The sequence below is a fragment of the Marmota flaviventris genome, chromosome 3 (assembly GCF_047511675.1).
Source record: "Marmota flaviventris isolate mMarFla1 chromosome 3, mMarFla1.hap1, whole genome shotgun sequence".
NCBI lineage: Eukaryota > Metazoa > Chordata > Mammalia > Rodentia > Sciuridae > Marmota > Marmota flaviventris.
Genome location: NC_092500.1, coordinates 62,392,171 through 62,464,259, shown reverse-complemented (window position 1 = coordinate 62,464,259; position 72,089 = coordinate 62,392,171). Strand labels below are relative to the sequence as shown.

Here is a 72,089-nt window from a genome sequence, read left to right as displayed (position 1 = left end):
TGTCCTCCTCTGAGAAGTGTCTGTTCAGGTCCTTGGCCCATTTGTTGATTGGGTTGTTTGTTCTCTTATTGTCTAATTTTTTGAGTTCTTTGTATACTCTGGATATTAGGGCTCTATCTGAAGTGTGAGGAGTAAAGATTTGTTCCCAGGGTGTAGGCTCTGTATTTACCTCTCTTATTGTTTCTTTTGCTGAGAAAAAACTTTTTAGTTTGATTAAGTCCCATTTGTTGATTCTAGTTATTAACTTTTGTGCTATGGGTGTCCTATTGAGGAATTTGGAGCCCGACCCCACCGACTGTAGATCGTAGCCAACTTTTTCTTCTATCAGACGGCGCGTCTCTGATTTGATATCAAGCTCCTTGATCCATTTTGAATTCACTTTTGTGCATGGCGAGAGAAAGGGATTCAGCTTCATTTTGTTGCATATGGATTTCCAGTTTTCCCAGCACCATTTGTTGAAGATGCTATCCTTCCTCCATTGCATGTTTTTAGCCCCTTTATCAAATATAAGAAAGTTGTAGTTTTGTGGATTGGTTTCTGTGTCCTCTATTCTGTACCATTGGTCCACCCGCCTGTTTTGGTACCAGTACCATGCTGTTTTTGTTACTATTGCTCTGTAGTATAGTTTGAAGTCTGGTATCGCTATACCGCCTGATTCACACTTCCTGCTTAGCATTGTTTTTGCTATTCTGGGTCTTTTATTTTTCCATATGAATTTCATGATTGCTTTCTCTATTTCTACAAGAAATGCCGTTGGGATTTTGATTGGCATTGCATTAAACCTATAGAGAACTTTTGGTAATATCGCCATTTTGATGATGTTAGTTCTGCCTATCCATGAACAGGGTATATTTTTCCATCTTCTAAGATCTTCTTCTATTTCTCTCTTTAGGGTTCTGTAGTTTTCATTGTATAAGTCTTTCACCTCTTTTGTTAGGTTGATTCCCAAGTATTTTATTTTTTTTGAAGATATTGTGAATGGAGTGGTTGTCCTTATTTCCATTTCAGAGGATTTGTCGCTGATATACAGGAATGCCTTTGATTTATGCGTGTTGATTTTATATCCTGCCACTTTGCTGAATTCATTTATTAGCTCTAATAGTTTCTTTGTAGAGCCTTTTGGGTCTGCTAGGTATAGAATCATATCATCTGCAAATAGTGATAATTTAAGTTCTTCTTTTCCTATTTTTATGCCTTTAATTTCTTTCGTCTGTCTAACTGCTCTGGCCAATGTTTCGAGAACTATGTTGAACAGAAGTGGAGAGACAGGGCATCCCTGTCTTGTTCCAGATTTTAGAGGGAATGCCTTCAGTTTTTCTCCATTCAGAATGATGCTAGCCTGAGGCTTAGCATAGATTGCTTTTACAATATTGAGGTATGTTCCTGTTATCCCTAGTTTTTCTAGAGTTTTGAACATAAAGGGATGCTGTACTTTGTCGAATGCTTTTTCCGCATCTATCGAGATGATCATATGGTTCTTATTTTTAAGTCTATTGATGTGGTGAATAACATTTATTGATTTCCGTATATTGAACCAGCCTTGCATCCCAGGGATGAATCCTACTTGATCATGGTGTACAATTTTTTTGATATGTTTTTGTATCCGATTCGCCAGAATTTTATTGAGGATTTTTGCATCTAGGTTCATTAGAGATATTGGTCTGTAGTTTTCTTTCTTTGAAGTGTCTTTGTCTGGTTTAGGTATCAGGGTGATGTTGGCCTCATAGAATGAATTTGGAAGTTCTCCCTCCTTTTCTATTTCCTGAAGTAGCTTGAAAAGTATTGGTATTAGTTCTTCTTTAAAGGTTTTGTAAAATTCTGCTGTATACCCATCCGGGCCTGGGCTTTTCTTAGTTGGTAGTCTTTTGATGGTTTCTTCTATTTCCTCAATTGATATTGGTCTGTTTAGGTTTTCTATATCCTCCTGACTCAATCTGGGCAGATCATATGACTTAAGAAATTTATCTATGCCTTCACTATCTTCTAATTTGTTGGAGTATAAGGATTCAAAATAGTTTTTGATTATCTTCTGTATTTCTGAGGTGTCTGTTGTGATATTGCCTTTTTCATCCCGTATGCTAGTAATTTGAGTTCTCTCTCTTCTTCTCTTCGCTAGCATGGCTAAGGGTCTGTCGATTTTGTTTATTTTTTCAAAGAACCAACTTTTAGTTTTGTCAATTTTTTCAATTGTTTCTTTTGTTTCGATTTCATTAATTTCAGCTCTGATTTTAATTATTTCTTGCCTTCTACTTCTTTTGCTGTTGTTTTGCTCTTCTTTTTCAAGGATTTTGAGATGAAGTATGAGATCATTTATTTGTTGGTTTTTTCTTTTTTTAAGGAATGAACTCCAAGCAATGAATTTTCCTCTTAGAACTGCTTTCAATGTGTCCCATAGATTCGGATATGTTGTGTCTGTGTTTTCATTAATCTCTAAGAATTTTTTAATTTCCTCCTTGATGTCTTCTATAACCCATTGATCATTCAGTAACCTATTGTTCATTCTCCAAATGATGTATGCTTTTTCCTTCCTTCTTTTATCGTTGATTTTCAGTTTCATTCCATTATGATCAGATAAGATGCATGGTATTATCTCTACTCCTTTATATTGTCTAAGAGTTGCCCTGTGACACAATATATAATCTATTTTAGAGAAGGATCCATGTGCTGCTGAGAAAAAAGTGTAACTGCTTGATGTTGGGTGGTATACTCTATATATGTCAATTAGGTCTAGGTTATTAATAGTGTTATTGAGTTCTATAATTTCCTTATTCAACTTTTGTTTGGAAGATCTGTCCAGTGGCGAGAGAGATGTGTTGAAGTCTCCCATGATTATGGTATGGTGGTCTATTAGACTCTTGAACTTGAGAAGAGTTTGTTTGACGAACATAGCTGCACCATTGTTTGGGGCATAAATATTTATGATTGTTATGTCTTGTTGTTGTATGGTTCCCTTAAGCAGTATGTAGTGTCCCTCTTTATCCCTTTTGATTAACTTTGGCTTGAAATCTATTTTATTTGATATGAGTATGGACACTCCTGCTTGTTTCCGAAGTCCATATGAGTGATATGATTTTTCCCAACCTTTCACCTTCAGCCTATGTATGTCTTTTCCTATCAAATGCGTCTCCTGTAGGCAGCATATTGTTGGGTCTTGTTTTGTGATCCATTCTACTAGCCTGTGTCTCTTAATTGGTGAGTTTAAGCCATTAACATTTAGGGTTATTATTGAGATATGGGTTGTTCTTCCAGCCATATTTGTTTATTTCTGTTACTAAACATGGTTTGTTTTCCTCTTTGATTATTCCCCCCCCCACTTTACTGTCCTACCTCCCACTGTTGGTTTTCATTGTTATTTTCCATTTCCTCTTCCTGTAATGCTTTGGCGAGGATGTTTTGATGAGATGGTTTTCTAGCTGCGAATTCTTTAAACTTTTGTTTATCGTGGAAGGTTTTAATTTCATCCTCCATCCTGAAGCTTAATTTCGCTGGATACACAATTCTTGGTTGGAACCCATTTTCTTTCAGTGTTTGAAATATGTTATTCCAGGATCTTCTAGCTTTCAGAGTCTGTGTTGAAAGATCAGCTGTTATCCTGATTGGCTTACCCCTAAATGTAATCTGCTTCCTTTCTCTTGTAGCTTTTAAAATTCTCTCCTTATTCTGTATGTTGGGCATCTTCATTATAATGTGTCTATTGAATGCATATTTACAAATGAAGGGAACGTAACTCAGCACCCAAGATCACATCTTTTTTTTTTTTTTCAAAAGAGTAACATCTCACAGGTGACAAAAAATTATGGATCCCATCCTGCATTACAGATAGGACAGCAGGTATTTCTCAGAAGAATACTTATTCCTGATTTGTATTGACCATCTCTGCCCATAATGCCTAAGTTAAAAATACACATTTATTTAATTTTGTTCTATATTCTCTTGAGATATATATATATATATATATATATATATATATATATATATATATAAATATAAAACATTGTTTCTGGTCAATAGGTTTCACAGGAAAAAAGTGAAATTTATGTTATTTTGTTTTACCCCTATCAAATATATATGGTTTATAGCTGAAGTATGATCTCACATCAAAAAAGAATTTTTAAAATCTTGGTATGATATTAAAAATCATGTCATTGCTGAAGTAGTATTTTTATAGTTTATCATGAAAATTATAAATATACAGAAAACCTGAAAATATTTTGTAAGTGAAAATTATCACTTAAACACTATGATTAGCATTTTATTTGATTTATCACATAATTAGCCATCCCTTCACCTGAGGATCAATCCATTTTATTTTTATGATAAATTTCAAGTAAGGTGTTTATTTACCTCTAAACATAGGAGCATGTATATTATTAACAAGAATTCCTTCATATATGTTTTAAAAATTTAAATTATAATTTTTCCTTGTTGGCTAATAAAAATATGGTTGACTTTTGTATATTGGCCTCACATCCTATTTTCTTGCTAAATTCATTTATTATTCAGGAACTTTAAAAATAGATTCTTTGGAATGTTCTGTCTAGATAGGCATGCTATTTGTAAATATGGACAATTTTATTCTTCCTTTCCAAACAATTTGCATTTCATAACTTTTAAAAAATTTATTGCATTGTTTTAAACTTCCAGTAAGATGTTAAAAAGAAGTGGTAAAAGAACATTTTTGCTTGTTTCTCATCTTAGATGAAAGTACTCAGTCTCTTACCATTAAATATGATGTTAGGTATGGGCTTTTAAACTGTCCTTTATTAAAATAAAAATGTACCTTCAAGACTGAATTTCTGAGAGCTTTTATCCTGCATGCATACAGAAGTTTTAAAAATGCTTTTCTGTATCTGTTGAAATGAGATTGTTTTTGCTTTAGTTTAATATAGTGCATTACACTGATTAACTGACTTTTTGAATGTTGAACCAGCCTTATATTTTTGGGATGAAATTCACTTGGTCAGGATATATTATTTTTTTAATATATTACCGAATTTCACCTTGTTATAGTTTTTTTAACCACCAACTGATTTTAAAACTGAGATAAATAATTAATATCAGGGATGAAAAGGGGTATACCACTAGAGGCTTTTTCCCCTCAATTACTAAAAAGACAACAAGAAGCTATTATAAGTAATTTTTACATACATATTTGACAATTAAAAGAAATTGACAGATTTCAGAAAAACATAATTTACTAAAACTAACTCAAGAAGAAATTGGAAAGCTAAGTGCCATGGTTTGGATATGGTTTAAGTGTGTTTTCCACGGGTTCATTTGTGTTAGAAGTTTGGCTCCCAGTGTGGCAGTGTAGAGAGGCAGACTGAAACACTTAAGAGGGACACTGAGGTCATCAGGGGTGCTGTCCTTGGAAGAGATTAAGGTAGTTCTTGAGGGACCTCTGGTTAGTTCTCCTGTGAGGATTGTTACAAAAGAACAAGTTGGTATCCTCCCAGCTTCCCATCTTGCCTGAACTCAGTCCCTCTCTCACATGCTCCATCCTGCAGGGTTGCCATCCTCATGCCCTGGTGTGGCTAGAAGCTCTTCACCAGAGCTGGGCCTGCACCAGTGCCACACACTTGAACATTCAAAACTGTGAGCTAAATTATACCTCTTTTCCATAATGTTATACAGCCTCAGGTATCCTATTGTAGCAAATGAAAATGGGCTAATACACTAAGCATTTCTTTACAATATTAATGAAAATTAATCCATTGTTTGAAATTTTCCCACAAAGAAAATACAGGATCAGATGACTTCACCTCTAAATTAATCCAAAATTTAAGAAATATCAACTATATCACACAAATTCTTTCAGACAAGAAAAAGGGAAATGTTTCTCAATTCAATTTTAAGATCAGTATAAGTTTGTTATAATAATATAGCATGACATTACAATGAAGAAAAAAATCAAATTTTGCTAAAAAGTGAATTAAATATCACACATACATTATAAAATATTAGAGATACAACACAATTTTAAAAAGGGTGAGACATATATATTAAGCAAAATTTAACTACTCAGGATTTTTTTTTCTTTTTTTTAATTGGTTGTTCAAAACATTACATAGCTCTTGACATATCATATTTCATACTTTAGATTCAAGTGGGTTATGAACTCCCATTTTTACCCCGTATACAGATTGCAGAATCACATCGGTTACACATCCACATTTTTACATAGTGCCATATTAGTAACTGTTGTATTCTGCTACCTTTCCTATCCTCTACTATCCCCCCTCCCCTTCCCTCCTATCTTCTCTCTCTATCCCATCTGCTGTAATCTAATTCTCTCCCTTGTTTTTTTTTCCCCTTTCCCCTCACAACCTCTTATATGTAATTTTGTATAACAATGAGGGTCTCCTTCCATTTCCATGCAATTTCCCTTTTCTCTCCCTTTCCCTCCCACCTCATGTCTCTGTTTAATGTTAATCTTTTCCTCCTGCTCTTCCTCCCTGCTCTGTTCTTAGTTGCTCTCTTTATATCAAAGAAGACATTTGGCATTTGTTCTTTAGGGATTGGCTAGCTTCACTTAGCATAATCTGCTCTAATGCCATCCATTTACCTGCAAATTCCATGATTTTGTCATTTTTTAGTGCTGCGTAATACACCATTGTGTATAAATGCCACATTTTTTTTTATCCATTCATCTATTGAAGGGCATCTGGGTTGGTTCCACAGTCTAGCTATTGTGAATTGTGCTGCTATGAACATCGATGTGGCAGTATCCCTGTAGTACGCTCTTTTAAGGTCTTCAGGGAATAGTCCGAGAAGGGCAATAGCTGGGTCAAATGGTGGTTCCATTCTCAGCTTTCCCAGGAATCTCCATACTGCTTTCCAAATTGGCCACACCAATTTGCAGTCCCATCAGCAATGTACAAGAGTACCCCTTTCCCCACATCCTCGCCAGCACTTGTTGTTGTTTGACTTCGTAATGGCTGCTAATATTACTGGAGTGAGATGGTATCTTAGGGTGGTTTTGATTTGCATTTCTCTGACTGCTAGAGATGGTGAGCATTTTTTCATGTACTTGTTGTTCAGGATTTAATATTAAAAAATTAATTGTAGTTCTGTTTATATTACCAACTGAAAAAATCATATGACTATCTATAGACATGCAGAAAAAGCATATGAAATAACTGGTTTATTGTGGGGAGTGGATGAGCCTGGGGTCATTGGCTGATGCTGCAGTATCAGAAAAGCCAAGCCTGGGAAACATTCCTTGCCAAAAGGCAAGGAACACTCTGCTCTGATGCTAATAGTTATCAGATGTTCTAGTACAATGGGCTTCCTGGATGCAGCAGGATAATAGCAGGATATTCCTAGCACTGTCACAGTAGGATAGCTGCAAAAATGTTTCTAGCTCTGTTTATGTTTTAGTGGACAAAGTAGCTTCTTAATAACTCACAAGCCTTGAACAATTTACAATGCTTCTTTCATTAAACTTCCTGATTATAAGACCCTGTAAAATAAACACAAGAGCTAGTCCTGGGTCACTATTCCTCATCAGAAGTCCGTGTCCCATTTGGCCCCAACTTTGCTTCAAAATGTCTTCCTTTTCTTTGTCTCTGTGTTTTTATCCATCTCCTGTTGCTTCTACTCAATGTTGATGCTGCACAGGTCGCAGAAGTTTCTGATAAATAAAACTACACACTATAAATACAAGAGCATATCCAAAATCTGATACAATAAATCTAAAATTATGAAACAAACATCAAACAAGATAAAGATTCCTGCTATCACTGCATTTATTAATATAATACTAGATTTAATACTACATCGTACTAGAATTACCTTATAATAAAGCAAGAAAAATAAACTATATTAAATGGAAAAGAAGAAATAAAATTGTTACTTATTTTCAGGTCGTGGGATTGTATACATAGACAATTCAAAATAATTTTAAGCTATTAGAATTAATACACAAACATTAGTTTTACTGATTATATAAATTAAAGTTCACAAAAATTACAGCAAGTTCAGGAATTTGAAAAGTTTGTATTATTAAACATGTCCACATACAAATATTAACAATGAACCCACCATTATGTAAAATTATAATATACTAATAAAAATATGGAAAAACGTGTTGACATAACATTTGTGTGATATCTTAAATCTCAGTGTGTGTGTGTGTGTGTGTGTGTGTGAAATGAAAAACTTATTAGTGAGTAAGAAGAAAAATGTGAGAAGACCTACTCTACCCATTATCTATATTTAATTAAAATAGCAATGTGTTAAATGAAGGAAAGACAGATGGACATAACAGAAAATCTCTGAGCATTCCACGTTTAGAAGCCATTGATTTATGACAAAGGTGGCAATGCAAAGCTATGATAAGAGGATGGTCTTTTCAATAAATGATAATGAATTAGTAAGTATCCCATACTGACAATAAAGAAAAAAGAATCTTGCTTCCTATCCCATACTATTACTGACAATTTCTGGTGGAATGTAGACATAACTGGGGAAGTTAGAACAGTAATGTTCTGGTAAATAATAAAGCTTAAAAGAAGAAAATACTTCCTAACCTTGGAGTAGAAAAAGATTTTTCAAGGACATCAAACTATAAAGGAAAAGATCAGCAATTTAGAATGCATTAACATGAAAGAACTTAAATTTACTAGACAGGATAAAGAGGGTGAAGGGTAACTATGGAAAGGAAGCAAATATTTGCAATATATAATTGACAAAGAACTCGTATACGGTTTGCCTGTGTGTGTGTTTGTGTGTATTGGTCCTCCAAATCAATGTGAAAATCACTGAAAAATGCAAATTATAACCACAATTTCATACCACTACATATTAACCAAAGTGACTAGAATTGAAAACAAAGGGGGTGACAAGAATGTAAAGCAACAGAAATTTGTATGCTGCTCATGCAGCTGTTAATTGGCACCACACTCCAGAAACAGGAAACAGTTGTGAAATACCTACTACAGTCTAACACGCTCAGACTGCATGATGCAGCAATTCCAATACAGGTTATTTACTCAACCTAAATGTGTGTACATCTTCACCAAGGAATAGGTATGTCAATGTCCATTGCAACATTATTTGTGATAGCCTCAAGTTAGAAAATTACAAATTATTGGGTAAATAAAATTTGGCCTATGCATCATAGGCAGCAGTGTAAATGCACAAACTGCGTCTTTAAAAATTAATGTGGCTGAATCCACTAAAACATATGGAGTACAATAAACAAATACAATAATACACACTTCATGCTTTAATAATATTTAAAAATTTTAAAAGTCCATGGAGGACTTTTAAATCACAACAGGGATTACTTTTGAGCTGGAGGAGAGGAGGGGATGACTGGAGCATTTGTGAGGAGATGGTCATGTTCTATTTTCTGATCTTCCTGGTGGTTACATGCAAGCATTAGCTTAATTAAAATTATTGACAGGAAAACTAATGATTTGTACATTTTCCTCTTTGTAAGTCATCTTCCCTTAAAATAAATATTTAAAAATAAAATATAATAACGACAATAAGTGTTGGCAAGGATTTTGGGAAAAAGTCACACTCATACATTGCTGGTGGGACTGAAAATTGGTGCAACCAATCTGGAAAGCAGTCTGAAGATTAGAAAACTTGGAATGGAACCACCATTTGACCCAGGTATCCCACTCCTCGGTCTATACCCAAAGGACTTAAAATCAGCATACTACAGTAATGCAGCCACATCAATGTTCATAGCAGCTCAATTCACAATACATAAACTGTGGAACCAACCTAGATGCCCTTCAATAGATGAATGAATAAAGAAACGGTGGGTATATACACACAATGGAATATTACTCAGCATTAAAAGAGAATAAAATTATGCAGGTATATCAATGGAGTTGTAGAATATCATGCTAAGCGAGTAAGCCAATCCTAAAAAATCAAAGGCCAAATTTTTTCTCTGGTAAGTGGATGCTGATCCATAATGTGGGTTGGGGCATGGGAAAAATGGAGGAACTTTGATTGGGCAAAGGCAAGGGAGGGTAGGGTAGGGAATGGGCATGGGGGTGGGAAAGATGGTGGAATGAGATAGACATTATTAGCCTAGGTACATGTATGACTGCACATATGGTGTGGTGCTATATCGTGTAAATAGAGAAATGAAAAATTGTGCTGCAATTGTGTACAATGAATTGAAATGCATTCTGCTGTCATATATACCTAATTAAAATTAATTAATTTGAAAAGAGATAATATATCTATGACCAAGGTGGATTTATTCTAAAAAATAATTGTGAAATTTTCAAAGTGATCAATGTAGTTGATATTCACTGACTAAAGGACATGGACATCTCAACGAATGCAGAGAAAGCATTTGTCAACATTCATTCATGATAACCACTCTTAACAAACTGGAAGTGGAAGAAAAAGTCCTTAATCAGATAAGGAATTTCTATAAAGAGTAGTTATAATATGCGGGGGAGTAGTATTGGTTAAATTATCTTTTTATACTGTATATTCTGTGCATGTACAAATATGTAACAACAAACTCTATTAGTATGTACAACTGTAATGCACCAATAAAAAATATGAAAAAAGAAGAGCTATAATAAACATCACCCTTCAACCTGAAATGTTAAAACTTTTTTTTACATTGATTAAGAAAACAAATAAATTAAAATCAAAATCAAAACCAATCCAGTTTTTAAAAACAGGCAAGTTTTGACCATGCAGTTACAAAGAGGAGAGTCAAATGTCTAATAAGTATGAGAAAATGCTTCACCTCACTAGTAATCAGAGAAATGCAAATTCAGACTTACATAAGTACTACTGCAACCTGTTAAAGTGGCTAAATAGATGACCATCACACTGTTGGCAAGGATGTAATGAAGTGCAGGTGGTGTCCTGTTCTTCTATCATCATCTACTAAAACTGAAAATATATATAAATTATGACCCAGTAATTCCCACTCCAAAACAGCTAATCTAATGAAATATGCATCAGAAGGCTCATAACAGCATGGCTTATACTTGTAGAGCATTAAAAACAACCCAAACATCAGCAATAGTAGAGTGAATAAGTAAATTATGGTGTCTCATAAGATGAAATAGCAAACAGCAGTGAAAAACTGCATTTCATACAACAACATGGATATTACAGTTCAATGAAAGAAGATAGATAAAAAAAAGTATGTGCTGGAAGTTTCCAATTGCATAAGATTCAAAACCAAACAAAGCTAAACTTTACAGTTTAGTGATGACTTCTTGGATAGCCACACAACAAAGAAAAGAGTTACCATAAAAGTCAGGACAGTTGGTCGCATTTAGACGGGAGAGTGGGCGTTGTGACTATGGAGGAGCCCAACCAAGAGCACTTCCATGATGCTGGGAATGTTTTACTACTTGATGCTGGTGTTCACTTTGTAACGTGTTGAAGTACACACTTGTGTTTTATGATCTTGGGTCTGTGTCTCATAGCTCACAAAAAGTGTTAAAAACAAATGCATACAGATATAAATATTTAAATTTTAAGTAAATAACTATTAAAATGACAATGTTTCTTGAAGTTTGTGATAAAAAATAGAATTTTGCATACAAAGTGCAAGCACTATGACTGTTTTCTAAAATTTTTTTAATTGATGTGTTATAATAGTGGGATTTATTGTAACACACATGCACATAACATAATTAGGTCAATTTCATTCTCCAGTACCTCTTCTTTTCCTTTTCTCTACCCTGTCCCTCGTCTCCTTCCTCTACCCTATGGGTCTCCCTTCTATTTTACTGACTGTTACATGGTACAAGTAGTTAATATCCTTATTAACCAGATAGCATTGTTCTTTAGACAACTTAATTTCAATTCCCTGGCAACACTGTGGTTTTCACTGTTCTGTCTGTCCTTGTTCTTCCTTTGACTTATATTTTTGTCTCCCAATCTAGTGTATAACTGGTTACTTTGCTTAAGCAAGCTCAAATGTCAATTCTTCATTATGCCCTCATGCAAACTTTGCCTAATCCCAATCCTAGTCCTCATCTAGACTACATCATCTAGTTCTCTGAATACCTATCATGCTATTATATTTTGTCTTTTCTGTTAGTTTGGGCCTCCTTGAAGTTAAGGATTGTCTTATTCGTCTTTATGCTACTTATATTTTGGGCATAGTTGAAAATCGAATAAATGAGATTTATTTCTTCATCATTAAAGTTATATCCAATTATGATATGATTATATGATAATTAAGGTTCTCCTTTGTAGTTACAAAATGACTTGACATGTTTACCATAAATGCTTCTTGGTTATACACGGGGTCTTAGACATATTGTTTATCCTTGAAGTAGATGAAAAACTGTAAATTCCTATTACTTGTATGTTGAGACTTCTATTTCCTTCACCATTTAAAATCTCTTCTATAGTATATGACTAGAGAGATCAAGAAGCCATGTTTCCTCCATATCCCTCTCCTATCTATCATTCTTGCTTTCAATCAACTGAATCACAGTTTATTATCTACTAATCCAAATGCTTGAATTGTTCTCATTCTAGTTCAGGACTGTAGCTGAACATTTTGTCAGATGTTATATTTTATGGCAAGTAAGATGGTTCTGAAAGACACTCATATTGCTAGCCTAAAAAGTGGGTAAAAATATTGTACAGGTGTACCTATATTTTTTTGCAGAAAAAGTTTGTTAAAGCCTAGTAACCTGCAAATAGTCCTTGGGCTGAGGATTGTATATGATGCAAAAATGAGACCATAAAGAAGGAAGAGCAAAAGTTTTCTCTTCTCTCTGCAAGCATTTGACCACTTGCAGTTCCCTGAGAGTATTACTTCAAATTATTGATATCCAAATCTCTGTTCATTCCTGAACTCATAGATTTTATTAAACTAAAACATTTTTCATAACTATGTAAATTTCGTCATCACTAAAATGCATGCCTGTGTGTGTGCATGTACACACACACACACACACAGGCGCACATGCACACACACCCACACCACACCCACAAACTCCTCTCACTTCATAATGAGATTCAGCATCTGAATATCTCTGGGTGAACTAACTTATCTGTACAAACACCAACCTAACTACACAGCACAGTTATATTAACCTTCTCCTGATCAGCCATGATATTGTTGGAGACATAAATTTGTGAAAGCAAGAAGCAATATTGAAGGCTGGAGGTATAAACTCAGTGTACAGTGCTCACCTAGCATGCATAGGCTCTGGGTTCAATCCTTAGCACTACAAAAAAAAAAAAAAAAAAAAAAAAAAAAACGGGTAAAGAAAAGTTTAAATTACAGACAAAAAGAAACATTGTATTGGCTCCATTAAAAAAATTAGCAATCCTAAAGTTACTCTTTTCTTTCCAAGAAAATTCACATGATTTTCTTATCCATTACCTTCACCTAACAAAATGGCATCAGATACTTCTGCTAAGGGAAGGTCATTTTGGATGATCCACTCATAAATATGTTTAGTTGAATGTGGGATTTTCTGATCTTTCTTGTGGGTTTTAGACATGTCACATATTTCTAAGTTCATTTTCGTTTTATAGGGAAAAAATGAAATTGAGAAGACCTACCTGTAGTGTTTTGGGGAGGATCTCATTATGTGTTAGGAAAACACTCTGAAGCCCATGAAGAATCTCGTAAATATTTGCTAGTTCAGCTGTTAGGCATGGAGTCCCCTTTTTCTTTTTAGGACCACTCTGATTTATATTTCAATGTCCGTCTTTTCCTCAAGTAGCTCCTTGCATTTCAGGGTAAACTGAACCTACCCAGGGCTTCAGGCAGAAATATGCAGCTGAAATACAATCAGTGAATCTCAAATCCCCAGTCACAGCCACTGTTCAGGGATGGAGGGAAGAATGAGTGGGAGTGGCCACCAACCAGGTTGAATTAATTTAACTGAAGCCCAAGGCTTTGTACCAAACAAAAAAGAGGGAAAATTGACTTGTGGGGTCATATGTATTTAAGGAAGGCTTTAGCCCAGGACTGAGTGGCAGACAAGGGAAAACTGAAAATAGAACATTGTCAAAGAAGCAGGAGCAAAAAACAGGCAAGAAAAAGTTGATTTGTTCCCATCCTTTAAACTGTCAGTTCAAGCCTCACCTGAAGACAGTTGTGCCTCTCTGCCTAGTCTGGGTCTCTCTCTCTCATAACAAAGTATTTACTTAAAGAGTAAAAGCTATTACTTTTATTCTTGACTTTGTAAAAATAATTGTAAATGAGGAAAAACTATAATAACTCGAAACATGCAAATTTTGATAGAAATAGCATTGTCTCTAAGGCTCTTACCTCTCATCTTTCTAGGTACAAAAAATTTCTATTTATTTAAAGAAATTAATTTAAATTTCTATTATCATTTTAGACAGTTTTTTTCCTTAATACAAAGTTAAAAGAATTCCTACTAGTACAATCTTGTACTAACACAAGGCAATAAAAAATTATTATGTAACATATAGAATAGGACATGATAGGTGATTTGTCTTAAATTTTCTTTTTGCATTAGTAATAATAAATTATTATATGTAACAACAGTAAAAATTAGCATTAAGTATAATGATCATTTATGTCTAGGTTCTGGATGAATACAGGTCGATTGAGGAGCCCCAATGTGAGTTTAGATAGGACATAGTTGAGTTTTCCCTTTCCAGAAGTACCAACACTTACTAAGGTACAGTTTGCCTCAGCAGAAGACCCTGACTCTTGATCTTGCCCCTGTGTAATATAGACAACCTGTGTGTTTTAGTCATTTTTTTCCTGCTGTGACCAAAAGACCTGACAAGAACAATTAGAGGAGGAAAAGTTGATTTTGGGGCTCATGGTTTCAGAGGTCTCAGTCCATTAACAGCTGTCTCCATTCCTAGGGACATGAGGTGAGGCAGGACGTCTTGGCAGAAGTGTATGGCAGAGGAAAGCAGCTGGGAACATGGTACCAGGATGCAGAGAGAATTCCACTTACCTGGGACAAATATACACCCCAAAGGCATGCCCCCAGAGACCTCCCTCCCTCAGCTATACCCTACCTGCCTATAGTTACCACCCAGTTAATCCCTATCAGGGGATTAATGCACTGATTAGTTAAAAGGCTCTAGTAACCCCACCATTTCACTTCTAAACTCTCTTGCTTTGTTTCACACATGAGCTTTTGGGGGACACCTCATATCTAAATTATAACACCGTGGTTCTCACTTTCACCAGTTAGAATTCTCTTTCATATTTCACCTCCTTTACAGGCACCCTAAAGGGGAACAGTTACATTGAATCAGTTTTTTTCTTGTAAAAAGAAAGTCCTAAGAGTCTTAGATAGGAGCTGGAAACTTGATAATCTAGGATTAATCAACCATTTTCACCCTCAATATGTCTCCCTTCCTACAAACATGTTTGATCTTTTGTCACGTTTCTCAGTTGCCATGAGTTTTTGAAGTTTTTCTGAGCTCACAGCCCTTTTAATTCTATGGAGAATTTTTATTTGTTTTTGTTTGCAGGAGTTCCAAAGAAGAACATTTTAGCATTTTTCTCAGTAGTCATTGTCACGATGCTTTATGATTATTACTGACAATAATAATACTGATGATATACTGATCCCCTTGGATCCAGTCTTATCATCAGTATGCTGAACTCTGCTCATTTCTCTCCTCTCATTCTTTGGCTGGGGAGCACAGCTGTTCCTCATTCTCAGCAGGTAGCAACGTGGTTTAGACACATAACCAATTCCTACTCAGTCTGCTCTTTCTAGAGCTGAGTCATTCCTGTTCCCACTGGATTGAAACAGTCCAATCTATTTTAAAGGCACTTTTGGATTAACTGGGTGAAGGGGAAAAAAAATCATCTCACACATCTTTTTTGCAACCTGGCAGAATCACTTCCTGCCTGGAAAAACAATGTTCTTTCTTCTTTCTGAAGGATCCTCAAGGAGAGGGAGTGCATCTCAGACTTCCCTAATACTGGTCCTTCAGGCCACCACTGAGACCCTACTTCCAATTTTTAAACCTCATACCTTACAGATAAAATGAAGGTACCTTCTAGTAATTTTAATATACATTAGAAAATAAACTTCATTTAATTAGAACCAATCAAGAATGATTTCTACCAGGAGTTAACAGAGTTTATTTTTGTTAATGGGAAAGCCTTTGGATCCACCCTGAATCCTTGTTGCTACTGTTGAATTCATGGGATGGTGGCAGAATTTATTGCAATTCATTTGAGGGAGGATAATACAAGGTAGAATGAAATCAAATGATAAAATACCTCCTGACTAAATCAAGAGTCAAACCATTAAATCTAGCCAATTTGAGATTGCCATTCCTTTCCTTCATTTATTTAGTCACATGCATCTGCCACTCTTCTAGACCCTGAGGAGACAGTAGTGGGCAAAACAGACAAAAGTACTTTCCCTCATGGTGCTTTCATTCTGTTAAGGAGAAATAAACAGTAAACAAATAGGTAACACAGAATGTTGAATCGAGAAAAGTTCTACGGAGAAAAAAGAGGCACAGGAGAGGAAGGTAGGGCTGCTGCAGGTGAAGTTGGAAGTGAGTGAAAGTACAGACTGAGAGTTGGAAGACTTGTCCAGGTCAGGGAGCAGGTTAGAGCCATGGCAAAACAAGAAGCAAAGTTTCTTGGCTCTCCATCCTCGTGCCTTCCTCTAATCCTCCTGCAGGTGCCAAGATCAGAAGGCAGCTTTATGACACTCACTGCATCCTCAATCAACCTGATGAAAGGTAACAGGGGAAAAAGCTGAACAACACATATTATTTTTTCTTAAAATATTGATACGTTTGTTACCCAGTATAAAAACTACATAGCCTGGTTGAGCTCTTGCTCGACTCCTAACTCTATCTATAAGGACAGGAAATTTAGGAGCTGAAGAGTCCTCTGCAATCAGACCACTTGGAACCAACTGAATCTAAGATGGCCATCTAAACTAATTCTAGTAGAACCCAACTCCATTTTAATTCTTATGCATGCTAGATGACACCACCCCCAGTGCCATGACAGGTAGAGGATCAGAAAGAATGTGATAAAAGAAGCAAAAAGAGGAGACACCGGGTTCTCAAAAAATCTCTGCCTATTCTAAAAAAAGGATGAATGTGCCTTCCCTTTATAAGCCTATTTCTCCCCTTCGTTGTTTTTACTCTGTATCCATGACTCCCCGCTCTCCAACAGGGTGAGAAGCTGATTTGCAAGCTGGACTCCTGCTTCTCCATTCTTTGGCCACTGTATAAACTTGTGCTTTTCGTGTTCAGCTTTGGTTTCTTTACTCTTTCCTCCTCCTTCTCCTCCTTCCCCCCCTCCCCCTCCCCCTCCTCCTCCTTCTTTTTTTTGACTCTGCAATGCTAAATGAAAAAAGATCTTACCCAAGTGGTCTCCCCGTTTTAAGAGGGAACCAACAAACCATTGGTAAGATTTTATTGTAGTATAAAAATTGATTTTACAGGTAAATTTGGAGAGTGCTAGGATATGAAAAGAGAATATAAATGACTTAAACTTGTAAAAAGAAATATAATTGCATATATATGTGTATATATATGTGTGTGTGTGTGTGTGTGTGTGTGTGTGTGTGTATATCATAGTTTATAAGACACTTTTATGCTTTTATCTAGTCAATGACTTTCAGTAACAGAAGAATTCTGAGAAATCATTTATGACAATAATTGAAAACTCTTCTCCATTGCTTAATACATATAAGAAACTCCTTTTTGCACTTTACACAGAATAACACATTTAGTGCTCAGAAGTATTATGAAGTAAATATTATTATTATTGAACAAGATAACCTTAACATCCTCCTCCAACTTGACTAAACTTTAGACTTCTTCCTGATTTTGGTCCGTTCTCCTTTTTCTTTGAGCGTTGGCTTTAGGAAACTTGCTAATTGATATACTGCCTCTTTGAGGTATGAATCTTCCAGACTTTGGAAGCCATAGATATTTATATAAATATTCAAGTATATTTTCACATGTATATATTTATTCACATATAAATTTATACATATATTAATATATGTTCATATTTTACCTACAATCCAACCTGTACTCATATATACCTAACCCTAAACCTATCTATATATAAACCATAAATATTTATTTTGTTTTTCAAATATATGTTTATGTATATTCTTATATATGGATATATATATATATTTATAACCTAATCCTCAAACAACATTATCCCTAGATTTACTCCAGACCCTATTGTTAACCATAAAACTATTTCATATAAAAAATATTTATGTGAATATCCATATATATTTAATCTATAGATTTAAATATTCAAATATAAGTTTACATATATTTATCCCTTATCATTAAACAAAACTTTAACCATACCCCAACTATAAATCTATCTACATATAAAATCTTATATACTTAAATAATTTTTCATATATATTTGCACATGTATATTCTTATATATTTATATATATGTTCATACTCTAACCCAGATCCTAACATTACTCATAAACTTAGTTCTAACCCTGACACTTTCCCTATTCATAAAGTATTTATATATAAATCTATATATATTTTTATGAATATTCACACGTATTTTGACATATTTATTTATATATTCACATATAAATTCATCCACATTTTCAAATATATTTTTATATATTCATAACTTCACACCCAACTGTAATCATATATAAAATCATTTATATTTATATAGATTTTTATATATTTTACATACATATTCTTACATATGAATATATATATTCAACCCTAATCCTAATCCTAAACATACTCTTAAATTTAGTATAATCCTAACACTACAACCATAAAAGCATTTTTTATAATACCATACATATTTGTATGAATAGTCATATGTATTTGACATATATATTCAAATACATATGGATACGTATTCATATATATTCATACTTTATCTCTAAACTGAAACCTAATGATACACCTAACCATAAACCTATCCATATATAAAAACATATTTATGTAGGTTTTCATGTATATTTTTAAAATATATATGCCAATACATATTCTTATAAATAGATATGCATGTTCATACCCTAACCCAAGTTATAAACCTACCCCTAAATTTAATGCAAACTCTAACTTAGTTACAAAAAATAATTACAAAATTATTTTTGTATAAAACCATGTATATTAAATATAAGTTCATATTAAATATTCACATATATTCTCACATATATATTTGTATATTCAAATATATATTAATAGGCATATTATATATATATCATACCCTATCACACAACCATCTCTAACCATAACCTAATAATTAACTTATCTGTGTATAAAACCACATGTTTATATAGGTTTTCTTACATATTTTCACACATATATTTTTATCTATATTGTTATATATGGATATATAGGTAAATATATATAAATATATTTGAATATATAAATCTATGTCAAATATTTATAAATATTCATACAAATATGTATGATTTAACCTACAAGTAATTGTACAGGTAAAGGCTAGTTACAGGGTTAGGCTAAGTTTATGGTAGTGTTAGGGTTAAGGTGAGGTTATCAACATATATATCCATATGTATATGAACATATACATGAATATGTATGTAAAAATTTATGTGAAAACCTATAAATATATATAATTTTTTACCATAGGATTAGTTTTAGGGTTAGGGGTATGGTTACCATTAGGTTTAAAGATAGGGTATCAATATATAAATGAATATATATGAATTTATATGATTATATAAGTAAACTTGTATGTGAATATATAATATAAACAGCAATATATATATATATATAAATATTTATAAAACATGTTGTTTTATATATAGTTTTATGGTTAAAAGTAGTGTTAGGTTTAGGACTATACATGGTTTACATATAAATACTTATATGGTTGGGGCAATATTAAGATAGGACTATGTTTGGGGGTAGGGTCAGGGTATGAGCATATATATTTATTAAAAAAATACATATAGGCATATATATGTGAAAATATATATGAAAACTAACATACCTATATATAATTTAATATATGGAGATGTTTAAGGTTAGTTATATGATTACTGTTTGATTTAAAGATAGAGTATAAATATGGAAATGAATATATATGTGAATTTATATGAGAATATATAAATATAAAAATAAAAATATATATGAATATTATTATAAACATATAAGGATTTATGTAAAAATAGTTTTGTGGTTAGAGGTAGTGTCAGGATTAGGACTAAGTTTGGGGTTAGAGTTAGGGTATGAATATATACATCCATGTATAAGAATATATGTAGAATATGTAAGTGAAGGGCTAGGTTTGTAGCTCAGTGGTAGAGTGCTTACCTCGCACATGGGAGGCACTAGATTAGATCCTCAGAGCCACATAAAAATGAAAAAAAAAGATATTGTGTCCTTCTACAACTAAAAAATATTAAAAAAAAGAATATATAAGTATATATATATAAATATATGGTTTAATATACAGAAAGATTATGTGGTTTTATATATGGATAGTTTAAGTGCTAGGTGATGGTTACAGTTTGGTTTAGAGATAGAATATGAATATATAAATGGATATTTGTGAATATATAAATATATATTTGAATATGTAAGATATATAGGAATATTCATATAAATATATATAATTTGTATAAAAATAGTTTTATGGTGAGGGTTTGTGTTAGGGTTAGGACTAAGGTTAGGGTTAGGGTATCAACATATAGATCCATATGTATGAATATATATATGACATTTGTGGAGCATTCTGAGAACTGATTTAACCCAGTCTTTGTCTGATTAGCTCTGGCATCTGAGGCCAGGACAGTGGATTCCTCACCTGTACAGCTAAAATATGGGATCAGGAGGTTTTCAGCTATCAGTTCTCATTTCAGGTGTGAGAACTTGCTGGCATTAAAAGGGTGATTGAAACCTTGATAAAATCAAAACTGGCCAAATCATGAATTACAGGGAATAGAAACTCCAGTTTTTATCAATAACTTGATGTAACCACACTTTTGAGTTTGAAAATTAAGTTGGCTGTTAAAAGGATTCTGCATATATTTTACACATTAACAAGCATTTTTCTTGGATAACACCAAACATTTTTTATAACTGTACGTATTAATTTATTACCAGGATCAATTGTATTGGCATGCTAAATAAATTATCTGATAATTTCAGTTAGAAAAGAATATATATAGGAATATATATGTGAAAATATATATGAAAACCTAGTACATATATAGGGTTCATGTATGGATAAATTTAAGTTTAGTTATATGATTATGGTTTGGTTAAAATATAGGGTATGGCTATATAAAGGAATATATATGAATATATGTGTGAATTTGCATGTGAATACAAAAATATATACATCAAAATGTATATGAATACTAATAAATATATATGAGTTTGTATAAAATTGTTTTATGATTAGGGGTAGTGTCAGGGTTAGGAATAAGTTTAGGGAAAGAATTAGAGTTACAGTTAGGATTAGGGTATGAACATACCTGTTCATACACAAGATTATATATAGGAATATATATGTAAAAATATATTAAAACCTATATAGATATATATGGTTATATATATGGATAGGTTTAAATTTAGTTATATGATACAGTTTGGTCTAAAATTAAGTAAATTTATATAAATGAATATATGAATATATTCATTGATTTATATGTGAATATATAAATATATACATCAAAATAAATATGTATATTTATATAAGCATATAAGGATTTATATAAAATTATCTTTATGTTTAGAGATTGTGTCAGGGATAGGACTAAGTTTACAGGTAGGATTAGGGTTAAATTATGAACATATGTAATCCATGCAGAAGAATATATATACAAATATATGTGTGTGTATGTATATATGAAAACCTAGATAAATATATATGATATATGACTTTTTATAGAAATAGTTTATATGTTAAATGTATGCTTATGGTGTGGTTAAGAGATAGGATATGAATATATAAATGTATATATATGAGTCTATATTTAAATATATAAATATGTATGTCAAATTTTATAGGAATTTTCACATAAATATATATGGTTTTATATAAAAATATTTTTAGGGTTGGGTAATGTTAGTATTAGTACTAGTGTTAGGGTTAGGATTAGGGTATGAATATATACATACATATGTATGAATATATATAAGAATATATGTAAAAATATATATGAAAACATATAAATATATTTGGTTTTATATACAGATAAGTTAAATGTTAGGTTATGGTTACCATTTAGTTCAGAGATAGGGTTTGAGTATATAATAAATATATATAAACATATTTATATGAATAGGTACTTAAATATATGAATATATAAAATATGAATATTCATATGAATATATATATGGTTTTATATAGAAATACTTTTATTGTTGGTAGTGTTAGGTTGGGACTAGGTTTAGGGGTAGGGTTAGAGTTAGGGTTAGGATTAGAGTATGAACATATATATCCATACACAAGAATATATATAGGAATATATGTTTAAATATATATGAAAACCTGTATACATATATACGATTTTATATAAGGATAGGTTTCAGTTTAGTTATATGATTACAGTTTGTTTTAAAGATAGGGTATGAATATATAAATGAATATATACAAATATATGTGAATTTTTATGTGAATATATATACATTTCAATATTCATATAAGCATATATATATGATATTTTTATATTTGTATAAATATATTTTGCATATGTATTTTTAAATAAAAATAGTTTTATAATTAGGAATAGTGTCAGGGTTAGAACTAAATTCAGTGTAGGTTTAGGATTAGGGTTAGGATATGAACATTTATATTCATATATAAGAATACTTAGACAAATATATATGTGGAAATGTACATGAAACCTATATAAATATATATGATTTCATATATATCATGTTATATATTAGGTGTATGGTTACAGTTTGGTTGAGAAATAGGGTATGAATATATAAATGAATAACTCTGTGAAAATATATATGGAATCCTATATAAGTAAATACAGTTTTATATATGGTTAGGTTTAGTGGTAGTTATGTGATTACAGTTTGGTTTAAAGATGGGGTATGAATATATAAATAAATTTATATGAATATATACATGAATTTATATGTGAATACATAAATACATGTGTCAAAATATACATGAATATTCATGTAAATATACATATAAACAGATACATATATAAATATATATGGTTTTATACACAGATAGGTTAAGTGCTAAATGTATGGTTACAGTTAGGTTTAGAGCTAGGGTATGAATATATAAATTAATATATATGAATAGGTCTTCATATATATTTTCACACACATATATATAATCTTATGTATGTATATATATGTTCATACCCTAACTCTACTCCTAAAATTAGTCTTTATTCTAACAGGATCCCTAACCATAAAAATATTTTTATAAAAAACATATATATATATATATATATATATATATAAAATTATTAATATATATTAACCTTTTATTTATATATTCACATATAAATTCATCTATATCCTCAGAGAGTGAGTCACCTCATCTTGGCCTGTGGTTTTAACATTTACAGAGGGAGAGTAGCTTGCAGATGGAGTCAGGGTGGGGTTATGCAATTTCATGCCAGTTTTCCTTGCACATTGCCCTGGCATATTCTAATCATGCTACTTTCTACATTTCATGTCTCATTAGCATCTTAAATTTCTACCCAAGAATGTGGGTCTTACTATTTATAATGAGGCTGGGGTCATTTCTAGGTCTCCAAAGGCTTCAATGTGCATGTTCTTTAAAGAAGTGGTTCCTCAGGATTTCTTGTGGTAATTTTGTGGTTTTGTTGCTTTTCTATCAGCTAGTTGGCAAGCTGCTGTCAGGGATGTGGGCACAAGGACACAGGCTGGGTTGCTCACAAGTAATATGTTCTGCATTCCAATGACTTATGGGTATTTATCTGGAGACTCAGTTTAAAAAAAAAAAGTAATGTGGAAAGCAGAAAAGTAACTTTAATAGGTATGACCATCCTGGGAAGACAAAGGGGACCAGCATTTCTAGTCCTTTCTTTGGGGTTACAGACAAGAACTTTCAGATAGTATAGACAAGGGTTGGGAGAGGGGGGAACCAGAAATATGCGTAGTAACCAGTCTTGATCAAATTGTGTCTGGTTGATCATTGTCTCAGGATTGGTCATCTGAAGTGATAAGAAAGTTACCTGGGGGTAGTTTTGACTCATCCCAAAGTGTTTGTCAATGAGACCTGTTGTTCTTGCCATCTGAGGTGACTCAGAGTAAAGGAGTCAAATGCAAAATGGAGACAGAGTTACTAGGTTTTTTTACATTTGCAGGCCCAAGAGAAAAGTCAATATGTTTAGCAAAAGTAGCCTCTAAGTCCTTGTTACATGCCCTATGAGGTTCATAAGAGTGTGGCAACATGGTTGCACTGAAGGAGCAGAGGGCTTGTTTACAAACACACAGTTTGGAACTGGAAGCATTATGGAGCCTGCCAAGGCTTTACTCCACTTACATAGCTGATGACTTTCCAGGAGTCTAACCCATCCTACCTGACCAATCTAGTCGCTCTTCCATCAACTCAGCTCCTTTTTGCCACACAGCTCTTTTCATGAGCTCTGACATTGGAGAAAGGTGGGAACTGCAATTGGCCTGGGGACCATAAGCCCTCAAGTTCTCTGACTCCTATGTCCCATTACCTGAGGGCTGAGGAGGCTGACAGGGAAGCCTGGTCATCCTTGGTCACCAAAGGGGCAAGGAGGATCCCAGAGAGATGTGGCAACAGAGAAGCAGGGAAGTCTTTGTTTCTCAGTCTATCAACAGAGCCTTCTGCCAAGCATTCTGATCACCTCAATTCTCCAGAATCTGCTTGGTAGTAGGAAGGGTAGTGGGGGGGGGGGGGCAAGACACATTGTTTGTTTTTTTTTCCCCTCCTTTGTATTGCCTGTAAGGATTCATCATTTACATCTCATGGGTTGTGTAGACTGGGGACTAAGGAAACTTCTAGGGAACAGAGTAAATTATCCTGGCCATATTATAAACAGAGGCTCCCTTGAAGTTGTTCTTTAGTCAAAGAGAAGCCTCACTTGGATGGTTCTATGCAAACAGCAGTTACTGTGTCACCAATTTACACAACCATATGAATTGAGTTGCAGAGCAGTTATATGTCGGTTTGAAAAGAAAATGCTAGAGCTGGGCCCAGGAAATTGAAATCAGTTGAAATGTTCTGGAGAAGACACCCACCCTAACTGATGAAGGACTAGCCCAGCCTGCAGCCTGTCTTATTTCTCTTCCCTATAAAATCCTGTCATTCCCCTGAGACTCCCTAGGGTAAAGCTTTGAAGTGAGCCCCTCTGTCTCCTTCAGGGTCAGCCAAAACTTCCAACAATTCCTGTTTCTTGAATTTTGCTCATTTTGAGTGGCAGTCAGCCTGGTAACAATACTCTGCCTCCAGAAGGCCCTCCCATAGCCAGAAAGACATCTCCCTACGTGCCTTCAGCTATCCACTCCTGTATCTAGTGGGTAGATTCTGGATGGAAACTGGAAGTAGGGATCACCTCACTCCACTGCCCCAAACCTTTTGCTCAACAAGATGGGATCACATAGGCTATTATTCTCCTGTCTTCTTTATATGAAATAATCTCTGATCCTTCTATTTTCGTTTGTGACCAAGACAACCTTAGAGTTTTTTTTTTTTTTTTTAACCTTAGAGTTTTCACTTAATCTTGCCACTAGAGGAAAGAGATTTCCTTCTGGATTCTAGGCTCTTGACCTCTCTTTGAGTATTTACTTTGGAAAAGTAAATTGCTAAGTCCTTTCTCTGTCCTTTTGAGTTGCAAATATCCTAGCCTCTTTTCAGCTTGACAACACCAAATGTCTTTTTCTAGGACCCTAGAACCTTCTCTTTGAAAGGTAAGCATCAAGGAAGATAGAGCCCCAATCTCCCAGATTCGGTAGGAGCCTTGAGTGGGAGCTTGATGGAGTATCCCTCTGAGCTGTAGAACTATCTTCTCTCATGAAGCTAGAAGAAAGTTTATTTTTTCTTTGAATAAGTAAGGTCAATTAGTAAACACATATGGTCTAAAATTACCCTTAGTTCAGCACTTAAAAATTCTCCAGCCCTTTAAGTGCTGTGTCTAGCTACATAGAATTAAACCAAAATTTAGGGAATCTCTAAACTAGAAGTGTTGATTGAACTGTGACAGATGCTATCCAGAAAAGGACCAGAAAAGAATGAGTTCTGTAATCAACAACAGGCTACTTAAGAGGATTTTTTTAAGGAAAAATTGGGGAAGGAAAGTATGGGTTGTTTACATCGAAACTTCATTGGCTATAAAGAAAAGAGGCCTGATAACATGAAACAGGTCGAGTTTTGGGGTAGGAGGATAGTCCATTAGTTGTTGCTTTCTGATTGATTGGTTGAGAATGGCTGTAAGCAGGATGCTATTTTGCCAAGGGGATGGTTACCTGGGGTTCTGAGTAAAGATTTTAACATCCTTTGAAATGTGGACTGTTTTTGGTTGTTGTTGTTTGGACTAAGGTTAACTAATTAGCTCCCTTTCCCCTTCCCTCTTCCATCCTCCCCCTTATAATTAAATTTAGGACATCTCAGAATTTTTCTCTCATCACCAGGTATTCAGACTTAGTCTGTGCTCTCCCCACTATTGATGGCGGTGGTCTTAGAATAAAATAAATCTTCTGCTCATTCATGTCTGTGATTTTTTAAACTTTAGCTCTCATGGTTATGATTTCCTTCAAATTCCCTCAAATTCTTTTCTGCACTTTGCTTTCTTGCAACTTATTGAGCAATGAAGTAAAATGTTACTGAAAACATGTGTCTTGCCACTCCATTCTACTAGAATATTCTTGGAAGAAGAATGTGTTCAAAGTGCTCTATACCACACACTACCTGGCACAACCCTGTCTGTGCTCAATCTTTTTGTGGCTGAAACATATTCCCTCCAAAACAACTCACGACAGTCTACCTTTAAAAAACACAATTAAGAATATTTTTATTCGGATTGTTTTCTGCCAGCAGAAAATTTGCGATTTTTTTTTTTTTTGCAATGGCCAAGAGTAAGAACCCAGAATCCAACTCCTCTGTTTTCCTAGGAAGATACAAAATTTTAGATAGAGGGAGGAGCTGGATTCAAGGGGGAGGCGCCACATAGATCTCATCTGATAAGTCCTCATGAAGAAAAATAGGACTCTGGGGTTGTGGAAAATTTTATGGAAGTTAATTAGGAGCACATAGGGATAAGTGAAGTCCACAGGGAATTCCACTGTGCTTTGTACCAAGGTTTTAAAACCAGAAGGTGGGATTTCTCCTTCTTCTCTTAGCTTGAACCCTTTGAGAACATTTCACTAGCAAACCTTATGCCCCAAACTTAGTCATCCTTAAATCTTCTGCCTTCAGCAATGTCAGAGTTTGGGAGAAAATTATGTCTTTGTCCAGTTTATCACTGTCCATTTCATGTAGCTAAAACCTATCAAGTAGAAAAACCAACGTGCAGAACAATGAAGTTATGTGCCTGGGGTTCTTCTCTGAGCATGAAGTTTGCCACAGCATCAGGATGCAGAGTCCCGATCTCTCAGTGTGGTCTCCTTTCTGGTGCTCCAGCTTGTCTTTCCCCTGCTGAATTCAGGGGTTTGGAGTGCCAGGGAGCAGCGGCTGGATGTTGAGGGCATGGATGTAGAGGGCAAGAAGAGGTGGGAGTTAGGCTCTTCTGAGAAGCTACTGCTGTCGGAGCATGTGCTGCTGTGGTGGTGGAGAAAGCCTGCAGTGAGATTGAAAAGAAACACATGGTCATCTGTGAGACGACTGAGTGTACTGAGGCTGGTAGGTATTTTCATGCCGTACCTGAGGAAATATTTCTCAACATCATAAGTAATATTTAAGGTTATTAGAAGCAGTAGCCACAGCAAAAGATTATGAGACTTAGGGTTTCTGCTCTTCTCACATGAAATGACATTTCTGGAAGAATCAACCCCTTATTCTGTAATACTTATAAAAGTATATGTTTGTACTTGAAAGTATATTATTTTATGCTTATAAAAGCATATGTTTATTCTTTTGTTTTATGCTGCATTTAAATGATTATATTTAAGTGTATGTTTATACTTTTATTCTTATATTTTATCATCTATTTTGGATTGCTGAGCACTGATGGACAAAATCACAAAAATATCTTCAATTTACATTTTACATCATGAGCTGAACCTAACATTATTCACTTATACATCTTCCCTCCCTCCCTCCCTCCTTTCTTTCTTTCTTTTGCTGGGGATTGAACTCAAGGCCTTGCACGTGCTTGGCAAGCATTCTATCACTGTGCTACGATCTCAGCCTTTTTAAAATGTATTTTATTTTGAGATGTGGTCTTACTAAGTTGCCCAGGCTGGCCTTGAACTTGCAATCCTCTGGCTCATCCTCCTGCATAGCTGGTATGCATCATCATGCCTGGTTATATGTTTCTATTAATAAATATTTCTCTTGCCATTTCTCCATGTGACATTCTCAAATATTTACTACCCTTCTCCAATCTCCTGCCTCACACTCTTCAGTCATGCTCCCGTGGGGAAAAGAGAAACCAATAGGTAGAAAGTTCTTTGACTTCCTCTCTGGATGACCAATATAATGGTGCTCACACCTATCATTTTTCTTTTTCTCTAATCTCAAAGATCTGTACTACCATTTCATAATTAAACCCTAAGAGTGCTTCAGATCTCAATTCATCCCAGTTCCCAGTGACCTCCACCTTTTGTTCTCCCCTTCCGTCCTAAGCCTTGGTCAAGACATTCTATTGATTCTTTCCCTTCAGCAAATATATGTGATAAACATTTCCTCTCTCAGAACAGCAGCAGCAAACATTCCCTGGAGTCTCTTGAGCCCTGTATCTACTTTCTTTTCATCATTTCCTATTTGCTTTTCACATCAATATTTTAAAGCCCTGCCACACAAATAAAAATACTCTCATCAAGGTTGCAAGTCACTATCAAGTTGTAAATGCATTGGTATCTTTGCATTCTCCTTCCTTACTGGATGTCTTATGACACATTACTGAAGACTATACCGTCCTTCTTGCACCAAATTTCTACTTGCAACTTTATGTTTCTGATCAATTTGGATGCTCCTTTTGTTTTTTCTTGATTGATCCATAAATATTCTAAGGTTTCTTTTTGGCTTCAGTGTCTGACTCTCATACTTTTCCTGTATGAAATATTTTTTCTTAGGTCATCACTTATTATAATTAAGCCTTGAATTAAAGAAATCTCTATCCTTAAATGCATTTATCTAGTTGCCAAGTGGACTTCTCTGTTGTATTATTTTAGAAGTCCTTCAGGTTTAAGGTTTACTGTGTCTAAATCCGAGTGCATCAAGTTGTTTTAGACTTGACAATAGCAAAAAAAAAAAAAGTGTATCAGGACAGTGTTAGTCTTGACTTTCTATTTATGGGGTTATTTTACAACTCTGTAGGGTCGGAGCTTATATTACAGATTTATGTTGGGTAGAAATACAAATAATTTTTGTCCGGAGCCATCAATATGCTAGAGATTGTAATTTACAATGTTATTGAATATTAAACAGTTATATATCTAACCTGGCATTTTATTAGGTTGTCTTTATATACAAAGTAGCTTATCAAATACACTTTGAATCAGCTCAAATACTTTATTGATACCCTTATTAATGAAATAATTGAATAAAATCTCTGAATACCTTTTTGGAAATTATACTAAAAATATTTGCCTCCCAACTTGTTATTTCTGCTGTATTGTGTTCCTGATAAAAGGACATTAATATCCACTTAGTCATCTGAGATGAAGTCAACGTATTTTGTTTTTGGTTTCCCTCATCCTTTCTTCCTACCTAAACACAAGTTTATTTGACCTTAGGTTTGGCCATTGCTATGGTGTGCATGTGTCCCTTCCAAAATTCATGTTGAAAGTTAGTCTCCCATTGTGGTGGTATTGAGAGATGGGACCCTTTCGGAAGTGATTAAGTCTTGAGGCTTCTATTCCCATCAATGAATTAGTCTTATACAGGACTGGAGTAAACCAGTTTAGGATCCTTTTATTCTTCTGTTCCTTCAGCTCTGTGAGGAGCTATGCAAGAGATTTTTACAGACACCAGCCTGCTGGTGCCTTGATCTTGGATATCCCAGCTTCCAGAACCAGGAGAAATTATTTATAAATTTTTTATAAATTATCCAGTTTGGGGGCTGGGGATGTAGCTTGGGAGTAGAGTCTTTGCCTAGTATTTGTGAGGTCCTGGGTTCAATTCCCAGCACCAGAATGAATGAATGGATGAATGAACAACTTGGTCTCAAGCACTTGTTACAGCAGCACAGATTAAGACAGCCATTTTCTGTTTCAAATATCTCAGAGTCCCCTCTTCCTTCCTCCTGCCTCAGTGCTCCTACCTTACTTCTAATCATCACATTCTCCTCAAGGATCTGTGGTAGGTTCTGAAGTTGTTTTCCTTACTTCATGGCTCCCTACTCAGTTCATCTCTGCCAGAATGATATTTCCAAGACAAATCTAATCATTGACTTCCTTTGTAAAATTTCCAGTGACTTCATATTTTCTCAGACTAAATAAAAACAATTAAAATACAAGATTTTGTTTCAAAAATCTGATTTCTAATCATCTTTCTTATTCTTGATTTTGAATTCTTCCCCAGTAGGCACAAGGGGTATAGCTTCTGAAGAGCCTGAGAAATTCTCTTCCTTTCTGCCTTAGATATTCTCTTCCTCTCTGTCAGAAACATCAATTTTCTGTTTCCTTTTCTACTTCTCCCCAGCTCAGGCTTTACTCAGGTGCCCAGACTCGCCTAGAAAAGCCATCTTCCTGGAAGTGAACTCTGTGTCCCATGGGATTTAATGAATAGTAAATGTTGATTTTCTTGTCATATTATTCCCTACACTATAAGTTCAAAGTATCCTGTGGCTATTTCTGCTCAACCTGTGTGACACTCTTCTTGACAGTTTACAAGTCAAGATCCAGTGGTGATAAAGGTAGTGAGGACATTGCTCTCAGCTCTTAGGGCACAGCCAGGGCACACAGTTAATAAAATTCAGATCCAAGTACAGGTAGAGAGGCTTGCTCTGATCCCAGGAATAGCCTGCACAATCAAGGCCCTGTGCTTGGATGGAAAGAGCACTCACATGGGAGTCAGGAGCTTTGAGTTCAGTTCTGACTTGACTACTAACTGGTTGCACGATCTTGCCAAGTCATTTTCCTTTTCTGAATCTTTTCAAATACAAATACTTGTAACTCTCTGTATGATGATAAGATTTACACAGGATAATATCTCTGAAACTGCTATCTGAAAGATAGTATCTCTGAAAGAACTAGAGGCTCTTTTTTCCAGAAAGGCTGTGTAAGGTAGGAAGGATGGAGCCAGGGCGCTTGCTCTGTACATCTCCAGGAGCAATGCATGCATTGCATTCCATGTTGACACCTGAAATTCTGTGGCTCGACAGCCTTGGACATCGTGTTGGTGATCCATTTAAACTACATTTAGAAAATGGGCACCATGCAATGTATATAGAGATTACCCTTCTGCCTTCTGCAGCCTACTGAGAAGCAAGCCAGGAGATACAGGTAAAGCTGAGGAAGAAATAAGAGAATACACAGAGGTGTAAAAAATTAAAAATAAGAAATAAAATAAAAATTAAAAATATTTTTTTTTCCTGATGCAAAAAGAGAAAGATACCTACCCCTCTTTTTCTTGGAACAGCTTCTTCTGAATACTCATAAATTCTTTCTCTGTGTCTTTGAAATGTATGCAAATCTTTTCAAAGGCTAAACAGTCTTGTTCCTCTTTTTTTACAACCCAGGAATATCAAACTCTTTCTGTTTTTACTGTGGTAAAAACATTTAACATGATATCTATCCTCTTAATGAAATTTTAAATATATAATGTATTGTTGTTAATTGTAGACAATATTGAGTAATAGATGACCAGACTGTAATCATCCTGCCTAATTGAAATTTAATGTCAGTTGAATAGCAACTCCTTACCATCACTACACCCCAGCTACTGGGGAGCACCATGCTACTCTGTTTCTATGTGTTTGAGTATTTTATACAGCTCATACAGGTGGTATCAAACAGTATCTGTTGTTCTGTGTCTTATTTCACTCAGCTTGATGTCCACAGGGTTCATCTATGGATCACATATCACGGGATTTCCCTCCTTTTTAAAGCCAAATAATATTTCATTTTATATATGTCACATATTTTATTCATTCATTTTTCTATTGATGTGTAGACTGTTTCCACAGTTGATCATTGTGACAAATCTGCAATGAACATACAAGTACTAATATCTGTTTAAGATCTTGACTTTAATTTTTTTGGATAAATTCCCAGAAAAGGGATGGTTGGATTCTTTAGTAGTTTTACTTTTAATTTTTGAGGGATCTTCATACTATTTCTTGTAGCAATGGCACCCTTTTATTTTCCCTTCAACAATATACAGGAGTTCCAATTGCTCCACATCCTTGTCAACTCTCCTCTTTTTAAAAAATAATATTAGCCATCCTATTTTATTGTGATTTTGATTTGCATTTTCCTGTTGATTAGTGAAGTTGAGCCCTTTTTGATATGCCTGCTGGCCATTTGTATGTCTACCTTAGAGAAACAACTATTCAAAAATAAAAAAGAAACTTCTTCAACTTCATAGCTAAAAACCTCAAACCAACAAATTACCTTATTTTAATATGGGCAAATGTCTTGGAAGTATCTCTTTGAAATGGGAAGACAGCACCTCTGTCTCCTGGTCTCTAGTCTCTGTGAGAGCTTAGGAGCCTAACTTATGCAAGTTCCTCCTACTTCCAAAACCATCTCTGTCTTAGTTAAGAGAGTTTGATTTTTCTTTGGAATAAGCCAGTTAGCTAACACAGATGGCCACCCCAATTACCGGGTGAATCGTGTTACAAATAGTACTGTCAAATCTTCTTACTTTAGGATCTGCTATTGTTTATTTAGACAATATGTATGTAATGAGTTGTATCTACTTGGTTCTATAAAAGGGAGAGATTCCTTTCTTCCTCCAATTTCTTCAGTAGATTTTCTGTGGTGTACATCAAATTCTAATTTAATGCTTATTCAAAAAAACGGATTTATTTTTCTTACACATTTGTGGAGAGATTTGCTGGGATAGAAGAAAATTTAAAAATATTTTCACTTTGTGATGGTGTTGCTAAGTTGTTCAGGTTGACCTCGAACTTGTGATCCTCCTGCCTCAACCTCCCAAATAGCTGGTATTGCAAATGTGCGCCACCATGCCCAGCTAAAAATAGTGCTTTGAGTTATCTGCTATTTGTGGCTATCAAATACTAGTTTCCTTCTTTATCCTGTGCTCTGCACCAGCCTTCCCAGCTAATCCCTCTTGTCTCTTCCCACTATTATTAGCAGAGTTGATAGTAAAATGAAACCTCCCATCACTAGATATGGCTACTTCATGAATAGAATGTATATATATATTGGCCTGATTATTTATATATATTTATATTTAGATTACATATATATATATTTATATTACGATTACATATATATTTATATTTAGATTACATATATATTTATATTTAGATTATATATATATATATATATATATATATATATATATATATATATATGCCTCAGATCTGGTAAAAGAAACAGAACAACAAAAACTAAACATGTTCCTTGGCCCTGTTTCTTATTTATGTGGTAAAGAACAGATAGTTTACATTTTAGCCATAGGGCATCAATAGAAAGGGCTGGAATGTGAAATTCTTGGGCAGGGTGGAGAATAGGAGGAATGATGAGAATCATGAGGAGTCTCAGGAACTTGGAGGAAGATTAAGACCTCTTCCTTGGCAAGGACTAAATGAGAAGGTGGAGAGGCTGGCTGGGGATCAGGTCCTCTTTTAACAGACAAGCAATCCCTGTGCTGATTATAAAAAAGGCATTTACTTTATGTAGATGAATAAGAAAAAAGGAATTCCTTCTTAGAAGATGAAGCCCCTTGATTTCTTGTATGGAAAGCTCAGTAGGGCTGGATTCTAACCCCCATTCTCCTCCCAACCTGGGTATCTTTGGGCAATCACTGGGTATCTTTTGTCCAATTGAACACAGTGGCCAGTTTAAGGCTGCTACCATTTCCTACCCAAGCTCATACCCCTCCTACAGCTGATTGCAAGTCATACATCAATTACTGGGACTGGCACTATCACAGGAAATCATTAATTTTTAGCAGATAATTGCAGACTCCTGAAGAGGCAGATGCAGGGCTGCTTCTTTCCAGCCCCAGATGCTACTTTTTGATGGAGTGTCAAAGTCATATTGTACAAGGGCATATGGAATGGATGGGATGTTGTGACCATATCTGAGGAACCGTCCCATCGAGCTCTGCCTCTGCAGCTCTGCCTTTGGAGTTGGTGAGTGAATTTCCCTCTTGTACCTTTAACACAGAGGTGCTAATTAGGGCAGCTGCTGAGATGTTTTCATAACTATCCCACCCTATTGTGGGATGATAGAGGAACTGGGTTGAGCAAGACAGTTTTCATCTTTGTGGGAAGATGGCAGACACACACACAGAACACTGAAGAGGCCTGGGAACCATTGGGATTCAAAGACTCAGCCAAAGACGGTATTAAAATAGATCTCTCATTCTCCTAGGTAATATTAGGAGGGAGAGCTACCAAATAATTTGCTCATTTACTTGAGATACTAAGTGAATTTCACTTCTAAAGTTACTATATTTCGTTGAATCTGGTGAACTGCATTTTGTAAGGCTCATACTTATTTTATATTCCATGTAAGGAGGAAAAAAGATAACTCAATTGTCTGACACTATCAATTGTAAGACAAATGCTGATTCCAAGCATGTTAAAATGTGGAAAACTGTGTGCCTGAGAATAAGTGAAACATAGCACTTTAACAATAATCTCTGCAGAGATGAAATATCATTACCTTGGCAGAAAATTAAATCTAGTATTTTACTTGAAATGTATAATTCTCTCATAAGTCAATTCTAATATTCTTAGATGCTGAAATTTAGTCGGAGTGGGGACAGGTTTATGAGGGGAACTGGTGCTCTGGGTGTTGCGTGGATTGCCTGGGAGGTACTCACACATGTCCTGCTCAGGGCCTGCTTTGGTGACCATCTTGGCATTTTTTTGTGTGATGCTGACATCTGCTGGACAAACAACACTTACGCAAAGCTCTGCATTTCCAAGTAAATTCAGTTCTTGGTATGGTTTGGTAACCTAGCCATGGGGTAGATAGTACACATTTTTATTTGAATTTGATGGGTCTGGGAGTTAATTTCCTTTTCAAATTTTGTATGCCATGTCTAAGTTTGAATGAGCTTTAGAATGAGAGCTTGCTCTCCGAGAGTCTTTAATATGTGAAGCATAATGCCCTTTAATTAAACTGATGGTTCTTATTGTCATTGCTAGACTGCTTATCAAGATGGTCACAACAGCCCATCCGTTCCATATGCCCTTGTACAATATGACTTTGTTATTCCATTAAAAAGTAGTGTCTGGGACTGGAAATGTGGCTCAGTGATAGAGTGCCTGTCTCATGTGCAAAGCCCTAGGTGTGATCCTTAGCACTGTAGAAAAGAAAAAGAAAAAATAAGATACTAGAAAAATGTTAGGTAATGAAAATGTTGAAAAAAAAATGCTTGTGTGTGGTACACACCTATAATCCCATCTACTCAGGAGGCTGAAGCAGGAAGATAGTGAGTTCGAGGCCAGCCTGGGCAACTTAGTGAGGCTCTGTCTCAAAATAAAATGAAAAGGCCTGGGAATATAACTCAATGGCGGAGCACTTGCCTAGCATGTGCAAGACCCTGGGATGGATTTCCAGTACCAAGGAAGAAAATAACACAAAAACCAAGTAGCATACGTATTTTCCATCCCTTTGAATTTAGATTGGGTTTATTATTTGCCTTGACCAATACTTTGTAGAAGAGGGAATTTAGTACAAGTTTCAAAAGAATCATTGCAGCTTCATTTTTTGGGGGTCCAATTTGCATGTAAGAAACACAGGCTAGAAAATCTGTGTTTCTTATATGTAAATTTCAAGTTGTGCTGCATTTGTGTACAATGAATCAAAATGCATTCTGCTGTCATATATACCTAATTAGAATAAATAAATAAATAAATAAAATAAAAAAAAGAAACACAGGCTAGATACTGAAAGACAACACATCCCATGGAGAGAGCATCTAACTGACATTTAGGATCCCACACATATGGGTGAGCCCATTTGACCTTCCAATCCAGACACTGGCCAAATGCTGTAACTGTGTAAATGAATCTAAGTGAGAGGAGGGGAAAAAAAAAAAAGAAAGAAAGAAAAAAAGAAACCAACCTATTAGTCAATCCAGAAAACAATGTTTTCTTTAACACACTACAGTTCTGGGGGCTGTAAGTAACAATAGGTAGGAAGCACATGAGCAAAGCTTCAAAAGAACCAACAGCACGGCCCAGATCTTGACCTAACAGATTTGTATTTAATTCTACTGGGTCAACCTCATGGAATAGTTATTTTTTTAAAAAAAGCTCACCAGGACTGAGAACTACTGACCAAAGTATTTTATGCCCATGATTACTTTCATAAAATTCAGTATAATCAGCAACATCATTATATTTATTCCAAGATGTTACATTTCCTTCACACACTCGTTATAGGGGTTTAAAGTGCAGTGAATGTATAATCCATATACAGGTACTTGTGCATACATAGAAACTGTCACTATTCTCCTATTACATAGGACAAAACTGAAGTGATTTTCCCAAGATCACTGAATTAGTACAGAGTAGGTAACTTGACTGCACATCATAAACTCTTTTTATAAAGTACATTTATTTTTTAGAGAAGTTTTATGTTCACTGCAAAGTTGAGCAGAGGGACTGAGGTGTCCTGTGAATACTCTGCCTCCACAATGGTGCAGTTCTCCCCGTTGTGAACAACTCCCACAGGAGCTGTACATTTGTTTTTATGATGAACCTGCATGGTCATGTTGAAGTCAGAATTAGACAGGCAGTCAGTATAGATAGGTAAATTGAATCAGGTCTGATCCAGGAGGCCAATTTGAGTGAGTCCTGGATGTTGGAGACTGCCCTCTGAGGGACTGAAATGTTAATTCCTTCAGAGCCCTTCCTCCACTTTTATCAAAAACCTGTCCCTGCTCCAACCTGTTGCCAAGGTAACCTGTCCCAGGAATTGCCCCTCCCTACAGGGAACTATAAGGTTGTTTCTTAATGTGTGCTGGGCTGCTCCGTCCTCCCCTTCCCCCTTCAGCTCACCTGTTTCCCACCTTTTGGCCGTCACACCTAGCATTCTTGGGCCTATGGAGGAAGGAGAGAGATAAGGGGAAGAGAGCAGGAGAACAAAGGAAGCCTAGGACATATAAAAGGACAGAACACCTCGCTTCTTGGGATATAAGGATACCAGCTACGGCCCCCTTCTCTCTCCTGGGACAAGTCTATGTTACCCCTTTTTAAATAAACCCTGCTTTATATGCTTGCCTTGGCTTGCTTCTCTAATGTTATACTTTAACATGTGAGGGAGCAGAACTTGTCACCAATAACCAGAGATGTCAACATCATCCCCCAGAGTCCAGAGTTTATATTAGGGTCCACTCTGGGAGCTGACCTCTGTGGGTGTGGACAAATGTATGATGATATGTATCCACCACTGTGGTACAACTCAGAGTAATTTCACAGCCATAGATATCCTCTGTGCTCCGCCTGTTCATCACTCCCTCCCCTCTGTCCCCTTTTCACTGTCTCATAATAATTTATTTTCCAGAATGTCATAAAAATGGAATCATACAGCATGTGGCCTTTTCAGATTGACTTCTTTCATTTAGTAATATATACTTAAGTCTCCTCCTTAATAACTTATTTCTCCTTAATACTAAATAAGATTCAGCTGTCTGATGTACCGGTTTCTTAATCCATTCATCTACTGAAGGACATCTTGGTTGCTTTCAAGTTTTGGTAATTATGAATGAAGATGCTGTCAACATCCATGTGCAGGTTTTTGTATGTACATTAAGTCTTCAGTTCTTGGGGGTGAACAGGTAAGAGTTTGTTTAGATTTTTAAGAAACTGCCAAGCTGTCTTCCAGGGTGGCTATACCATTTTTTGTTTCCACCAGCAACAAATGAAGAGTTCTTACTGTTCTATGTCCTCACCTCATTTAGTGGGGTAAGTGCTCCAGATTTTGGTCATTATAAAAGATGTATGGGGCATCTCACTGTGTTGATTTTCATTTCCCTGGTGACATATGATACGGAGCATTTTGTCATATCCTTATTTTCTATTTATCTTTGATGAGGTGTCTGTTAAGGTTGTTGATCTTCTTCTCCTTCTTTGCCTCCTTCTCCTCCCCACCCCCCTTCCCCTTCTTCTTTTGTGGTGATTGAACCTAGGGCTTTGTGCATGTTGGGTGTGTGTCACCATTCCCAGCTTCCTTTGTTTCTAATTTAGCATTTTATATCATTCCATTTTCTTTTTTTTGGGTGGTGGGGTGGGGCGTGAGTTATATCTCATTTTTTCACTTTATAGCAGTTTCCCTAGATTGTATGATATACATTTGTAATGAATCCAACTCCATTCAAGAAACACTCTGTTACTTAAAGGGTAGTGTAAGTACCCCATTATAATAAAATAATCCTAATTCTTCTCTGCTGCCCCTTGTACAATTTCTGTCATTCATTTCACTTACATGTAATATATATAATATACACTATTAGATTATTACTTTGAATAAACCATTATCTGTTAGATGAATCAAGAATAAAAAAAATGAAAGCTTTTTATTTTACCTCCATTTATTCTTTCTCTGATGATCTTCCCCTATGTAGATTTGAGTTTCTGACCTTTATCATTTTCCTTCACTCTAAAGAATTTCTTTAGCATTTCTTACAGGGAAGGTCTATTAGCACCAAATTTATGTTTGTCCGAGATGTTTTTATTTCCTTTTCCCTTTTGGAGAACAATTTTGCAGGGAACAGGATTCTATGTTGTTGTTTTTATTTTTCTCTCAACATTTTAAATATTTCACACCACACTCTTCTTGCTTGCATGGTTTCTGAGAAGTTGGATGTGGTTCTTATCTTTGCATCTTTATAAGTAAGGTGTATTGTCTATGGTCCTCCCCTAGCTTCTTGAAGTATTTTTTTTTTTTTTTAGTTTTGACATTTTGTACTTCAATAATAATATGGATTGTTGTTTTTATTTTTGTTTTGCATTTATCCTGCTTAATGTTCTCTGAGCTTCCTGGGTCTGTGATTTGGTGTCTGACATTCATTTGGGAGAAATATTCATTATTGTTTCAAATATTTTTTTTCTGTTCTTTTATCTCTTCTTCTAGAATTTTCATTATGCCACATGTGATACCTTTTGTAGTTGTTCTGCATTTCTTAGATATTCTGTTCTGTTTTATTTTCCCCAGTCTTTTTTCTCTTTGCTTTTAATAGTTGCTATTGCTATACCTTCAAGCTCGGGATTCTTTTTTCAGCCATGTCCAGTCCATTAAGAAGCCCCTCAAAGGCATTCTTTATTTTTGTTACAGTGCTTCTGTTCGCTAACATTTATTTTAAAAATTCTTTTTCAGGATTTTTGTCTTCTATTTACATTGCTCATCTATTCTTCCTTGCTGTCTACTTTACCTTTAGAGTCTTTAGCATTAAAATCATAGTTGTTTGAAATTTCCAGTCTGATAATCATGTCTGACTTTGGTTCTGATGTTTGTATTATCTATTCAATCTGTGCCTTTTTTTTTCTTGCCTTTGAGTATGTCTTATAATTTCTTCTTGACAACCAGACATGGGCTCGGTGCTAAAATTAGGTCTTTAGTAATGTAGTGGTGAGCTATGAGGGGGAGGGGAAGTCTCCTATAGTCCTAGTTGTACCTCTGGAATAGGAATTCCACATATGCTTCTCTGCCTCTTCTCCCCACTTTGGGGGGACAGGATGTCTACAGGGAACAGGAATTAGGTGCTTTCCTTCCCCCAGGGTCAGCTAGTTTTTGATAAAACCCCAGCAGTTTATACTTTGGTTAATTAGTTTTTCTTGAGGGCAAACCTTCTTCCTTCTTCTGCCAGAAGTCATAGGGGATTTTTCTTTGTTATTTACTGTAAGAACCTGGTTGAGTTCCTGGAGGCAAAACTCACCAAGTGTGGGGTGCCCCTGGAGTTTTCATCTCTTAGTCCTGTCCATGCTGAACCTCCAGCAATTGCCACAGGTTCCTGGAGGGGTTTCTGCTTGGGAGTTTTCTAGTCTGGCAAGTCATGAATCTCTGCATTAGCCCGTCAATCTCTCCAGCATCAGAGGCAATGATTTGCCCTGTGACACCACTTTTCTCATGAATCTAAGAAGAATGATTAGGTTTTTCTGTCCCTTGGGCTTTTTACTTGTTTGAATGTAGGGGTAACTTCTAACTTCTTACATTCCAGACTGGAACCTGAAAGCCTCTTAAACTTTTTTTTTTAATTAGTTGTAGATGGACACAATACCTTTATTTATTTTTATGTGGTACTGAGGATCGAACCCAGTGCCTCACATATGCAAGGCATGCACTCTACCACTGAGCCACAACCCCAGCCCCCTTCTTAAACTTTTTATACTACATATAACACATTGTTGCCTTCTAATATTTGCCTCTTTTGCAACTAAGTGTATACATACCACCTACATACCCAGAGGTGTAGATGATAGGTAAAAGAGAAAGAAGAATGATTCATTCAGATCCTAAAACCACAGGGAATTACCATCAAAAGAGAATCAAAGATCTTTATGTGTCTGGGCATATATCATTGAGATTTTAGAGTATTAACAATAACAGCAACAAAAACTATTGGGACAGAAAGTGCAGTAGATAGTACCAAGATGTCCAAAATAGAGGGATCTCTGACCAAAATTCATTTACTTAATCGAAGAAAAATTTCAATTCCTACTATCCTAGGAAAAAAAAAAAAAAAAAACTCCATGATCCCTCATGCCATTTTCTTTGTGGCTGTAGTACAGAGGAGGTTAAAACTATCAGAGATTAATTTTTTCTTAGTTCACATAATAAATTTCTACTCACACTACAGCAGAGTCCCTTTAAAATTAAAAGCCCCAATCTCCCCCAAAATCATTTTTTCTGCAACTGAGTTTGCTCATGCTGAGAGTGGAAACTGAAGAACTGACCCCAAAGTCTAGGCAGGTGCCAGGAAGGACTGAAAAATTGGAATTGTAACATATCTTTGGCTAGTGCAGCCTGGCTGAATCTACATATTTCCTGGCTTTTATTCCTGTAAACTCTAATGTTCCTATACGATGAGCAGGGGAAGGTTCTCTACCTTCCCATCTCTGGCCAAACTGTGATTAAATTCATTTTTTCCTTTTAACATCATTTGCTAATTTATTCTGTGGGTGAGGGGGCATTCAGTCTCTGGGGATCCCAGCAAGGTCTCTTGCCTAGGGTGTGGTAGTAAACCTGTTCAAAGGTAAAAGGAATACCTCTGAAAGAGTTAGTGTGGAAAAAAAACTCATCTCTGGAGGAAAGAAATTTCAACTGCAATAACTAGGTGTGTTAAGTTCATTATCCTGCTCTAGGAAGGGGGTGGAGAGTTGTGTTTATCAGACTCTAGCTGCAGAAATGCCCTCAGACCCTAAATGAACATAGCTGTGAGATACACTGTGGAATCTGCCCTGAGTCCTATGAGGTGGGCTGGTTTAGAACATGGCCACAAGCAGGGTGTCAAACAAATCATCAAGGATGTCTCTACCTGATAGACAACTTCTACAGCAATAGTTCTTAAACTTCAGTGAGTAAATGAATTACCTAACCTAAGGATCTTGATAGTAGATTGAATCAGACATTATCACCGTGTGTGTGTGTGTGTGTGTGTGTGTGTGTGTGTAGTGACAATGTATATAACTGTATAACATAACTATGACTGGTGGGATTCTACATCATGTGTAATCAGAAGAATGAGAAATTATACTCCATTATATATGATGTATCAAAGTGCATTCTACTGTCATGTATGACTAATTAAAACAAATTTTTAAAAAAGCTGACAGTAGACATAAAGTCAGGATGGAGACAGAATAGAGTCCACTGAATAAAATATGAGAACATTGCAAAAAAAAAAAAAAAAAAAAAAAAAGAATGTCATATAGTTGGAACAATACAGTATATAGCCTTTTCAGATTGGCTTTTTCACTCCATGTTTACAGTTTCCTCAATGTTTTTTCACAGCTTTATAGTTCACTTCCTTTTAGTGCTGAATAATTATTTCATTGTCTGAATGTAACCACAGTTATTTATCCATTCATTTACTGAAAGACTTCTTGGTTGCTTCCCAGTTTTGTTTTAAATAAGAAAAAGAGTCCAAATATTTTAGACATGTGTGCAGAAATCATGTGATGACCAGGATTTCCTTCAAAATAATACCAGAAAAGGGAGTAATAGGGGAAACATGAATTGTTATCAGCTGGGAGTGGGTGAGGAGTATATAGGGATTCATTATTATATTACTTTCTCTATTTATACATATGTTTGAACTTTTCTATAATAAAAACATTTCAAATGCAAAAAAAATTGTGACTCAGTAAGTCTGGGATGGAGACTGAGATTCTGTGTTTCTAACAATGCTGATGCTGTTGGTTGTGGACTGTATTTTGAATGTTAAGATTATGCAGAATTTCCTCTGAAATAGTCGCTCTCCATTACTGACCGCCAGACAAGCAGCAGCATCACCTGCAAACCTGTTAGAAAGGGGAATTCTTGGGCCCTGTTGGAACCTACTCAATCAGAGACTCAGCGAGTTGGGGACCAGCCATTTGTATTTTAATTTTAACAAGCCGTCCAGGTGACTCTGATGTCTGATAAAGTCTGAGTGCTACTGATCTAGAAAAGTATTTTCCAGCCTCCTCTGGGGAGCTTAAAAACAAGTCAGTCATGGTTTCCACACCATACCAATGAAATGAGAACTGTAGGACGTGGGGCCTTTCCATCATGGATATTAAAAAAAAAAAAATCTCCCCAGGTGATTAAAATGTGTAGCCAAATTTGAGAACCATTGCTGGAGAGACAAGCTCACTTACTTCTTGAGTTTTTGCCAGGGAAAGTCTGGTAGAGGTCAGAGTGTCTGGGTCTGCTGGGCCAGTGGCTCTCCTCCTCCTCTTCCTCACTGTTGCTTTGAACCTGTAACCAAGATCCCAGCAGAATACGGTCAGAGCCAATGGGACACAGGGGCAAGAAAAGGTGCAGGGTGGCACCTACCTGTGGGGGAAAGAGGTTGAGTGTTTGGGAGACTTGGATAGGAATCTTGGATAGGAGATAGGAGAGGAGTATAGCTCTACATTTGATGAGAGGTGACAAACATGGAAATGATATTGCAAATAAACACAGCCTCTCTCTCTGTGGCAAGGATTTGAGAGATTTTTTTTCTAAAGAATACAAATAATCAATGGCAGTAATACCTGTAGACCCAGGTAAGAGGACTGCTCAGTTTTAGAGGGTCCACAGGGTGAAGTGTTGGTAGACTTAGATGATGTACCCACCTGCTAGTCATGTGGCCCTGAGCTGGCTCCAGGAAACTGCATTGGTTTTGCCTGGTGTCTATTATCTCAGAGGAGACTTATTTGCTAGTGTGTGCAATCCCAGGTCTGAGTGGTTAAGGGATTGTGGCATTTGGATATACATGCACATGGGTGTGCAAAGCTTCTTATACATAGGACAGACATATCCAGATATAGGCAGGGGAGGGGACAGATCAGAGGCTAGGGGGACGCTCATACTATCCTCTCCTAGCACAGAAGTCCTTAGTATAAAACTTCTAGACTTAGAAACTGGACTTTTAGGTCTTAATGGTTACACATTTCTTATGGTAGGAGAGAACATATTTTAGTTAATAGTTTCTAGCTTTGCGCATGCCTAACTTCCTTTTGCACTTTCATGAGGATCCCAGCAAATGATAAAGGCAGGTGTGTTTCATGAGAATCTTCAACGGGGATCAGATCAGATAAGAATAACAAAAGCAGCTTTGAAATCTGAATGCTCTTAAGAAACAAGGCCTGTTTCTCTTTCTCCCTGTATATTAATCCATTCTCAAAAGTTTCTGAATTTAATTCAAGAAGTGACACATCTAGGGAGGATAGAAACCCTGGATCTTCTATCCTTCTTTCCCAGAAGAACTCCCTCATCTTCTGGGTAAGAATCCACAGATTTTCTCTGCCATTCTCTCTTTCACCTCCAACCCACTTACCTTCTCTAAGTACAAAGTGTGTTGAGGCTGCTGGGTTAGAGATCGGTGCAGTTCTGGTCTGTTTTGGTTCTGCCTCCATTTTTGCTGGATGATTGACAAGTCCAATGACTTAACCTTCTTATCCAAGGAACTCTTTTGAAATAGGCTCTTTCTTGCTTTGCTCTTTCTTTTCCAGACTATCTCATTCGTGGCTGAATGAGCTTCCTTATTGGTAGCCTGTAGACCCCACAGCTCTCTCCTTACCTGTGCAGAGTTTGTGCTCCATTGTGGATTCGCTCTGGTTAGAGAATATATGCAACAGGGTGTCTCGGGGTTAGAATCCAGATCTTGTGATGGGGCCATAACTGTGGACATCCGTTGCTGTGTTTCCTCTTTAGGGTAGAAGACACATGAAGAGGAAGCAGGAAGCTGTGAATCCCTTGTAGGGCCGGCAGTCTCTTCCTGTGGACCTTCCTCAAACCCAGGGCCTTTCTGGAGAACCAGCTTCTCTTCTCTCACTCTGTCCATTACTTCCCACACTACTTGGTCCAAACTGTTTCTTTTGGGGGTGTTGCGGGGTGGAGACAACCGATCCCGGGAACCTGTGTACAGGCACATTTTGGAGATAGCTTTCCGGAGGCGTTCTCTGGGTGAGTGGGGCTCAGACTCTGGGGCCAGAATCCTGATGGATGGCACATCCGTTGGGTTGCAATTCCAGAACATATGGGATGGTGTGAATTTTTGGACAGGTGTCTTAGACACGTAGGAGTAGAGACAGAAGAAGGCATCAGCAGTGACAGCCAGGGTTTGCACCTGCTTGAACCTGCCTGGGTAAAGGGTTAAAGATGGTGATTCAGGAGCACATCAGCAAATTCTTTCTTAAATATCTCCCTTCAAAAGGCTTCCTAAAGCTCAAACTTCAAAGAAAGCTACCAATTTCCCCACTAGTGTTTTTCCCCTTTAGATTTTGTATACTCAGGGTACCTTTTCTGGACTTTCTTGAGTCTCCATACTCAGAGGATATCCCAAATAGGAAATAGAAAATGGGTTAAGATTTAAAGACATTGTACTGATTTGATTCAGCTGAACGAGAGAAGGTCTAAAGGAAGCAATAGTGGTCTGAGATCTCTTGAAGACTATTTCTTCAAGAGAAAGAAGCAAACATCAAAGTTATCCATCTTCCCAAACAACATAAGGGGAAATGGAAGAGACAAAGGGTCAAGTGAATCTAACCAAGAGAGTGTAGGATTTGGGGCCATTAGGCCCCTTTGTGAACAACCGAGGCTGGCAGAGAAGTGGAACACGCATCCATGGTAACACTCACTGGCTAACATGAGGCAGGGGTCCTCCATTTCAATCCTCCGCACCTGAGCCTTCAGGAAGAGCTGGAAATCGATGCCCTTGGCCTGAGAGGGGTTGGTGAAAAATCTTGCAGGGATCCGAGAAGTGTCTTTGTGGTCCTCTTGGCCAAAGCCCAGACTAAAGAGGACATCTTCTGCATCTTCTTGCACCTGGTCCAGAATCTCTGAGATGCTGAAATGAGGGAGTTTGGATAAACAGGAAACAACTTTGAGACCTAGGAAAATCCAGGATATCTAATAAAAGTATCAGGAGACATTTCTTTCTGGCCATTTCTCCACCTTCCTCTGTGACTTTGAGAAAAGCTTTCACTTCTTAGAACCTAAATTCTCTGTCTGAAACATGGGAATTGCAATCTGGTTCTAAAACTGAATAAAATCTCAGCACAGTACTGTGAGCAACTTATTACAGATGAAAAAATTTAAATAAATAAGAAAACATTTTGAAAAATGAAAAGCAGTGTAGATGCAAAGAAATTATGTGGTTGCATTATGAACTACTTATGCATTATTAATTAGATATGCTGTGACATATCTGGCTTTTGCTTTGCAACTTGCCACTCAACTTGCCCTAGTAGTTGTATGTGGAACAGTTAAACGATGAGTGCTTAAGAAACATAGGCCTGCTTTTATTCTCACTCTGAAGGCAAAAACAAATCAGTAGGTACATTCAAATCCTGATTATGGAAAATATACCTCTTACTAGCACTATTTTCAGGAGAGAAGCCCTGGGTCACAGAAGATCAAGTGCTCACTCACTCTTTCTTTCTCTCCGGCACCAACCTGTACCTACATTCAAATCTGAGTCCTACTGGTGACACCAGTGGTCAATAAATGCATTTCAGGCAATGGGGATGGGGTAGTTATAGATTATTAGAGGTTTTTAGATAAACATCATCACTCTTTTCAGAAATGATGCTGGGTTTTTTGATCCAAATAGGGATGGTCTTGCTTAATTAATAGCTGAAGAGTTAGAATCCCGAATCTACTCTGTGCTCGCCAGCTAAGTGCTCATTTTATCTCCATGGTCCTGAGTGTCCCTATCTGTGAGTTGCAGACATATGACTGGAGAGTAATTCACAGCCAAGGCTGCATGTGGGCCTTTAAAAAAATAATGCAGATACCTGAATCCTCTTTCCTGACATTCTCATTGAGTTGAACTGGGTATAGCTCAAGCTATACAGCTCAGGGAGGATGAATCTCTAAACATAGTCATGTGACAAAGTTTAAGTCTCAGAACCAGGTCTCGAATTAAAAATTTGACTCCAATTTTCAATATTCTCATCACTTTTCTCTTGTTTAAGATCTGTGCGTATGTTTTGTCCACCCTATAGAATTGTTGAGCCCCTCAGAGTCAGTCTGTCTCCTTCGGTTTTTTAAATTCTATAGTGATTGAATGACCAGCATTAACTGATATTTTATTGCTTCATTCAATCAACAAATTAGTTGATGGATCAATACACTGTTTATTGAGTACTTACTGTGAGTCTCAGCACTGTGACGTAACATCACTACACCTCCTGGAGTAGAATGTTCGGTGGGAGAAGATACCTGTATTTTATATATAGGATCCAGTTCCCTGCATCCCCCACTGTTCGTAAAGCAAAAATGGTCATATTTTTCAAGTGTTCATAAAAGCTCCAGTGAGACAGCCCAGAAAAAAAGGGAAATAGCTCTTAGGTCCATTCTCCTCTGCCTCTTATCTTCCTCACCCGCCCAGTCCTACTGAACTTAGTATTTACCTTGAACTAGTCTTGTTGGTCCCACCAGTCATGCTGCTGGATGCCAAACTACAGCCAAGATCAAGTAGCTGTCCAGGCCTGGGTGTGTGGAGAAAACTCCTGCAGAGATCAAAGCTGATGTCATACAAACCTCATTGCCAGCCTGCACCCTGGCACCAAGCATCCCCCACTGGGTATATCCACCCTCTGCTGGATGCCTTTGAACTATTTGTGGAAGAAACTCAGTCTATGTCCTCACTGCTGCTTAGAAAATTTCAGTCTCTATTATGAATCGGTTTTTAATTTCTTTGATTCTGGTCTTACTCTAGTTTTCCGTCTCCTAAAGGAGACATCATTTACCCTGACTGACCCTAATACTTACCTGGGGAAGAGTTTTCCATTGGCGGCCAGCAGTGTGGCTGGACAGGAACAGAAAGACAAAGAACATGTTAAAGGGAAAATGAAAATCACTGGAGTTGCTCCTCTGAACTTAAAACAGCCCTTCTATTCCCCTACACCAGTGCTACAGGCTAGCTGGACCACAAGAATTCCGCTCTTAGTGGGTCTTAAGATGATTTAGCATAGTTTAGAAGGGGGACAGGTAAGGCAGAAGACACCTGACCTCTGAACTTTTAACCCATGACTGATGTCTAGGTAAGAACCCCCCAACCCCCATCCTGAGGTGGACAGTCATTCTGCTCTCAAGGCTCCTGTTCCTGACCCACCACAAGACTCTCTATAGGTCCAGGAGAAATGGTAGATGGTTGGGCCTTCCTGCTGTACTCAAGTCCCTTCTTCCTGCAGAACAATCTCTCTTAAACCCAGGACTCAGTCTTCTCCGGGCTTTCTATAGAGAAAACAGTCTTGAAGATGTCTGGGCAACAAATATTACATTGATTTTTATGTTATCTTCCTAGGAGCCAAAGCCAAGCTCCAGGGAGAGACCTTTAGGAGTCATGATAGGCTGGTGAGGAAGCGTTTCTGAGCATTCCCGCTTTCTGTTTTTGCATGAGAATAATGAGACCATTCTTTCTCTACAGAAAGAACCCCAGGGAGAGCCTGCTTCTTTCTCAAGTTTCCCCCTTCCATACTTTCCTTAATTCATCCAATGTGTAGCTTCTTCCCTTGTCTCAACCTCAGAGAGCTGTGTCACTTACCCTCTGCTCCAAGGGTCAAGTCATCCTCAAAGCTGGCCCCATGGCTGTAGCACTCTGTCAAATAATCAGGTGAGGGTCACGTAAAATTAGTCTGGAACACACACACGCACACACATACACACACACACACACAAAGACACAATTGCATATTTGAACATCTACACAATCCTTAGATTTGCACAACCACATATGACATTAGGCATCCACATGTTTCCAGAGCTACCCTGGGGAATTTCACTCATGTTTTGATTCAGAATCACACATACACTCACATATACTAACCCGTGTTTTATATCACACAGTCCCTTGCCAAACGGAAAACACATGAGGGTGTACACCCTCACACACAGACACACACATATATAAATGCACACGTTTTATAAAGCGCTTTCCCCATAGCAGTGGTCCTTGGCTGAGCACCACTAACAGAAGATAATTTTTGAGTATTGGTGAGCTTGTGGGCTCCGAGCTGGCACTTTCTTTTGGGCCTTCTGGACTGCCTTGTAACAACGAAAAGGTGTTTTGCAGACACTTTAGAGATATGCAAGCATTGTTATGTGTGTATACCCCGCCCCCAACAGCTGTATTGCTCTTCAGGTAGAAGAGCAGAACAGAGTCCATACTTACCATTGTAGATGGATTGTCCTGCTTCTTCACAAAGCCCCTCTTCAGAGTCTCTAAAATCCAAAAATCATCTTACACGTTGAAATCACTACAGTTTTTATTGGACTTTTCCTGAATGATTTCTCACATATTCATATTATTTTCCAACGGGAGTCAGCAGTACTTAATTTGCTTTTCTTTTGGAGAAAGCTAAGACGGTGGTTACTTGATGGACAAATTTATAGAAGTGTCAATGAGGAGCTGGGATTGGAATGCACTATATTTTGATGGTACTGCCATTGTCCTGGCGACATTGTTTAAGGCCAGGTTTGGAATGATTCTTCAGTCTTTAGGTAAAATATAAAATAGGGAATAAAGAAGAAAAACTACATGCATTTATAGAAGAGGGGTTTTGGTGCCATATTTTCCAAATCACAAACATCATTTTTTTTCCTTAAAGATTTTAGGAAATCACCTTATCTACCCACACCTCCTTTTTCTTGGAACCACCATCTTGCTGAGTATCATGTCTTTCAGGAAACAGCAGAACTGCACCCTGGTTATTTTTAAGATTTTGAGATATGGTCTTATCAAACATTTACCATCTCTACCAGAAGAACAAACGGAAATCAGCATAAGTGGTGGTAAGAAACAACTCGGTTTTATAAACAAGGAAGGAATTTGCTCTCTTTCAAAACAGGTGATTGAAGTAATCTGTGAAAAAGCTTTGAACTGGGACTAGCACATCTGGTTCCAGACTTGGCCTCTTGTTGCTAGAGTGTTCTCAAACACTGTGTAAGGGCCTCGGATCTCTAGATTTTATCATGAGCTAAGTCCACTTCAGGCACCGGTATGTAGTGAGATTTGTAGAGTTTGCTTTCCTGAAAGTTTTTAAAACAGCAGTTGTGCACGATGCTTTGAATGTAATCTCAAGTGGCGGCTAAAGAGGAAAAAGGTTCGAATGATGAGTTAGCAGGGAAAAAGTCTGGAGCTGGCCCTAAACAAGCCTCCCCTTTTATCCATCTCCAGCAATTCAGATACCTCTCAGGCTCTTGGAGTATTACTTGACAGGATGTTTAACAACAGCAATGGGATTAATTAATCAAATCCGTAGATCAAGTGGCACTTACATTTTACAAGATAAATCATTACATATCTAGACAACTTTTGCTTGTACCTTCAATACTGAAAGGTATTGAAGCTTAAGCTAATTAAGAACAAGTAACTCTAATAATACAACTAGAAGTACAAATATATACTTTTGTCCTTTCACATAATTACACAAAAATGTGTTGTAATGTAATATTACAAACGTGTATATATATTAAAATATTTTAAAAATTCATAAACATTAATATTTACTATGAGTGCTAAAATGCTATGATAACTAATATAGTCATCTAATACTAGAATATTAGATTTATATTGCATTTTATGCTTGTGTTATTGCTATACGTTATAGGTTGAGAATCTTTTATCCAAAATGCTTGAGATCAGAATTTGGGTTTTTAAAATTTTAGAATATTTGCATATACATAATGAGATATCTTGGGGGATGGGGCCTAATTCTAAGCATGAAACTCATTTATGTTTTATATACACTCTGTACACATAGCCTGAAGGGAATTTTATGTGATATTTTTAGTGTACTGCATTTTGACTGTGACCTATCCCATAAGGTCAGATGTGGAATTTTCCACTAATGGTTTCATGTCAGCCCTCAAAACATTTCAGATTTTGAAGCATTTTGGATTTTAGGATTAGAGATGAAATTCCTAAGGCATACTATTACCAGAACTACAATTAAAACAGACTACTATCCCACTTCTAGGTTGTACCCAATGGAAATGATGGTGCATATTTTCTCTCTCTCTCTCTCTCTCTCTCTCTCTCTCTCTCTCTCTCTCACACACACACACACACACACACACACACACACACTCTAGTCATTAATAATCCAAAAAGGAAACCCCAGAATCTCTACTTAGTGTAAAATGGAAAAACTTATAATGATAATTATGTAATTTAATACTACTGAAGGATAAAAAAGAATGATCTACTGCTACATGTAAATGCATGGATAAACATCACAAATATAATGCTAAACAAATAAACAGATAAAATAGTATATATTGCACGATTCTGTTACATAAAGTTTAAAAATTCTAAAACTTGTCTATAATATTATAAATCAAGATATTGATTACCCTGGTAGGCGGGGTAGTAAATAGAGGGAGGCAGAAAGGGGTTTTTGGAGTGCTGGTAATGGTCTTCTTCAGGTTTCTGGGTTGCGTTCCTTTTGTGAAAATTCACTGAGCTCTATACTTAATGCTCACTGATTTTCCATAAAGTATATTATACTTCAATATAATTTGTATTGAAATCACACATGTGCTGGGTGCAGTGGTGCACAACTGTAATCCCAGTGACTTTGGAGATGGAGGCAGGAGGATTGCAAGACCCGGTCTTAAAACACACACACACACACACACACACACACACAAAACAGGACTGGGGATGTAGCTCAGTAATAAAGCACTCCTGAGTTCAATCCTCAGTAGGCCCAAAAGCAAAGCAAAACAAAACACAAACAAACAAAAACTGATGATATGTATACTTCAATAAAATTTGCTATTTAGTAGACACAGTCTTTATTGGGTGCTCATCCTACAGTTCTCTAGTCATGCCCTTCTCTAGTTGCAGTCATTTTGTATTCTCTTTTGGGGGACCAGCTTGGGGCAGTGAGCTTTCCTGTGTGTGTGGTGGGGGGAATCTAACACAGAGTATGAACATGAGCTGGATCTATTGATGCCTTCTTACTGAGCATGATGATTTGAAACTTCATGGCCTACACCCAGGTCCCACACATTCATAAGTCATTGTGTAGACAAGAAAATCAATGACTGGGGACTAGATCCATAGCTGCTCCCCTCTTCTCATTCTTGTGTTGAAAGGTCCCTTAGCATCATTTCAACTGTGAATTAGAGGAGCTAAGGTACTGTTCTTCCTGTAGATCCAATTCATAAACAAATAGTTGTGTGTGGAATCGGATTGTGAGAAGAAGCATGTGGCTATTTTGAGCTCCTTTCAGCAGTTTACATAGATGTCTGCCTGCAGAGATTTAAGTCGAAGCCCTCATGATGATTTCTGGGCTCTGAACTCTTACTCCTGATGATTCATGAGCAAGATTTTTTTGTCCCAGAAAATTCCTTGACAGTGTAAGGGGAGAAAGAAAACAGGAGAGCCATGATTTGTAAAGATGTGCATGTTCCAATCCTGTAGCAGAAAGGAGTGCCACTAGATTTCAGTTGCACTGAGAGACTGACACTAAATTGTCCAAGAAGGTGGTGGATTTTCTTAGAGAACTTGGAGAAAAGAAAGCCTTCTTGCTACCAGAGGATATTTGGTATTGAAAATGGAAAGAAAATGGAAACTTTGGGTCTTGGAATCAAATTTGCAAAGTGCCTCCAGGGCAACCTAGTGGACAGATAAACAGTGAATGTATGTACCTGGTGCATCTGTGGCCGTGGCTGCCTAAGAATTGAAGACCGCGGCACCTCAGAATGTCATGCTTAGAGTGTGCTTTTCCTGTCTTCTTCCTATCTGCTTACCAAAGGCCAAGTGTTCTCTCACCATCATCAATCATTCTCATCATTATTATCCTTTAATTTCTTTAATTTTCCCATTACAACTAAAAAGTGCAATCATGCATATCCTTGTTCTGAGAAACATGCCATTAGATGATATCATCAGTGTGCAAACGTCATAGAGTGTACTTACACAACCCAGATCAGCTATGATGTCACTTGGTGATAGAATCTTAGGGGACTACTGTTGTACATGCAGTTTGTCACTGACTAAAGTGTCAATAAGAGGTGCATGACTCTATTACATACGTACTAAAGAGAATTAGAAAATCAGAAAATTGGAAATGTTTTCTAAATCTAACAAATCCCTTTCCAGAGACAAATGTGAGCATGTCAATAGATTTATGGCCTTTTTGAGTTTAAATATTGAAAGTTTTTCAAAATATAGAAAAGAACTATGACAGGTACCCCTGTGCTCACCACCTGGCTTTCACATTTGAACCATATGCCATATATTAGCTTCAGGAAGAAATATAATGTTAAATAATCAATAACAGAATCTTAAATAAATAATAAAACATTAAAAGTTTAACTAAAGTCTCATTGATTATCATTGTATCTACTCTTTCCCTTTCTAGTGGTAATCACTTTCCAATAGTTGGTGTATATTATTTCTGATCATACTTTTTCCTAATAGAGGTAGATAGAAAGATAGATAGATCAGTAGGCCAATAGATAGATTTTATGAAATTACAAGTAGGTATAAAACTCCTTTTAAATCAGACCATTTGTACGCCATTCTAGAGTACAAAGCATGTACCTATATATCATCTCATTTAAACATCACACTTTATTATTTGACACTTCATTATTCAAGTGTTATACTTTATAGGGAAGGAATCTACCACGGAATTTCACTTATTTGCTACACAGGTAGTAGCACAAGAATTGGGCTCGACTCTTGGAGGCTTTTCACTCACCAGACCATCTTTTTTTAAGTTTTAGATGAGAGTTTATCTTTGTAGAACATAGATTTTCTTGAGCTTACAATTTTGTAGAACATATTTCTTGAGCTTACAATTTTGTATTTCCGTGAATTTATTCATTTCAACTAGAATGTAGTATATTTGAAATTAAGGAGCATATTTGAAAATATGTGGCACCTTGTCAGACAATTGGACATTCACCAAATGCACACGTAAATTGATAAGACTCAAGAGTAGTTAATGAGATAAAGACAGTAGCTGAGCCAAGGGTTTCTCCTGTTCACACCTGTACAGCACTTTAAAACCCAGTAACCTGCAAAACATTCCTATTATCATCATCCTTTATCTTCCATTATGTTGAGGATGACTAGTTGGCTTTGAAGTCAATGAACTGTGAGTAAAATTAGAATAACAAGGACAACACATTTTATAAACTATAAAAACAAGCACAAAATAAATCCTCCTTACATTGCCTTCTAGGGCAGAGTTCTCAATGACTAGGGACTAGACCCATAGCTGTTTCCCTCTTCTCATTCTTGTGTTGAAAGGTCCCTTAGCATCATTTCATCTGTGAATTAGAGGAGCCAAGGTACTGTTCTTCCTGTAGGTCCAATTCATAAACAAATAGTTGTGTGTGGAATCAGATTATGAGAAAAAGCATGTGACTATTTTTAGTCAACCTTGGATTATTTGGTGCTATTTGTTTCTTACTGAATAAAGAGTGGGTTATTGATGTCATTAATAGATGAATTTAGATTAAAGTCTACATAAAGCTTGAGACATTCCTGCCTTCCTGGAGAGAGAATAAGGATGTGCAGGAGCTAATACATTCTGAGAATTCATTCTCACAAAAGCGATCAGGCTTAAGTAGGTCACTAGCTTCAGCTTTGTGTCTGGGTAGACTGAACCTAAGACGATAGAGGCTGAAGGAGTGTGGGTTTCCTATTCCAATGTTTCTGAGCAAAGAGATGGCATACTTTGCTTTGAAAGGCCTGAACTCTTCACTGCTTTGAATGACAGTGGTGACCCTGAGCCCTCCTCCTGATCTGCAGCAGAGACAGAACAATGGTGCACTGCTCCTCGGCAAGAATGATCCTCTTTCTAACTCCTGTTTGGTCACACAGTGTGGGACTCCAGTCTGAACGGGGAAGTAGTGGAGTGGGAGTCTGGAACTCAGCCCCGCCATGTCCCATAGATACCCATTTCTGCCTATTCTTTAGTTCACATCCACCTAATTCCCAAGCCTTCAGCCTCACTCCAGGGTTACATTTGCTTCCCATCCTGGATTAGCAGCTGACGCCAAATCCTTTCAACACCCTGTCAATCACTGTCAACCTCATCACCTCAGGTCTGGTTCAAACCCTTTGGCCTCTCATGTTCCTGAGGAGCATGCCCATTAACATAGCAGACCCCCAACCACATCCTGTGCCATAGTTTGTCTAGCACTCACCCGCAGTCCTGCAGCCAGTCTTCAATCTTATGGATTGGATTCCCTAGAAAAGTCACACATCACATCATTGTGAGGCCTGAAGGGAACCAGACCTCTTCCCTGCAACTCAACCCATTCCACAGGTTTATCCTCATTTAAGCCATATCACGATTCATTTTTTTCCCCACAAAGGGAAAAGAGGATACCCTTATATGAAGGTAGTGATTATGTCTTCTCTCTCTGGTTCTGTTATCCCTTCACCCCTGGGACCTGGGAAATGCCCAAGAAGTCAGGGAACAGGGATGGCTTCTTTTTCAAAAGATGTGCTTTTTATTTCCTACCAAATAAGCAAGAATAGGTTTATTTATATCAGAAGTTTTGTTTCCTCTGTGTGGTCTCATCTGAACCTCCAAGAAGCTCTGAGGCAGGTAGGAAAGAAACTACTGTTTCAACTGGACCAGCACGTCTCAGGTAAGTGACTTCTCAAAGGTCACACAGCTTGTTAGTGACAGAGTTGCAGCCAGAGTCCAGGCACAGCTTGAGCATAGTCTGTTACATAGACAAAGTCAAAACCTCCCAAAGCCTTCATTCACAGACTACCCCTAACCTCTGCTTCCCACAGAAACCTCTCAGGATGATGCAGAATGTGCCCCTTTCTAATCTTACGACTGCCTCTTTCTTGCATAATTTATATCTTGTATTTCTTTTTGCCCTTTCCCTTAAACTCATTTAGATCTGTTGAAAGGAGCCTCTCTGAGGTCCTAGTCTAAACAAAGGGGCCATGCCCCCTGTCTGTGGGCCTGTGTCACACCAGACTATGTGGGAGTCTGTGTGATGTCTAACTGCCTCTTACCTTCCTGGAAAACATCATCCAGGCTGGAAGGCTCAGGATCTGGGACATCCTGCAGGGCGGCTGCTGCTTCCTCTTCCAGGACCTGGGTCTGCCAGTTTCGGCTCTGACGGAGCCAGGCCCGCCGTTTCTCCCAGGACGTGGGGCTCAGGACAGAGGCCTCCATGGCCCAGGCTCACACTTCAGGGCCTCTCAGCGCCGTATTGCTCTCCTGAGGGTAGAAATAGCGATGTTCCTCATCTGTTCAGAAACCACTCCTTCCCATCTCCACAGGGAGGAGCTTGATCTCTGCCCATGCAGGGGGAGGGAGGAGATGCCTTGCTCATCTTCTACCCCATGCAAAAAAGAAATTCTCTGTCACATCTAAACACCAGAGCAAGCCTTTGAAATCAGTAAGTCCAAAAGCTCCAAACATTACAGGATTTAAGGGACATTGAGAAGGCTCTTCTGACTTCAAGTATTTGTATTTTTATGGTAACTGAAATGGATATTAAAGAACAGTCTTCTTTAATCCTCAAGGATTTTGTCTCCAAGAATCTTCCATTGACACCAAAATATCTTTATAGTAACAATTCACAAAATTCTCTTAATTCTATCCTCATCCAGATATATAAAAAAATTTGGGTTTTCAGAAGTCAAACAGCTTTTCTAAGGTCCCACAGCCAGATGTCACCCCACCTACAGTAATTTTGGATTTTGTTTGTTGGTTTCTCTTGATCTGTTTTGTTTCCTTTTGATATATTAGGGGTCCACATAGGATTTTTCTCAGGAAAATCAAAGCTGTGATAGAAACAAGGAGATTCTGCTTTAAAGCAATTAGCAGATCGCACCTTTGAGATAATTACTTTCTGATCTGTCAACTTGTGTTTCTGCGTAACTGTGGGTTACTTACCCAGTTTATCAGTGCAATAACTGATTCAAATGCATTGATTTCATTTAACATTATCTAATCAACACCTCTGAATTCTAAAAAAATACATAACGATGGCTATAGGCACAGATTCAAAGAGGAAGAAAGAAAGACAGAATTATTTAATTGTCCAGATAGAGCTCAGAGAGGCTGCTCTGTCCTCTGTCTCTTCCAGGCCAGCCCCACTAGTGTCCCTCCTCAGTGAGGAAGTAGATGTGGGACCAGGGCTCTCTGTCTTCCCCCCATTTCCTTGAGCCGCCATGAACTATTTTATCTTCAGAGCTACACTTTTAATTGCTGGAGTCAGGAAAAAGAAAAAGAAAAAAGAAATAAGAGTGACAGTTTCCAGAGACTTCCGTTCTTTCAAGACTTAAAAACAAAATCATTAGTGAGACAGTCAATGATTTAGGAACTAAAATAGCTATTTTTGAAGAGAACATCCTGAACATAAAATGTATTCCTGGGGCAATAAAATTGTTTTAGATGCCTCTGCTTGCTGCAGACAAAATATATCCAGAGAAAAAATAATACAGAATGACGGCTGTCTGATCCAGATTCTTTTGTGTCAGGTCCAATCCAAGGCATTTTTCCCCCCAGGGGAGACAGCAGTTAGCACCATGAGGCTTTGTGTTTACTCTGGGCAACTGGTCCTTTGTGCCTTTTAGGGAAAAATTAAATCATTGAATTAAGCTTGTGTCAGAGGGAAGCCACATGGTGGGTAGCAGGCAGGACTTGCTGTCCTTGGGCGATAAAGAAAGGATGAAGCTGCCAACAGAAAGAACTTAACAAGAGAGTCTGAAAAACCTTGATCACGGTGCGTTTTCCTAGTCCTGACCTCCAAAATATTTAATAGATTGGCTCCAGCCAGCCCAGAGAAGAAAATATCAAAGACTGACTTGCCTATTGTCCTTAATCCCTGCAAGAGGTGGATGTCACGTGATCATAGGGACTCTTCAGTGCATGAGAAGAACATTTTTGGTGCTTAGAAGAATTTGAAAGGAAGGCTGGAGGACAGGAAGGAAAAAATGGAAAGAAGGAGAGGAAGAGAGGGAGGGCAGGGTAGCTGACTTCCACACTCTGCCAATCACTAATGGCAAACCTTGGAAAATTCAATCCTTTTCTCTGGTCTCGGTTTATCAGTGAGGACATTATGGCTTTAAGATTTGCTGTCTCTACTACTATAAACTTCTGGATGTCTCATGTTAGAGCAAAATTCCCATAATGCCTAGTGTGGTGCTGGCATCTCGCTAATTGAGATGATAGATAGAGGGTTTCAACATCCCCTGTGATATGAATCTATTTTATATTCCTCTAAGATGTCTGAAACTGCCTCACAGTCATACAGATGAATTTCTTCTCCAATTCCTTTAAGTCCCCAATTTTCTTGTCCCCTTCCTTCTTCCTCTCCCTCAGTCTTGGCCACACTCTCCCTGCAAATCCCAGCTCTTAACTGACTTCCCCCAGGAAGCCAAGCTGGGCTTTCCCCAGCCTACCCTGTCACCAAGGCCCTTTCCTTCTTAGCCTTTTCTTCTTAGTTATCATCACTAATCATCACTTGATTGATTGTTTACCCTTCAGATTAGAATATGAGCTCCAAGAGGACAGAGATATTTGTTCAGATTGCTCACTGCTGTGTTCTAATGCCTATACAGAATCTAATACATAGTAGTTGCTTAATAAATACTAAATGTTTAGTAGATGACCATTCTCTATGGGAACTCAATGCTTTCTATAGACATCCCAGACACATGCAGCTTCAAAACTGTGATAATAAGATTTCACTATGTGCTTACTAAGAATATAAAAAAAATATTTTGGGCTGAAAATTGAAGAGAAGAGGGAAGACTCTTTTATAACTTGTTTTTGCCCTAGGAGTTCCTATAATTGAGGACAAAAGTTGTATTTGCATGCCTATTCCTATTTGCTATCTGTCTTTATGGCCTATATATAGTAGTTTTATTTATGTAAAGATTTAAGATAAAATGCTTATGGAAACAGAATCCTTAATGCTCAAGGGGAGTTCCAGACAAAGACTTAGGAATAAATGGCAAGAAACAGACTAAGAGAGGTTGCATGCTCTATGGCCCACTGAGAAGGACCACCAAATTCCAGGCAATTCTGGTGAGAAGGGAATAATTTGTTCACTTGAAAAGTCAACAGTGGTCTTGGGTATGAGAGAAAAGATGCAGGGTCTTCACAACTGTGATGCACTGGACATGGTGTGGGCAACTAAATTAATTTCCCCCAGTCTTTGGCACCCTTGGGTTGCAGACAACTACAAATACTATAAGAACAGCAGTGTTAGGAGGCAGGGGAAAGCAGAACTGTCTTGTTTATGGTAATGGGAGGAAGCTATACTGCTGGGAGATAAGAAACGGGCATTCTTTGCGGAAATCTGGAGGAAGTGACCCATGGTCATCAGAAAAGCACATCAGTATTGTTGTAGAGAATTGAAAGACAGATACACTTAGATGTCAAAATAGGAGTTTTGAAGTCCTTGGGGCCCCTTGTCATATGGAGAAGGGCACAGACACACTTCCTCCGAATAAGCCAATCAAAAGCACATTCTTAGAACACAATGTAAAGTGAAAAGAGCACTGGCTGCCAGCATTGCTGAATTTATTTTCACACATCGCATTTGAGTTTGAAATACCCGCAGTTATCTTTTCTCCCACTTCCCCACTAACCCAAGAAGCCCCACCCTGGGTTTAATTACTTCTTGCTTGGATTACTCTAAGCCTTATCCTTTCCCTTTGCTATCATGTTCTGCACTTTCCCTCTCCACTTCCCTCTATTTCTCTAATGCATTTATATATTTTTCCCATTAAAACATAGGAAATGATTCAGTGGCCTCTGGAATTACTTCCCACTTTACAAATCTCCTTTTAAATGCACACTGAGTTGTGGGGATCCCAGACTTGCAGATTTCACTGACCCAGGGAAGTTTGGGCCCGACAAGGGAGGCCCAGCTGGACTCCAGAGGAATGAGTTTCTGTTAGGGGTTGCTCACCAACGCCCAGCACTTCTTGGATTTTCTGCTTCTTTGTTTCAGCTTACACAGTGCCATTCATCTTCTATTTCCCTGTTATAGGCCAACTTAAAGGATCTTTCTTTGATCAGTCTCTAGCAACTGGCATGCATGCCATATTGTGTTATACTCAACATGACAGCAAGAGGCTACCTTTCTTGTCATTATGTCCCACTCTTTCTCATCTTTCCCCAATCCCTATCTCATGACATAGGAGTGCTTTTCAGTGGGCATGGCTCAGTCATTGCTATAGGGGCAGAGAAGCAAGAATCAGGTTGGTGTTAGAAAATGATCCTCAGCTGGTGTGTATCATAGGACAGGTGCTCCTGATTTTCCTCCTGGTCTCAGATCCTATGTATACCTGCTGCCTCCCTCATAGTGAAAAAGAGAGAGGCTTGGGCATGGTCTTCCCAGTCCTTGGTTGGTACAACATAAGGATCCCTCAAGTCTAATGAAATTTATAAAGTTTAAGCTAACAAATTATTCTATCTTCAAAAACTAGTTTCCATTTATTTTGATTATTCTAAGAATAGTCAAAAATTCCTTTGAAGGTGAAATCTATCACCTTCTTGGTTCTGGATTATACTATATTTTTGTATTTAACCTCCTCTATGAGGGTAGAAGTCTGAAGCCTGCAGGTATCTTTTATCCCACTTCCCCACTAACCCAAGAAGCCCCACCCTGGGTTTCATTATTTCTTGCTTGAATTACTCTAAGCCTTATCCTTTCCCTCTGCTATCATATTCTGCACTTGTCCTCTACGCTTCCCTCGATTTCTCTAGAGATTTGTTCCCTGAAACCTTTTCCACAATCTGTTTATAGAGTTCTGCAATCTGACTACAGCCAACTAGGGGAAGAGAGAATTCTCCCTGTTCTGAGCATGCTGTGGTTAAAATGGAAATTGTAGCACTCAGAGTGGAGGCAAGACAAGAGAAATCGCCTCTAGTGGTTTGAGATTTGGGAACCGTGTAAGAGCTGTGAACTTCTAACAAAGGATCATCATCAGAAGCAGAAACTGCAGCAGCAGCAGCAGCAGACCTTTAGCAGTATGTCACTATTGCTGAACTGAGGACACCACCTGACTTTCAGTTTCTGTTCATTGACATGCAACAGTCAAAGCGATGGGGACTCACAATAGCTGATATGTCTAATATTTATCTGTCCTGTAAACTACTTCACTTGATCTTGACAAACACTTTAGGGCTAATCATCATCACCTGCAGCTCAGAGGGAGACCTATCTTGTCCAAGGTCACATTTAGGAGAAGATTGTAGAGCTATTCACTATTCACCTTCTATTTGAGATTTAGACTCAAGTTGACCTGATTCCATGCTGTACACAGTCTTTCCACTAATTATAGAATAAGAAAATAGACTAATGTCACCATCCAAGTGTCAGTGGTGGATGTAATCAGGGATAAAGGAAAGGAGAAACTGTTTTAGTAAATTCTGTATTTTACATGGCTGTGTAAACTCTCCATCTTATAGTCTCATATGAAAGAGGCAACATAAACCCAATGTAATTTGTACTTGACTTTGTGATAATCTTTAGTGAAGTAAGTATTACTTGCTTTGTTTGTGTTATTCGTATAATTTTCCCTCTTGACTCCTACTAGAGATTATGAAGCAGTTTTTATCCTTTCTGAGGCTTATAAAGCAGTTTTTTTTTTTTTAAATTTTTGCAAGGATCTAGTTAGGTTCCACTTGCAAGGAGAAATTCTAGAATTCTCTATAGCTTTCAGTTTTTTTTTTTTTCCTGAGCAATATCCCCAGTCCTTTTTATTTTTTATTTGAGAAAGGGTTTTGCTGAGTCGCTTAGGGCCTCATTAAGTTTTTGAACTTGTGATCCTCCTGTCTCAGCCTCCCATGTTGCTGGGATTGCAGGTATGTACCCAGCTGCTTTCTGGTTGTTGTGGCAGTCAGAACATTTAACAATGGCCATGTGGTGGCACTGAACAATCAGAGCTGATAACTGTCACAGTCCTGTAGGTGGGCCAAGTAAGTGACTGGCTGATGTGGCACTGAATTTTGGGAACTAGGCTGGGAAATCTTTTGGGAAGAAATGGGATAACTGAGTTGTTGAGCACTCAGAAGTCTTGGAGCAATGGGTATTTATCATAATTTGCTATGGACACATTTAATATTTCAATATGCATGGACCTACCAATTTGTATCTGCCAAATATCAGCTCTGCTGATGGGTGCTTCAAAATGGGGCTTTTGTGGGGGCCCAGTAAGAATAGCCAATGCTGTTTTTTCTTTAAAGTTCAGAGTTTTATTTAGAAACTCATAAGAAGAAAAACTTAGAAAGAACTTGGATCTTGGAATCGAAGTAAAGTAGGGATTAAAGTTCTGTCTATTGGGGGACCAACACATAAAATTTGGGGGTGCACACTTAAATTTTATCTAAACCATAGCATTCATGAGGTTTATTCTGGTACACAATTAAGTTCTCTAGAAATGGTTTGATTCTTTGGGCTTTGGATTTTAAGGTTTTCTGGGTAGGACTAGAGCTGCATTAATTCAAGAGCTTTTCTGCTCCTCCTTTAAGACATGGTGGTTAATCCTGTCCAGGCTACTCCAACTTTGGCTAGAGTGGAAGTCAGCTGTTTGAAAACATTTGGTTTTAAACTGCCATGAGGTGAGCAGTTTTCCTTCTCCATGTGTTCCCTGCCATCATATACTCCCCCACCACAGGCCCAAAGGCAACTGAAGGATTTCAAAAGCCTGGTGAAAGTAACATGATGCTTGAATGATGAGTGGGAGAACAGGAAAAGCAGCCATTTCTGGAAACTTCTGATGCCCCGCACGACGCCTGACTATCACAGATCCAGACAGAATGCCTGGGCTTCACCAGAGACCCTGTGCTGCTGCCCTTTCTCCTAAACAGATCTGAAACTTCTGCAATCGGGCATCTAAATCAGCTTCTGTTGAAATGAGTATAGGTCGGCTCTGAGGCAGCTCTGTCCAGGGCTATGGTAAAAAGATAGTGATCACCTTTTACCCCACAAATGAAATATCTATTCTAAAATGTGCTGATTTAACCATGAAACAATGGTTATGGATTGAACTGTCTCCGCACCCCCCAATGATATTTTTAAGTCCTAAATCCTGGCACCTGAAATAGGGTCATAGCCATTGGGTGAGGTTATACTGGAGTAGAGTTTGTCCTTGTAAAGAAAGAAGAGACTCAGCACCGAGGGAAGATGACTTGAAATGATGGTGACTGAGATCCCTGTATGCTGCCACAAGCCACGGTCCCTGGAGCTACCAGAAACTGGAAGAAGATGAGGAAGCCAGCAGGGAAAACCTGATGGGAATGTGCAATGGGGAGACATGTTTGCATAGAAGTAAAACAAACCCTGTAAGCAGCCAAAAAAAAAAAAAAAAAAAAAAAAAAAAAAAAGTTCTGTCTACTTACACAAATTTTCCTTGATAAAATTATTAGTTCCCTCTATACCTAAGATTTTCATACATTAAACCGATAATGTGCCAATTTCTTTCTTTTTTTTTTTCTTTTTGGTTATTGGAGGGTAAAATCAGGCAATGTATAATAATGATAGCTATGATTATTTTTAATCTGTCTTCATCTAACACAGTCACTAAAGTTGGGACATTTTTGGCGATAAGGAAAGAAGGAAGCGGGAGAGATGAGCAGTTAAGTGTATCTAATCCAGAAGGTTAAAGAGGGGTGTTGCTGGCCGGCAGAGAGGAACAATGAACAGGGAAAAATCCCTTGTTCTTATCTAATGTCAAAGGGATGGGAGGGATCATCTAACTTTGCTTGCTTGTTTTCTGGTACAGGAAACTGGAGAGAGACAGAGACAGACAGAAGACTTATCTGGAGTCACAAAGGAAAATGGTTATAAGTAGGATTCAAACTCACAGGTTCTGTGGCCCAGATGTGTGTGCTCTCCCTTGACAACCTTCCTTGTGCTATTCTTGGTCCAGGCCTAGCCAGGCCTCCAGTGCTTTGGGCCTCTGCCCAGGGACCTGGATGGTGTAGGCCTCCCTCCTCCCCTGACTGCATTCTATCAATGCCCCAAGCAGAGCCCACGAATTGGCCCTGAGAGCGAGAACACGCGTAGGAAGAGAGAAAAAGGAAGTGGAGTTTCCATAATGGCCAGAGACCTTCCGCATCCACAGTGGAGACACACTTCCCTACTCAAAGGGCTGCGGGGAATTCCAGAACGGCTGACAGTTCCGTCTGTGGTCAGGATGATCTCTGCCTCCAGCCAGGTTGGCTGTCCCCAGTCTCCATGCCCCCAATCTGCAACAGGCTCTCACACCCTTTCATCTTCTTGGCTTCTAACCCCTTTCTGTGTCACTTTAATTTGAAAGATCATCAGAACAAAACTTACCTGAGTAGAGCACTTGAGTGTTCCGAGACTTCTGGGGTCTAAAGGAGCGCTTTAGTCTAATTCAGGGAAAAAGAAGGATGTTATTTGGTAAAGAGCAACCAGAACAATGCCAACTAAGCAATGCAACTAATTTCCCTCCTTCCCACAAATCATTTTAGTTGAATAAATACTGAAGGAAGACCATTGAAGACCTCTTTTTTTCTCCTTCCTGTTCTTCCTTATTTCCACTTTCAGAAAGTGGGTGAGTTTTATGGAAGGGTTACAAACTACTACAGGAACTATTAAAGCTCTGTATTTGGGAAAAGCAATCCTGTACTTTCATTGAGAGAGACACCATTCTTTTTTTTTCCATCTGGATGGGCTAAAAAAGACTCCCAGAAGAAGACACAGTGGTTCATCTGGCCTGGTTTCCAGAGGGTTTGGTGGAGAGAAGGTAGGAAGAAGAATAAGCAGATTTCTTGATGGTTGAATTAGCTCTGTGAATTTATATCATCAATCTGGCCCCATCTTCTTGGTGATGAAGCTCTTTCTCTCATGTATTCAGTTTTATTCTTCCCCATGTTTCCCCCCCCCCTTCGTAGGATACATGCTCTTCTTTTCAGTACTTGGCTCGTTTGCTTGAACTTTATTCTCAACCCAAATCTGGGTTCCAGCCTTTCTGCATTAGGCCCACGCAGGGTGGGGCCAGAGCGCTGTGGAACTGGGTTAGCCGCTTTGGCCTTGTCTCAGGTGGAAAACAGAACAGCTGTCAGTTTTCAAGTGGAAATGCGTATTTGATCTTTTCCCCCTTTACTGTAGCCTAGAGTGAAGCCTGTGGTTGTGACACAGGCGGAGACCAAACCTCTTCTGCGTAGTTTATTAGAATCTGAATCATTAACCTTGAACTGACAATGACTGTTGGGTCTCTGTGGCCACAGATTATGCCTAATCTCGGGATTCGATCTTAACTGCCAGAGGATCAAAGGATTCATGAGAATGTGTTATTATTATGGTGATAAATAGTCTCTAAACTGCCTGGGGTGCCTGTGAATAAGAAATCACATGTTAGACCCACTCTTTCCCTTTGGTTATATCTTCAGTTTGTGATCTCTCTTAAGGTTCTCAGTAGAGACAGACAATAAGCCCCGTTTCCTCCTTCCCACTAATGCTTCATGTTATGGGAGAAACCAGATCTGTGGCTCTAACCACCCAGGCTGAACAACTGGTGACCCTGAAGCTTGGACACACTTCATAAGCCACAAACCTGCGGCGGCCGATCCTAGGCCCTGTGCTGAATAGTTTAGGAATTGTTGCCCCTCTACCTGGGATATTTGTGGTAGACAATCACGAGTGCTTTTCAGGACATCTCTTCTAAACCCTCATCATCCTATCAAACTGCTTCTATGGGACTCTCTTGTTTTGACCATGCTCTGCCCTGAGACCCACCTCTTCTTTTTCACCCACTGGTGAGCTGGGTGGCACTGTAGGGTGTGGGAAAACCCCAGTGTAGAGGATCTTTCCACTTCTCCACCCTACCCAAATGTCATGTAGGTGGTGACGCCCTCAGCCTGGCTTCCACTGAGACAGGTGGTATTGAAGGTCACCCCCACCCCCCACCCCAGCATTATGGAGGTCATTGAGAAACCAACATATCCATTTCTGAGGTGTGGAGTCTGTCAACAAATCCAGACAGGACATTAACTATCTTGAGCGCCCAGTTCATTTGGCCTGGCATCGTCCGCCTGCGTAGTCCTGCTGGTGTATCTTGCTGAAGTTTACTCCGCAGCAGCTTTCTTCTGCAGCTTCTGAAGAGGTCTTGCCCGTAGAAGGTCGAGTTCAGTCAGGCCGGGTGTGCCCAATAGTTGGAGTTATGGACACCAGAACAGGACCTTCAGTGAGACTGGGAGATGTCTCCTGGGGAGCTTTTCAAATTTGGAATTAGACTGAAATGACCACAAAAGTAAATTCAGCAAGATGCAGAGAGGAACTCAGGTGAGAAAGATGAAAAATTCTCAAATACTAACTCAGGCCATCAAAGAAACCCATGTCTTGTGACCCTAGATGATTAACCTCTCTGGTAACAGTGAAGAGGGGGATAAAAGTGACAGGATCTCCTTGATCCTAGAGCATGATGATAAAGTTTGCAGGTTTAAAGCCAGGGAGGTGGGAGATTTTCTCCCTGATTTTCCCTTTTCTTGGCAGCTTGATTTTTCTCTGACCTGTTTCCATCTCCTGCTATCATCCTAGATTAGTGCACCTTAAAATTGAGGTTAATGCTGTACTTACCCCTCTGCTAGTAGAGAGTTGAATCTGAGGCAAAGCAGTTCTCACAGCTGGGCTGAGCCCTCCCCAGGTGTGGGGACATAGGTGAGGCCCGTGAAAGAGTCTCATGTTGTAGACTGTGCTTTCTCTCTATTCTCATTCAACTGCAGCTGCCCGCTCAAAAGGGGAAGCGGAAATGAGAGAGCACAACTACATAGCACCGCACAGTCCCCGCCTCCTACCCCAGCCACATCCTTTGCTTTGGCTCAAGAGACTGAAGAACAAAACATCTGTAGTCCTTGGGCTCATCGGGAGCCCTTCCTCTCAGAGAGCCGCCTGGCTCTCCCCAAGACAATGCAAAGTCTTTTCCTGTTGAAAAAAGGGCACAGTCCATGGAGAGATGTGAGGTTGAACCCATGGCTGTCCCTATCAGGAGAGGTGTCTAAAAGGAGAACTTTCTCAAAAATTGTCTGGGACAAGATGCTTACTGCTGTAGCTGAGCCAAAGCCTATCTGTTTTTGCCACTCTTTAAAAAATTCCCCAGAAGCTTGTTTTCGAATTCTGTGTACCATTAAAAGATACTTTTTCTGTGCTAATTTGTTAACACTTTGTTTTCATGTTTAAACCACTTTGAAGTTTTGCTTTTTTTTTTTTTTTTAAGTAAATGACTACTTTCCCAAGGAATGTTGGAAGCTGAATTTTGAAAATTGCACCCTCAGGATGTCTTCGGTTCTTAACTTTCAGTTCCAGGAAGCCTAATTCATCTCCAAAAGGTTTCTCCCATCCTTACTTTCACCCTTAGGTGGCTCAGTGTTGTCATCCAGGGCTCCCCAACCTCTCCAGTGATTCCAGATCACTGGATTCTAGAAAGCCTTCCTCTTTTTCCTCTTTGTGGGTTTGATAGCTCTTATCTCTTTCCTACCTTTATTCCATTACTTTCTTTGCATTATTTGTATACAAATATTTATCACAAAATGTATTAGACAAGGCACTCCTTTAATATGCTAAATGGGGCTGCTTTTTCTCTTATTCATTCTTATCTTTCTTTTTCATAGTTGGATCTCTTTTTACCTTGTCCCCAAATCCCATTTCCAATCACCAATAGGACAATGTTGTTGAATATCCGCAGAATAGCTATAATATGGTGGAAAGAAGTCCAAATAAAATTTCTGCTCAGCAGATTAAGTTCTATAGCTATTATTTCCTGAGTATAATGTAGGAAAATGACAATTATATTCTGTTTCTTTTTTTCTCTCAAACTCCCACCTATCCTCTGACCACATTCCTTTATATATAGGGATGAAAATGTCTAAAAAATTTTCTATTATATAGTAGATGCTAAATAAATACAAGTAAAAAGCCCAAACCTGTCATTCTCTGGTTCTCATTTTACTATTTTTTTTTTCTGTAATAATTAACTGTTAAAAACTAGACTAATGGAACTCTTAAAATTCTTTTTAACCTTAAGTTTCTGGAATTCAATATTATTGTTGTTGTATTTTGTACCTGGGGTTGAACCACTGAGCCACATCCCAGCTCTTTTTTGGGGGGGAGGGTACCAGGGATTGAACTCAGGGGCACTCTACCACTGAGCCATGTTTCAAGTCCTATATTTGTATTTTATTTAGAGACAGGGTCTCACTGAGTGCTTAGCGCCTCGCTTTTGCTGAGGTTGTCTTTGAACTTAACCATCCTGTCTCAGCCACCTGAGCAGTTGGGATTATAGGCATGTGCCACGGGGCCGACCCTAGGCCTTTTTTATTTTACATTTTATTTAGAGACAGGGACTTATTGAGTTGCTTAGGGTCTTGCTAATATGCTGCAGCTGGCTTTGAACTTGCCTTCTTCCTGCTTCGGCCTCTTGAGCTGCTGGGATTACAGGCATGAGCCACTGTGCTTGGCTCAATGTTATTTTCTTTTAATGGTTGTTTTGATAGGTTTTGGACATGGAGAGTACCACCTCCATGGGTGGGAGGATGGAACTATGTGAAGGAATTTTCATTTTCATAGTGATGGAAAGCTGATACTGGTATGTAATGCCTGGAGACTAAAGATGCCGAATGTCTTTTAAAGCATGGGATCATATAGCACAAGGAATAGTTGTCCTGACCAAAATGTCAACATTTTGTCAACACTGATAATTTTATGGTTAGGAGAACAGGCTTTGGAGTCAGACTGGCTCTGAGTGGTTCTTTAATCCTGGACACATAATATCTCCAAGTCTCAGTGTTCCTGGCTGCAAAATGGGGAGAATCATCCTAAATGAGTAGTTGCAAGGCTATAGGAATAAAGGAATATACACTTCTTAGTTCAGTCCTGTTTCAAAGAAAATGTTCAACAAATCACAGCTATTTTTTAAGACTCCTGGAATATAAATAAATAAATTATATATATATATATATATATATATATATATATATATATATATATATATATATATATATATATCTCCTTATCCATTTTTAATTTTGAGACAGAGTCTTACCAAATTGCCTAGGCTGGCCTCAAAGTTGCTATCCTCCCACCTCAGCCCCAGCTCTGACTAGCTGGGATTGATTAATCCCAGCTGAAATATGTTTTTCAATTTTTCCAGCATGCTGTGTATATTATATTTTGCAAGCAATGTTGAGATATTTTGTTAATAAAAAATAAAATTGTAGGGCTGGGAATGTAGCTCAGTGATAGAGTAATTGCCTCACACCTGAGAGGTACTGGGTTCGATCCTCAGCACCACATAAAAGTAAATAAATAAAGATATTGTGTCCACCTACAACTAAAAAAAAATTTTAAGTAAATAAATAAAATGTTATTTATGATTTTTTTAAAGAAGCATCTTCTTCTATAAGTAGTTGCTATAACACAAGGATGGAGAATATGATTCTGAGGTAGAGACGAAGGCCTAGTGTATCCCTCTGTTTTGTTTATCTTCTTCCATTGTATAAGCTCTCTCTTTCTCATTTCCTTTCCTTTGAAAACCTTATGCATCTCTGTATCTTTCACACCACAAACTTCTATGATCATAGTGTCCATGTGCTTCATGAAAACATAACCATTCGTCATTTTTTTTAAAAAATGTATTTTTTTAGTTGTAGGTGGACACAATACCTTTATTTTATTTATATGGTGCTGAGGATCGAACCCAGGGCCTCACACAAGGGAGGCGAGCGCTCTACCGCTGAGCCCCAGCCCACCACTTGTGCTTTTTGTACCAGGTGTACTTCAGGATTTCACAAGATTTTTATGTGATTTTGTTTATTTCTTCCCCTTTGTTAGAAAATGAAAACTCCTATACCAACTGAGATAACAAATTACCTCTCTATTAACTATGTGATTCAGCAGTTCACAGAGGTCCCTTGCTTTGGGCCTGAGGTGAGGTAGAACACCATGGCGGAAGGGGGTAGCAGAGGGAAGCTCAGCTTATGGCATCCAGGAAGCAGAGAAAGAGTGAGTGAATATGTGCAGGCCCTGGAGGAGCCAGGGACAAGATAAAATTCCCAAGGGCATGCCCCCAGTGACCTATTTCCTCCAGCCACGCCTCAACTGCCAATAGTTACCACCTAGTACTATTCAAATTATAAATCCATCAAATAAATAAATTAATCCCATGACAAGTTTACAGCTCTTATAAGCATTTTCATTTCTGAACATTCCTTCATTGCCTAACACATGAGCTTTTCTGGGGACACCTCATAACAGAACACATAGCAGAAATCATTGTAAAAATAATAGAAATTATATTAACAGACTCTTGCCCATTGCAAATCCAAGTAAAAATCGCTTTTGAATGATATTATCCTTCAGACATGTAACCTGAGAACTCTGATAAGTCTGAACAGTTTCTGAACACTGATGTGCCCATCAAACAGATGGACGGGGCTGGGTGCTGTTTTGAAGCGGCAGAACTGAGAGCTCAGCTGGCAGGTTGCCCAGACCTGGGGCAGAGCCAGGACAGCTGCCCACAAAGGCTGTCCCAGGATAGAGAGGCTGCGGCACGGAGCCTCCGCTCTGCTGAGCAGCTGGGCCCCTCTGAGCAGGCCCAGATGCAGGTCATCTGCTCCCATTCAGCTTGCGGATTCTGGGGTTTGAAAATGCCCATTTTAAATAAAGGACTCTGTTCTTCCAAACTGCTGATGTGGGGTTTTTGGTGAATCTGTTTCCTCCCTGTACCAAAGGCTTAAAAGTGGGGAGTGGTGAGAGTCCTAGGGGAGAAAGCAATAGTTCAACTCATGAAAGGTTTCCTGAACGTTCTCCAGGCAGAGAAGGGTCCCCTCAGGGCATCTTGTCCTTTGCTCTATGTCTAGGTTATGGGTATGAAGGACCCTAAGAATGGGGATTCTCTCACGTTCCCACACACTCTTCTCTCTAATCAACCTCTCAATGCCGGAAGTTCCCCCTTCCCTCCGGCTGTATTTTCCCCATTGGTAAGTCCAGCAGAACTCAGGAGCAAGCTGCTGCAGGCCCCACAAAGGCGTTCTTTCAGAGATCTGGATTATGATTCACTTGTTTTAGTCTGCTTTGTCACTGCCCCGAGAAGGAGACCCAACAAGAACAATTTTAAAGGAGGAAAAGTTTATTTGGGGGCTCACGGTTTCACAAGTCTCAGTCCATAGAAAGTCGCTCCATTCCTGGGGGCTCGAGGTGAGACAGAACATCACTGTGGAAGAGTGTGGTGGAGAAAAGCCACCCAGAACATCACCTCAGGAAGCAGAGAAAGAGCTCCTCTCACAAGGACAAAATACATACCCAAGGGCACCTCTGGGACCTACCTCCTCCAGCCACACCCTACCTGCCTGCTGTACAACCCAGGTAATCTTATCAGGGATGAACACCTTATAGGGTTAAGACTCTCCTAACCCAATCATTTCACCTCTAAACCTTCTTTCCCTGTCTCACACATGAACTTTTGGGGGACACCACATATCTGAACCATAATGCCACTCAAACTGTGTTCTACGAGGTATGCTCTAAGTGCCTGGTGTGTGTGTGTGTGTGTGTGTGTGTGTGTGTGTGTGTGTGAGTGTGTATGTGGTATGGTGGTAGATGTAAAGAGAGACAATAGAAAATACTATTACTTAGACAGATTTCCCTTTAGTGTAAGTAAATATTTTTGGGAAATGTAGGATTAACAAAAGACAAATTTGTTTTTTTACAGCACCACTTCTGGGGGATTTTCATAAGCTGATATGAATTGTGACCGTCCTAGAATGAAGGAGTGTTATATTCTGTAAATGATTTTTTTTTTTTTGAGGTTCATTCTGAAAAAGTGACTTTTGGGGAAATTGTCCTCCTCTATAACCACTTCAGTTCTGTCTTTTCTAGATTAAATAATGACGTTCCCATCTTTCACCATACACAGATGGTTGTGAATACACATCAAGCTCCATCTTTCTTCTGATCAAGATGGTTTAAATCAGAGGCAGAGGACTTGAGTGCTCAGATGGTGGGTACCCAGTGTTTCATGAGCCCATGAGGGAGGCAGAGTCTGGGGTGCCAGAACAAAGCTGAGGATTTAGTAGAATGGGAGTCGGGGGCCTTCAGGGGCTAGGAAGAGATCTATCTAGGACCACCCCATGCACTTGAGGAATAAGAAATGTGGACTGGTTCTCAGCTCCATCTTTTTACCTAGAAGAAAAGGGGGCTTCCAGGAAGGTTCCTGTCTAAACCCAGGACCTGGTTTAAACACTCATAGCAGTGATAGA

At 37.8% G+C, this 72,089-nt stretch overlaps 1 protein-coding gene across 2 annotated transcripts; it reads right to left on the bottom strand.

The window, feature by feature from the left end:
• Positions 1-26,895: 26,895 nt before the first annotated feature.
• On the bottom strand, positions 26,896-66,568 carry Tespa1 (thymocyte expressed, positive selection associated 1). Of its 2 annotated transcripts, none has more exons than XM_027949738.3 (12): positions 66,415-66,568; positions 64,150-64,205; positions 55,856-56,063; positions 55,024-55,066; positions 49,025-49,074; positions 48,398-48,451; positions 47,623-47,659; positions 47,262-47,360; positions 45,486-45,694; positions 44,183-44,988; positions 43,020-43,119; positions 26,896-27,686 (listed from the first exon to the last, which is right to left on the bottom strand). In XM_027949738.3, exons 3-12 carry the CDS (start codon positions 56,016-56,018, stop codon positions 27,478-27,480), a joined length of 1,770 nt encoding a protein of 589 aa, XP_027805539.2. In that variant the 5' UTR covers positions 56,019-56,063; positions 64,150-64,205; positions 66,415-66,568; the 3' UTR covers positions 26,896-27,477. The 2 variants fall into 2 exon arrangements, with proteins under 2 accessions (XP_027805539.2, XP_071465891.1); XM_071609790.1 differs by having other exon boundaries at positions 44,426-44,988.
• Positions 66,569-72,089: the final 5,521 nt, after the last annotated feature.

What these genes read in the sequence shown, in the direction of transcription:
- Tespa1 (XM_027949738.3), bottom strand. Translation starts at nt 56,018, where the DNA reads ATGGAGGCCTCTGTCCTGAGCCCCACGTCCTGGGAGAAACGGCGGGCC. An exon ending in GGATGATGTTTTCCAGGAAG is followed by an intron (nt 55,067 to 55,855) that starts GTAAGAGGCAGT and finishes TGACTTTTCTAG; the next exon opens with GGAATCCAATCCATAAGATT. An exon ending in AGGACAATCCATCTACAATG is followed by an intron (nt 48,452 to 49,024) that starts GTAAGTATGGAC and finishes ATTATTTGACAG; the next exon opens with AGTGCTACAGCCATGGGGCC.